Source organism: Pyrus communis, chromosome 10 (assembly GCF_963583255.1).
Source record: "Pyrus communis chromosome 10, drPyrComm1.1, whole genome shotgun sequence".
Classification (NCBI taxonomy): Eukaryota; Viridiplantae; Streptophyta; class Magnoliopsida; order Rosales; family Rosaceae; genus Pyrus; species Pyrus communis.
In genome coordinates this window covers 15,781,236-15,853,324 of record NC_084812.1, presented here as the reverse complement: position 1 = coordinate 15,853,324, position 72,089 = coordinate 15,781,236, and the positions used below count along the sequence as shown (strand labels likewise).

The 72,089-nt window shown below is 39.2% G+C and overlaps 2 protein-coding genes and 1 pseudogene across 2 annotated transcripts; all 3 read right to left on the bottom strand.

The window, feature by feature from the left end:
• Positions 1–7,083: 7,083 nt before the first annotated feature.
• LOC137748780 (stemmadenine O-acetyltransferase-like) lies at positions 7,084–8,661 on the bottom strand. The gene has a single exon (XM_068488960.1). The coding sequence runs from the start codon at positions 8,561–8,563 to the stop codon at positions 7,262–7,264; it is 1,302 nt and encodes a 433-aa protein (XP_068345061.1). The 5' UTR covers positions 8,564–8,661; the 3' UTR covers positions 7,084–7,261.
• An 18,249-nt stretch (positions 8,662–26,910) lies between these two features.
• On the bottom strand, positions 26,911–28,260 carry LOC137747922 (stemmadenine O-acetyltransferase-like). Its single transcript, XM_068488046.1, has one exon. It carries the CDS (start codon positions 28,258–28,260, stop codon positions 26,911–26,913), a length of 1,350 nt encoding a protein of 449 aa, XP_068344147.1.
• Positions 28,261–36,807: 8,547 nt separating this feature from the next.
• On the bottom strand, positions 36,808–48,796 carry LOC137747920 (putative disease resistance protein RGA3; annotated as a pseudogene).
• Between the last annotated feature and the right edge of the window lie 23,293 nt (positions 48,797–72,089).

The following is a 72,089-nucleotide window of genomic DNA, read 5'->3' as shown; positions in this document are numbered from 1 at the left end:
GGTAGTTTTTTGTACTTTACCCTTTTTTTTTCAATTTTACTTTTATTTGTTATTTTAATATTTAAAAAATATTAAATATTTTTTTTAGTTTTTAATAATATTTTATTAATTTTTTTAATAGAAAGTGGTCCCCATCTCTTGCCACGTCAGCATTTAACAGAAAAACTAACAGAAAAATTGATGGAGGTATGACATTGTCACAATTTCGTAAGATGCGGTATGTCATTGTCAATTTTAAAAGATGAGGTATGAAACTGTCGTGACCCCAATAGTTGAGGTAGTTTTTTGTACTTTACCCCTTTTTTTTTTTTCACTTCCTTCACGCAGTAATGCATTGTTTGTCACTTATAGTGGACTTTATTGATCACTGTCATAAATGGGTCTTAGAATCACCGGCCAATGTGGGGAAAAGCACAAAAATTGGCAACAAAAGTGGCTGGGGAGGTTCGTGATCTCCTCTTTTAGACTCTGCAAAGTTGTGAAAATCAACTTATCTTTTACCATAATTAAGTGGTTATAATACTTCCAGGTGCAGCAAATTCGATGTGTAATTTGAGAAGCCAATATGTATGCTCCTGTGACACTCTTAATGACAGGTGTTAGCTATGCATTGGGTTGTGATTTGTGCCGATCACCATCATGTAAGAATATACACGCTTGTTAAGACTGTTGGAAAGTGAGTATTGAGTGTTGGGAGTAAGAATTTCACGTCGGGAAAAGAACAGACATTGTATGTGTTTAGGGCTGGACTTAAAGAAAGTTGAGGTTTCAACCGTAAAACTAGTTGGCAAAATGGAGAGTAGCTCAACCTCTTATAAGCCCTTGCAAGATTTCTCATTTCACCAATGTGAGACTTTTTTACCTAATATTCTCATACGCGCTCTCACGTGTCACGAATTTTCAAGCCAAACATGTGGACAACACGAAGTGGGTGACGTGGACACGTAGGCTAACCTGCTCTGATACCATGAGGAAAGTTAGGTTCTATCATAAAAGCAATTGGCAATATGAGGAGTAGTCCAACCTCTTACAAGCTCTTGCAAGGTTTCTTCTTTCACCAATGTGGGACTCTTTTATCTGCACATTCTCATGCCCCTAAGGTTTTTGAGGCTCAGGGCAACCCTCCAAAAAATCTCTAACTTCATATAAGGAAGATTATTTGATTTCACAACTAAAACTTCGAGAAAATTATATTTAGAAAAGTATTTCAAACTCAATAAATTATTACGAATGTAATTAAAGTCTTCAAACTCAATTTAGTAACCAAATAGAGCATTCGTAAAAATCTCAAGGCTGTTAAGAAAATCTCAGAGGCTGTCATTTCTTGTTAAACTTTTTGATCATTTAAGCAAATTTTATAAATTTATACTCTTATGAAAACATATATGAACATATCACCCTAATAATTATGGTGCCTCTGAATTTTTTAGGCCATGGACAGTTGCCCAACTTTATAAATAATTGAGCTATTCCCCATATTGCCAACGAGTTTTATGGTGGAGCCTCAACTTCCTTCATGGTATTAAAGCAGGTTATCTCATGTGTAAAGCTTAATGGCCACACATCCTCCACATTACCTAATTTGTAATGTCCACATGCTAGGCTTGAAAAAAATTTCACATATGAGGAGGCGTGTTGAGAGTATGAATCCCATATCAAGAAAAGAAGGGACCTTGCACTATTCTTTGTATTGTAATTGGTTTTATGGTGAAGTATATATAGCTCATTACTATTGTACTTTTTTTGGTACATCAATATTTTTACACTAAGAGGAGGGGGATTTCGGCCAAGCCACACAATGGGTAGCCTAATTTGGTATTGAATTCGTCATCCACAAGATTCGAACCTCAGACCTCTCACTTCTAAGCGAAGATGAATACCACTAGATTGTAGTACTAAATGCCATTACCATTGTAATTAGATTGTATGGTTCAATCATTTAATACAGAGGTTTTCTTTCTTGATAACCCAAATAAGGTTGATTTGGAGGTGGATTAAATGGTCGCGAACCTGCAGCCATGTTTAACCCAAAAGATTTTTTTGCAGGAAATGGCATGGTAAATGCTTGTGGCATTGTATAAGGCATTGAATTAGGAAACACTTAGGGGTGGTAATGCACATTGAGGTGTAGAAGTAGAGGCAGATGATGACCAACGTACCAGGCAGACAACTGCACCAAGAAGCTGTGCCCTATTTTCTTTCAAAGAGATTGGGGTTTCTCTTGCCAGAACTACTGTTTTAATTATTGAAAACTCCTTTGGCAATCCAGACAGAGTAGCAATAACCAAACCATGGTCTGAAACTACTTCCCCTGCTGCTGTCAATTTGTCCTTAATATTTTTTTAACCTTAGTAGATAGTTTTCTACAGAATCTCCCCCCTTTTGTATAGTTTGAAGCTCTGTCCTGCAAATGGAAGAATAACTATAACTTTTAGAGAAATGCTAGCAACATTTGCATTTGGAATTTCTTACTTCTTTGAATGACACCTGTCATTTTTACACAAAAAACGAAGGCCTTTAATGTTTTTTGTTAGCAATTAATGATGAAAAACGAAAAGAAAAAAAATATCTTTTTCTATTTATTATTATTTTTTTTAAATAACACGTGTCATTTGAAGAAGTAAAAATGTTCAAATACAAAAGTTAGTGTAAAGATTGCTAGCACTCCCCTAATTTTTATATTTAGTTTTGTTTTAAATGCCTAGGTGACTTTACGGTGTTATATGATGATACAAATCCTATTGTTCCTTTTTGTAATTTCTTTGAACATAAAATAAAACTGTAAAAAGAAAGGTCATGATATGTTATTAACTATAACATTACATTATCAGCGTTTAAATAGATGATACCGATATCATATTTAATTAAAGGAATTTGAGAATCCTTCTATGGTTTAATAATTTTTTATCACCCATCATGCTTTTGATAAAATATGATCTAAACGATTTTACGATCTAGAGAGAATACTCTTTGTAATATTTTTTTGGGGTATGGTGCTCATAAAGAAAATATCGATGTTATCATCTGGAATTGGATCCTCCTGACTCACTAACACAGTTGCAATTATTATAACTTTTAGATGAGCATCCTGTTTGTAGCGGTTAGATTAAAATCCAACGGCCCGTGTTATTGGGTTAGGAGGATCCCAAGACTTTGCCTCGGAGAGATCCAATTCCTTATCACTCTCCTACTAAACAACTTTGTGTGACTATGGATGTGACCCTTATGGAGCCGGAAAATTACTTTGATGATCCGATGCCCAATTCTCCTCTTCAGAGGGAGACAAGGTATGAAGGTTAGACTTGAACAATATCTGTAGTATACCTTCGCCCGGTCAGACATTAGAGCACAATCGGTTGCCGACGACTGGAGATTTACCAATAGTATAGGTATCTAAAAAATAATGTTGGGAGCATGTTGACCCTAAAAGCTACTTAGCCTACGTGGCGCGTAGGCTGAGTAATTAATAAGCTACTTATTTATCGAAACAACAATGTGTGGTTGATATCATGGGCGGGCGATTGTTGTATCGATAAGTTATTCGTTAGGTTTGTTAAGCAAGTGGGCAGTAGGACCCGTTTACGGCAGTTGTTACGGATTTGCTTTTGTTGGGGCTCGACCCAAGGACACATATGTTCTCAAAGTACGTGGCATTTCGAATGCTTGGGTGAGACCCACTTTCATTTTTGGTTCTAGTTTTCAGTACAAGTATTTTAAATTACCTTATTATAGTTATATATTTGTTTTCAAACGTTACAAATGTTTGGTTGAGTCATTTCCACTTTCACTGTTGAGTTTAGTACGAAGTTTTCGACCTATATGTTATTACTTATCTATTTTGACGTTATCATATTCTATGTACATACTTTCGACCTTACATAGTTTTATGTTTTCGACTTTATATCTTTGTAAAGTATACATTTTCTACTTTTACATTGGTGAGGGAATAAGGTATGAGCCTGGAGGCATGAAAGATGGAATCATTGTAACTTAATTGCGACAGGGCGGCATTTTCCCTTTTGTGTAACCACTCTGACTTGATTCTTCTTTACATAAATATTTTTCTTTTTCCTATTTTTGAGTATTTCAGTATAGCAAGTTATTTCAAAATTCGGGACGAAGTTTTCTTAACTGGGGTAGATTGTAACAACTCGTCCCAGAATTTACGGAACGAAAGGGGTATTTTTGTATTTCCATTTGGGTTGTGGGATATTTGTTTAAAATATTGTTTTTGGTATTAAATGGTGTGCCCAAGGGGCCCACCCCTGAGTTTTGTGTTCCTCGGTCTCCAGCTCCCTGCCTACCACGTGGTAACTCACTTTTCCCCCCTCTCTCACTCTCAGACCTATCTCCCTCAACCCTTACTTTCTCCTTCTCCCCGAAACTCTCTTTGCAACTCTCTCCTTCCCTCCTTCATAACCACACATCAACATCACCCACACCACTTTTACCACCACCGTGGGTCACTCTCTGGTGACCATACCACCATCGGGCTTCCCTCGTTCCTCTTCTCCCTCTGTGAGTACAAGGACCGAGACCACCTAAATAGTTTTTTCAGTGAGTTCCTCGTCCTTCCGACTTAGGTATGCCTCGAGAATACCCTAAAACTTGTACCTTTGTCTTCATGGTTCATTTCTTGAGCTTGTTTATGTATTTTGGACTGCTTTAGGACATAGAATTGGCTTAGGAAGAATTCCCAGTTTCCAGCAGAATTCGAGTCATTTTCCAGCCACTTCACGACATATCTCAGGTACCAATCACTTCCCGCTGTTTCATTCTTCAATTTGGTAGCTAATTAGTATCTTAGGTTTTTTGTTTGCTGTCGACTGAAGGTAGGAAGCTCCAGCCTTCTTCCCCTACGAGAAATAGGCTAAGCTTGAAAACCCAACCAGAACTAGGCATTCAGGCCATTTTTAGCTTAACACTTTTAAACCCAAACCCCTATCAGGCCTTCGGGCCGAGTTGACACGGGCCCTTGGCCCAAATCTTTGGGCCGGGCCTTAAGCCCAAAACCTTAAACCCAATTCCATTTAAGACCCAACCCAAAACCCTTTTGAAATTAAGCCTTTGGGCCGTATAAAACTCAGGCCTTAGGCCTGTTAACCCCAAAACCCAAACCTTTTGGACCTAAGCCCAACCTGGATCCAACCCACTGAACCAGTTAACTCGACCCGGTTAACCCGACCCGTTCACTTTGACCGATCCATTGACTTTGACTTGTCAACGATCAATGTTGACTTTTTGTTGACTTTTTCAGGTTTTGATCGAGGCCCCTCCTAGGCTAATTTCGAGGTCCTGAATCCGTTTTCCCAAATTTGATTATTTGAGTATATTTTTGTTAAGTGGACCTTTTATGTGCTTAGGTGCATATATGGTGGCGAGTCCCGCTTCGCTAGTTTACTTGGCTCTTCAACAGCGAAGTAACTATGAGTGGACCCCTTCTAAAATGCATATTTTAATAGTAGAAATGCATACATGAAAAGCATGCTTTAATGACTACGTTTTATGAGATATTATGCTTACTGAGAATATTTTGGAATACTATATTTTATCGAACTGATGTTCTTTGTAGTATATCTGATGGATGACTACATAGTACTTAAGAACATGTTTTTACAAACTTCTTTATAATATATATGATGGATGACTATATGCTATGAAGATGTTTTTTAGATATATGTACCTATGTTTGGAAAGTGTATATTCAATGTTTTTGTGCGTATCTAGTGGTCACTGTTTTTCCTATAGCCGAAGATAGGAGTTAGCTTCAGGCTGGGAGAAATAATCTATGGCTTCAGGCCAAGAGACAGGAAGTTGGCTTTGGGCCGGGAGAAATAATTTCTGGCTTCGGGCGCAGAGACATGGTAGTTGGCTGCGGGCCGAGAGATATAATTATTGAACACCACGACTAACTAGGATACCACTAGTTAGCACATTATATACAAGATATGTTTTATGAAAGGTTTTATGGCATGCTAGGGTTTTTCGAAAATCTATCACCTATTACGCTATTAGTTTTCATTAAACTTTGCAGGTTAGTATGTTGATAACTGTTTCGGTATTATATATATATATATATATATATCAATTTGGTCCGTTCATGTTTGTTTTGCACCCCCTTAGGATTTAGAATCGAGACGTACGATCCCGGCGTCAAGGCACTTCCGCATCGACATCTTCGAGTCCTCTCGGTGTATGATCCATTTCCTTTTTCATTTAATTTTATATTATTTCCTTTCTAATGTCTCGAATTAGCTGTATGCTCTAAACACATTCCTCTTTTTTCTTAATCATTGTATTTAAATTCATAACTATATTCTTATTTATTATTTCTCATGCATCCTAATATGGCTTTGTCACTTTCGGGTGTTGGCCAGCGCGTGCCTACCCTAGTGTTCGAGGAATATCAGGGTCGGGCATATCACAAAGAATATTCTCGATACTCATTAGACCGAGAGCAACCCCAGGCTTGGCCCAAAGTGTTATTTTTGGCCCAAACAGAGCCACTTAGTACTACGGTCTAGTGGTCTTCCTCTTCAATTGTAAGTAAGAGATCTTAGTACTACAGTCTAGTGGTATTCCTCTTCAATTCTCATCAAAGGCGAATTTGAACCACATTATTGCTAGCTCATTGTGAGACTAAGCTCACTTCCTTCCTGAATAGATATTATCGTTTGTTAAAAAATAAAAAATAAAAAATTATGGTAGGAGTCCGATCTTTTAGTGCCCCAGCAGTTACAATGCCCTTCTTTTCTATCATTCGAATTAGGGGTGAGCCAACGCAGTCATCCCTCCTTGTAGTTGTGTTGGATTTTTGTGGTTTGTGTGTTGTTCAGCAAAGAAAAAAGCTGCACCTCATATTGGGGTATCCCAATATCATGCAATACTTTCTCCACCCACGTGTCTTTAAACGTTGAATGAAAGCATCATTCCAATATCCTAAATTCTTAATTAGCGTGGCGTTTCCTTTTGAATGAAGCATCTTTTCCACACAACAAAAATAAGATGTACCTACATATCACCTTTCGCAGAGCAATAGGCTAATTGCCTTGAAACGCTTAGGGGAATGCCGTAAGATAAGTATTAGACTGTAAATAAGGACAAAGTAAATAATTCAACCCTTAATTATTTTTCTGCAAACAGACTTTGTTCTTGATGAACAACTTATTCAATCCAAATGTTTGGTATTATACAAAACGAATTAGTAAGAAACTAAAATACAAAAAATTTAGCAACATAATCCAATATATCCGGGCAGGTACTAAACCTTAGCCTCTTGGGCTGGATAAGTACATGCCAGCAGTTGCTCATCATCTTGGAACTTAGCCATGTCTTCCTCCTTCAAATTCACCCACACTTCAATCCCACCACTCGACCCAGGGCCAGCATCCATGAAAACAACCAGGTTCTTAAATGTAAGGCTGGCCGACGCGACCCACACAGGCTTGCTCCACCCGAAATCCGTTTCATAAAGTGGGAACCTGCACAAGCTGGTAAAGCTAAACGACGCCACTTCACCCTTCATAAACTCCTCCGCTCGCTGCTTCAAAAACTTCAAGTGCGCGTTGCCGTCTTTGATTTTGGCTATGTAATCACCGTCGATTGTCTTTATTGCTTCCCTCATCTGGCCCACCATCCCGCAACACATATCTTCTCCCTCATCAAACGACGGCGATGACATCGCAAACCGGCTCACGTTCCCGAAATGGTATTCGGGCAGTGGTGGATCCATTCTCGTCCGTAAGTTAACGGCGTGAAGCACTTTGTAAAGAGTGTTAGGGTTCGGCTTTCCTTGAGTGGAGGCAATAACCCGGGCCCATATAAATGCTGACAAGGCCTCAATCCGAGTTGGCTTTCTCTCACGGTTTTTATTATCTGTATATTTTGACCTAAGAGAAGCAACCGTGGAAGCACTGAAAACAAACCTTTTTGTAACAATTTTTTCTCTAGTGATCCCAGTGCTTGGTTTGAACCCTGATATGCTTCTAGGTGGAAAGTGCGTGGCCAAATCAAAAATTGGAGGATTGACTGTACTATTTTTAATGTTGCAATCTCCACGAGATATCGAGGCCCAACTGTTGAGGAACATGATGAGTGACAATGCATCGGCAACTTTGTGAGAAATGCAAACTCCAATAGCCATGCCACCACAATCGAACATGTTGACTTGGACAGCAAGAACCAAGTCACCGACATTGTCTAGTTCGCATGGGAGTAGTTGGTTGAGCTGGTTTGGTTCGGGTTGGGATATGACATCAGAAAGTGGGGACCTAACTCGGGCTTGGACGTAAGGGGCACCTTGGTCATTGCAATCGACGTAGGCATTTTCAATGACACGTCCGGCTAGCGGATAATATTGTGTCAGGGTCTTGGATAAGGATTGTTTTACCCTGTCTGAGTACGTTATGGCGTCATTGCCATGATCATTATTGTAGAAAATGATCATAGGCATGAAAATGGGAGTTGCGATTTGGTCGAGAAAAGAAAACTCGTGTTTACGAAGGTGGGGTGGGGTTGGCATAGAAGGCTTAATGCAAGCTTTCTCAATTACTTCTATCTTCATCTTTTAACAGTAATATTGATGAGCAATGGGAATGTAATTTGCTTTGATATGTGAAAGAGTTGTATGCAGCTACTGCAGCAGATGGTGTTGTGGATTATTTGGTTAGGGAGTGTCAAATTTATAGTGCTCGTCGGCTCGAGTGGTACCAAACCAGCAGGCCCTCTTGCTTTGTTATTAACGCGTTGCATGCGCATGGACCCGTTTACTTTTCCTCAAGCTAAATGCAGTTAACGCTGTAATGCTTTTGGCGCAAGAAATCAGAAGTTTAATCAAGTTGGAGCCAGTGGATAAGGTGATAGTGATAGTGTTAAGCTCTCTACTTCATGCATGACAGCTCAAAATACTTTATTAGTAGGCAGAGAATTTTATTTCTACGGAGATTTCAAAGTCTTCTAGACGCCGATATATAGAGTTGATTAAATGAATATATGCACGAGTAAATACAAACTAAAAAAATGGACTTCTGACTTTTGACCATGTTTGGCATAAGACCACAAAAAGAAATGGGAATTCAGGTTGGCGCGCTTTAAGGCTTAGTAAGCGCCGCCTTGGCAGACAAAAGATGGCGAATTGTACGGAATATTTGGCCATCTTATGCTTCTAAGTTCACATTGACATTCTGTGTTACATTACTTGGATAATTTGACCATAAGTAACTTGTTTAATTGAATTAAGCTTTGCAACGTATTATGTGACAGCCCGTCCCAGAAATATTACAACGTACGTGTGAAAAGACAAAATTGCCCCTAGTTCGATTTCTTTACGTTTATTGGTTGTTTTTGAGTTTGGTTGGCATGTTGTAGGCCACACACACTTTCCCACACACCACAACCTTTCCTCCTGTTTCCTGCACACTGTCCCGAGTCCCCATTTCCTTCCCATTTCCTTTGAAACGTATGGACACACCCACACACCCATCAAACCTTCACCGATCGTGGAATCCAAGCACATATTCGAGCTCGTGAGGCTTGTAGGAGTCCAACCATACCTTTTTCAGGTAAGAACACCTTCGTTTTCACGTCGAATCCACGATGCCCGATTTCGGGTACTGTTCATGCACACGTGATTTCTCACGTTTTAGGAAATTTCAAGCTTGTAGGGAAGCTTGGTAAGGTCCCTAGGAGGCTCGGGGTGGTTCGTTTGAAGGCTTTGGACGTCGGGATCACTAGTTTCGAAGTTGGCCGGAGTTGGGTTGATTTTTCAGGTGAGATTTTGTGGATTTTAGCCCTTGAAAGTGGTATGATTGTGTTCCTCTAGTTCTAAGCTTCATTTTGGTACCAATTTTGTGAAATTTGGTTGAAAAACGAAGAAGATATCAAAGTTTGAAAAATTCCCGATTTTCCGGTGCCAACGACAGCGCCGGAGGCTCGTCGGAGAAGACGACGGAATATTCCGTCAAGTCTAACGGAATATTCCTGACGCCGTTGACGAAAACCGTTAGGGATAACGGAATATTCCCTTACGGCATCAGTTAATGCCGTCAGCGTGCCAGGCACGTGCCTGCGCGTGGCCGGCGCGTGCGGGTGCGTGCGGCGGTGAAAAATTATTTTAAAAATATGGGGATGTTCCTGAGGTTGAGTAGATCACTTTGGTGTATTCATACACCCCATTTGAGCATTGTATGAGAAGTTATTTCAAAAGGTTGGTTATGTGCTTTAAAATTAACGTTTTTGTAGTTGTTTCGCATATAGGTGATACCTATCCCGAGGACGAGCGTGGTCACTCGAGGTAGGGGGCTATGACCCTTCCACATACCAGTGAGTGGGCTTTTGGTTTTCCCTATATACCTATATACTTATATTTTCCCAGAAATTGATTGAATTGTCATTTGCCATATGCCATGCATTAGATTATCGTTATTTATGCGTCGTTAGTTGCATTATTAGTTGTATATATATACATATGCATATTGGGTACTGCGGACGCACAGGTAAGTGCCAGGTAAGTGTTATTCATGTTTACATTCAGTAGCGATTTGAGATGCTTAGAGAGCTCATAACCTGCACCCCGGTGTTAGTGCTCCCACCCAGAGTAGGGAACAGTCCTTCACGTGATGTTCACCTCCCGCACCACACGCTCAACTTTGATCTAAGTTAGGTGCACAGTCCTGTCATACAGACCACTTTAGGTGGTTCCAACTCGTAGGTGACCCGCGATTATTCGCACAGCCTTCACGTGATCGTAGCACTAGAGCGTTTATATGTATTACATCCAGGCCTGTCACACAGACCACTTTAGGTAGTTCCGACTCGTGGGCAGGTTTAGTTATTGAGATTGAGATTTGAGCTATAGATTCAGCCGTACAGGTCACGTTAGGTGACTCCAGCTGCCAGACTATATGATATTGATATGATTTTTTCGTGAGCACTTGCATTTCATTGTGAGATTTGGCATGGCATATCCTGGAGCATGATTGGTATTTATGTATATATGTACATATGTTTATTTTCTGGGAAGTATACAGGTTTTAGGGCGAGGGGTTAGAACTTATTTGTTAAATGGTTTTCGAAAAGCTTTGTTTTTGCCCATTTATGCTTTTGTTTTGCGCCCCTCCAGGTTCTAGTTGTCTAGCAGGTTTGGCGGTTTCCCAGAGGGCTTTCCCGGTATTTCTGACAGACGATCACCAGCGTAGGGCTACCTTCGGGTGTACTGTTGTCGCGTCATTTTCGTTTGGACTGCTTTAGGCGTTATGCTCTGAACTTGTGTCTCGCTTACGTTTGCACCTATTATCATTTCATGTAAACCAGTTTTTATTTATTCGTATTACTATTTTCATTATTGTTTTATTAGCTTCCGCACTGTGCACATGGTTACGTCACCTCTGTGTGACGGCCAGCACGCCCTGACCTCGGTCGAGGTGTGTCAGTTTGGTATCAGAGCCTAGGTTTGGCAGTCCTGTGCTTTTGTGAGTATTCTAATGGTTTTGGTGTCTTCTGTCAGAATTATGCCGCCTCGTCGGGAACCACGTCGCTCTGATGAGCCTAGTTTCCCCGATATTGCCTAGCTGGGGGAAGCTATTGCTACCGTTATTCAGTCGGCAATCCGCCCTCCCCAGAGGACTCCTCTGGAGACTATGTACAATTTGAAATTGGATAAGTTCGAAGGTAGCGAGGGTCACGAGGGTGCAGAGCGATGGTTAGAGTATATTGAGAAGACTTTTCGTGTGTTGCATAATTAGGGGAACCTTCCTGTCGAGAGGTGGGTTGAGACGACATCGTGGTTTCTGGGTAAGGAGTCTACAACCTGGTGGGAGCAGGAATCTCGCCGTTTGACTCCAGCTGAGAGGACTGATTGGGATGTTTTCCAGGAGTTGTTCAGGAAAAGGTTTGTGCCTCTTAAGTACATTGATCGTAAGAAGCAGGAGTTCACTGAGTTGAGACAGGGGAAGTTGACAGCTAATGAGTACTATCGCAGGTTCACTGATTTATCTCGCTACCATCCAGACGTTGCTGGTAATCCGGCGGAGATGCTTCGTCGTTTCCGCTTGGGTACTAAGAAGAAGTGGCGTTCGATGGCGACCACTACCCACTGTGATACCTACCAGGATTTCTACGAGATATTGTTGAGGATTGAGGATTCAGAGAACATGCCGAGCGAGAGTGAGGAAGAAGAAAAAGATGGTAATCAGAAGAAAGAGGATAAGGGTAAAGGTCAAGCATCGATCGGGCCTCGTAGGACACAGAACTTCAAGAGGGGTGGCATTAGTTCGAATTCTTCTAGCGGTGGTTTCAGTGCCACTGGTCAGGGACGAGGAGGTAGGTTTGCTGGTGGTGCTCGAGGCCAGAGACAAGGTGATGGTGGTAGAGGCAGATTCCCAGTTTACCGCAGGTGCAATAATCGGCATTTTGGTAAGTGCAGGCGTGGCAGCAGTGGTTGCTTTACGTGTGGGCAGATGGGACATCAGGCTGCGAATTGTCCCTAGAGTCAGCAGCAGAAGCCACATCAAACTTTCTTGCCGCCACCTGCACCGATTCAGCAGATTCAGGGTCCGGGTAGTTATGGACAGGTAGGTCGCGGTGGTGCCTACCACTATCAGGGTGATGCTGTTCCTTATGCCCCGGGACAGTATCAGTATCCCCAGGAACTGTATTCTCAGGGTGGTTATCCTCCGTATCCTGGCAGCTATATGCCGTATCCTCCAGCTTCAACAGGCGATTCTCAATGGGTTCAGGGATGACAGTTTCAGCCGGGAGAGATTGCTACGAGTAGTGCAGGGTCTTCGAGGCAGTCTGGTCAGCCCAGTCAAGGGCGTGGTACTCAGAGTCGTGGTGGTCAGACGAGCAGAGGTCGCGGTGGACGACAGCAGACCCAGGGGCATATTCATAATATTTCTCTGCAGGATGCTCAGAACAATCCGGATTTGATTATGGGTACGTTAAATATCCTTGGTTATTTTGCTAGAGTATTAATTGATTGCGGTGCTACACATTCTGTGATTTCTCATACATTTGCTCAAGTGACGCAACCTCGCCCCACACCTCTAGGGTATGATTTAGAGTTCGCTATACCTAGAGGGGAGAGATGTATTGTAGATCGTGTGTACCCAGGATGTCCAGTGGTAGTGGAGGATGTTGTTATGCCAGCTGATCTTATCCCGTTAGACATTGTTGATTTTGATGTGATTTTGGGCACATATTGGTTGCATTTCTATCTTGCCAATATTGATTGTTACAGGAAAATAGTTACGTTCCATCGCCCTGGATTACCTGTGGTTACTTTTGTGGGCGAGCAGAGTGGGGTGAGACATGGCGTTATTTCGGCTTTGCGAGCAAAAAGGTTGTTGTCTAAGGGTTGCTAGGGGTACCTAGCTCATGTGGTGTTGGATGAGGCCGTTCCTAGTAGAGTTGAGGATGTGAGAGTAGTCAGACACTTTCCCGATGTTTTCCCCGAGGATTTACCTGGTTTACCACCAGATCGAGACATGGAGTTCACTATCGAGTTGCTTCCAGGTACTAATCCTATTTCCTTGACTCCTTATCGTATGGCTCCCGCTGAGTTAAGGGAATTGAAAGTTCAGTTGCAGGAATTAGTGGATAAGGGTTTCATTCAGCCTAGTACTTCACCGTGGGGAGCTCCAGTATTGTTTGTGAGAAAGAAAAACGGAACCTTGAGGCTATGTATTGATTACAGGCAATTGAATCGGGTGACGATTAAAAACCGTTATCCGTTGCCATGTATCGATGATTTGTTTGATCAGCTTCGAGGTGCTTGTGTATTCTCCAAGATTGACTTGAGGTCTGGATATTATCAACTGAAGATTAGAAGGGATGACGTTCTTAAAACGGCGTTCAGGACTCGTTACGGTCATTACGAGTTTCTGGTTATGCCATTTGGGTTGACGAACGCACCAGCTGCTTTTATGGATTTAATGAACCGGGTGTTCCAGCAATATTTGGATAGGTTTGTTATTGTTTTCATCGACGACATTTTGGTGTATTCAAAGTCGAAATCGGCATTTTCATCGACGACATTTTGGTGTTGAAAAGGTTGAGGGCACACCAATTGTATGCTAAGTTTAGCAAGTGCCAGTTTTGGTTAGACCAAGTTGCGTTTTTGGGACACATCATTTCAGCTCAGGGTATTTTGGTGGACCCTCAAAAGGTCGCAGCTCTGGAGATTTGGGAGCAACCGCGAACCGTCACAGAGGTGAGGAGTTTCCTTGGTTTAGCAGGGTATTATCGACGGTTTGTTAAGGATTTTTCTGTGATTGCTTTACCACTGACGAGATTAACGAGTAAAGACGTTAAATTTGAGTGGGATGATAAGTGTGAGCAGAGTTTCCATCAATTAAAGCATTGTCTCACTCATGCACCTGTTTTGGCACTCCCGGACGATAGTGGTGATTTCGAGGTTTATAGTGATGCTTCCTTGAATGGTCTGGGATGTGTGTTGATGCAGCATGGTAGGGTAATTGCTTATGCTTCCCGACAGTTGAAACTTCATGAGTTGAATTACCCTACACATGATTTGGAGTTGGCCGCTATTATCTTTACGTTGAAGTTGTGGAGACACTACCTTTACGGAGAGAAATGTAGGATCTTTACAGATCACAGAAGTCTTCAATATCTTTTTACTCAGAAGGAACTTAATCTTCATCAACGGAGGTGGATGGAGTTGCTCAGCAATTACGACTGCACGATTGATTATCACCCTGGTCGTGCAAACGTAGTGGCTGATGTACTTAGCAGGAAGTCTCAGGGCCGTATTAATTCATTGTATGCAAGTCGTATTCCTCTTTTGGCGGACTTACGTTCTATGGGAGTGAGGTTAGAAGTTGAAGATCGAGATGTGGCTTTACTTGCTAATTTTCAAGTTAGACCAATTTTAGTTGATCGGGTGCTTGAAGCTCAGGTATCTGATAGGGAGACTCAAGAACTAATTCAAGCTCGAGATCGAGGAAGGAGGAGAGACCTCAGAGTTCGTGATTCGGATGGCATGTTGATGCAAGAGGGTAGAATGTTTGTGCCTAATAATTTGGAGTTAAAGAAAGCAATTCTTGATGAAGCACATATCTCGGCTTACGCCATGCATCTAGGAGCTACTAAAATGTATCATACCATTCCACCATTTTATTATTGGCCAGGTATGAAGAGGGAGATAGCTGAGTATGTGAGTAGGTGTGCTGTTTGTCAGCAAGTTAAGGCGGAAAGGAAGAAGCCGTTTGGGTTGTTGTAGCCGCTTCCCGTTCCAGAGTGGAAATGGAAAAATATCACTATGGATTTCGTGTACAAGCTTCCGCATACACATAATGGTTTTGATGGCATTTGGGTGATCGTTGATCGGCTTACTAAATCAGCACATTTTATTCCTGTGTGGGAAAAGTATTCTCTGGGCCAATTAGCGGAGTTGTTTATCTCGAAGATTGTGAAATACCATGGTGTCCCTGTGAGTATTGTCTCAGATCGTGATCCACGATTTACATCTAAGTTTTGGGTGGCTTTTCAAGAAGCTTTGGGTACGAGACTACTTTATAGTACGGCATATCATCCTCAGACAGACGGACAGTCAGAGAGAACTATTCAGACTTTGGAGGATATGTTGCGAGCTTCGGTGTTACAGTTTGGTGATGCTTGGCACCAGCGGTTGGATTTGATGGAATTTGCCTACAACAACAGCTTTCATTCGAGTATTGGCGTGGCGTCATTTGAGGCATTGTATGGTAGGTCTTGTCGCACATCGTTGTGTTGGTCAGAGGTTAGAGAAAGAGTTTTAATGGGTCCAGAGATTGTTGAGGAGACTACTCAAAATGTTCAGGTGATCAAGTTTAACCTGAAGGCAGCCCAGGACAGGCAGAAGAGTTTAGCAGATCGGCATGCTACGGACAGAGCGTATGAGGTCGGAGATTAGGTATTTCTGAAACTTTCACCATGGAGAGGTGTCGTACGGTTTGGAAAGAAATGTAAGTTGAGTCCCAGGTACATTGGACCATACATGGTCACAGAGCGAGTTGGTGAGGTAGCTTACAGATTGGAGTTACCTCCGGAGTTGGCTAGAGTGCATAACGTTTTTCATGTGTCTATACTTCAACATTATGTTGCTGATCCGTCTCACGTGATACCTCCTTAACCCTTGGAAATTAATCCAGATTTGACTTATGACGAGGAACCGGTGACAATCATAGATTGGAAGGAAAAAGTTCTGAGGAACAAGACAGTGAACTTAGTGAAAGTTTTGTGGAGGAATCATTCAGTCGAGGAAGCTACGTGGGAAACAGAAGATCGGATGAGGGATTTGTATCCTCGGTTGTCCTTTGATCACTAGGGGTTGTTGTTTGGTTGTTTTGAATTTCGGGACGAAATTCTATTAAGGTGGGTAGGTTGCGACAGCCCGTCCCAGAAATATTACAACGTAAGTGTGAAAAGACTAAATTGCCCCTAGTTCGATTTCTTTACGTTTATTGGTTGTTTTTGAGTTTGGTTGGCATGTTGTATGCCACACACACTTTCCCACACACCACAACCTTTCCTCCTGTTTCCTCCACACTGTCCCGAGTCCCCATTCCCTTCCCATTTCCTTTGAAACGTACGGACACACCCACCCACCCATCAAACCTTCACAAATCGTGGAATCCAAGCATACCTTTTTTAGGTAAGAACACCTTCGTTTTCACGTCAAATCCATGATGCCCGATTTCGAGTACTATTCATGCACACGTGATTTCTCACGTTTTAGGAAATTTCAAGCTTGTAGGAAGCTTGGTGAGGTCCCTAGGAGGCTCGGGGTGGTTCGTTTGAAGTTTGGTTCCTCTAGTTCTAAGCTTCATTTTGGTACCAATTTTGTGAAATTTGGTTGAAAAACGAAGAAGATATCAAAGTTTGAAAAATTCCCGATTTTCTGGCGCCGGAGGCTCGCCGGAGAAGACGACGGAATATTCCGTCAAGTCTGACGCAATATTCCTGATGCCGTTGACGGAAACCGTTAGGGATAACGAAATATTCCCTTACGGCGTCAGTTGATGCCGTCAGCGTGCCAGGCACGTGCCTGCGCATGGCCGGCGCGTGGGGGCGCGTGCGGCGGTGAAAAATTATTTTAAAAATATGGGGATGTTCCTGAGGTTGAGTAGATCACGTTGGTGTATTCATACACCCCATTTGAGTATTGTATGAGAAGTTATTTCAAAAGGTTGGTTATGTACTTTAAAATTAACGTTTTTATAGTTGTTTCGCATATAGGTGATACCTATCCCGAGGACGAGCGTGGTCACTCGAGGCAGGGGGGCTACGACCCTTCCACATACCAGTGAGTGGGCTTTTGGTTTTCCGTATATACCTATATACTTATATTTTCCCAGAAATTGATTGAATTGTCATTTGCCATATGCCATGCATTAGATTATCGTTATTTATGCGTCGTTAGTTGCATTATTAGTTGTATATATACATATGCATATTAGGTGCTGCGGACGCACAGGTAAGTGCCAGGTAAGTGTTATTCATGTTTACATTCAATAGCGATTTGAGATGCTTAGAGAGCTCATAACCTGCACCCCCGGTGTTAGTGCTCCCGCCCAGAGTAGGGCACAGTCCTTCACGTGATGTTCACCTCCCGCATCACACGCTCAGCTTGGATCCAAGTTAGGTGCACAGTCTTGTCGTACAGACCACTTTAGGTGGTTCCAACTCGTAGGTGACTCGCGATTATTCGCACAGCCTTCACGTGATCGTAGCACTAGAGCGTTTATATGTATTACACCCAGGCCTGTCGCACAGACCATTTTAGGTGGTTCCGACTCGTGGGCAGGTTTAGTTATTGAGATTGAGATTTGAGCTCTAAATTCAGCCGTACAGGTCACGTTAGGTGACTCCGGCTGCCAGACTATATGATATTGATATGATTTTTTCCTGAGCACTTGCATTTCGTTGTGAGATTTGGCATGGCATATCCTGGAGCATGATTGGTATTTATGTATATATGTACATATGTTTATTTTCTGGGAAGTATACAGGTTTTACGGCGAGGGGTTAGAACTTATTTGTTAAATGGTTTTCGAAAAGCTTTGTTTTTGCCCACTCATGCTTTTGTTTTGCGCCCCTCCAGGTTCTAGTTGTCTAGCAGGTTTGGCGGTTTCCCAGAGGGCTTTCCCGGCATTTCTGACAGACGATCACCAGCGTAGGGCCACCTTCGGGTGTACTGTTGTCGCGTCATTTTCGTTTGGACTGCTTTAGGCGTTATGCTCTGAACTTGTGTCTCACTTACGTTTGCACCTATTATCATTTCATGTAAACCAGTTTTTATTTATTCGTATTACTATTTTCATTATTGTTTTATTAGCTTCCGCATTGTGACCTCCGCGTGACGGCCAGCACGCCCTGACCTCGGTCGGGGTGTGTCATATTATACCTGTACTTTATTTTGTAGACCATCTTTCATATACATGAAACATAGTAAACGACATCTCTTAGTAGAGAAGTGTTGAAAATGAATTCTATATTGATAGAAGAAAGGACTTTGCATAAATTTATAAGTAAGAATTTCAATTGATTTTATGGTGAAATCTCAATTTTTTTTTAATGGTATCAAAGCATGTTGTCCTATGTCTAAGACCCAACAGATATGAGTCTATAAACTTCGAGTCTATGTGTTTGGCTAGAAAATGTCACATGCTCCACGCCACTCGGTAATATATTATCTACGTGTTTGGCTTGAAAATTTGCCACCTAGGTGTGTTGGGAATAAGTTTCACGTTAATGAAATGAGGGACCTTGTATTAGTTTATAAGTAAATTGGACTACTTCCCTTATTCTTATTTAGTTTTATAAGAAACCTCAACTTTTTTCAAGAAGCGCATACATAAATTATCTTATCTTTGGTGTAAAAATATTTTTCTGTGTAATATTAAAGGTACTGGTCAACCCTAAGTTCGAATCTTTCCTCTCACGCAAAATAAATTGTATATATATATATATATATGTTCGAGTGGTTTAGGATTATCTCCACCGCACTAATTATTTGTTGGTAAACTTAGTACATATTATAATTAGGAAGCACAATCCAGATTCAGATCTCTAATTTGTGTACAGTTAATATACGAGTATTATTATAATTGTCTATGCAAATTGGAAAAATACGATCTTATAATTACACCAAAGGAAGATGGGGGTAGCACTATCAAGAAATTGAATAAGAGAGTTTTAACAAAACACTATCAGTACTATTCACTTTTAACGAAAAACTACACTTACACATTTCTCTATTACTATTCACTCTACCTTTAAAAATAATTTTTCATTAAAAAGAAAATATTTTTGGACCTTTCTTTAATTTTCCTATTGAATAATGCAAAACCCGCACACAGTCGTTGACCAATCCACCCAGAAATATTATATTCTACCGCCCAAAATTGATAGAGAGTTTAGTTAGGTCAATTCATCAAGAATAATAATCGCCAGTAGAGTAAATCCGTTAATTGCTAGTCTCTATCATTGATTGCAAAACTCCTCCGTAGAACTCAGCTTCATGATGTTTGTATGACAAACGGTGACGTTCTTCTGTCCAATTTTGGGGGTTTTCTATGGTTTTTCAGAAACTAGGATGTATATAAATATCAGTTGAAATCTGCAATTATATGAGATCGATATCATAAGAGGCCTTTCGCGTAAAGATAAATGTACAAAACAATCTACCCAGGAAACCTGTCATTCCTTTCTGACCAGAAAATATAAGTAAGAAGATCTTTCACAGTAAGAAATTAGCAGTGCATATACTCAGGAATCAAAATATTACCATTTCCTCCAAAAACTCTAATTCCTCCAAAATTAGGAGTTAAATTCCTTTTATTTGTGGTGAAGTTTGGAAAATTTTTGGTTTTCTAGCTTCAGTTTACAAAATTGGCCTGGTTTTTGTTAAGATTACAGTTACTAAGTACATGAATAATCTGCAATCTGACCATCCATCTTCTTATGTCATATGCATATTAGTAAGTAAAGGGATTTAGCTTTGTAGACTTTATGCACGGACACTATAAGAGAAATTCAGAGTCGCATGACATACTCACAAGGTTCAATTAATATTATTCAACTCTCTCTCCTAGGATTAGGATTAACCCACTACTTTGATTTTTAGCCTATCATGATATATAGTGCCGCAAAAAATCAAACTTGAAAAGAAGTTTACGTGCAGAATGCAGACCAGATTTATCTCGTTTTCCATTTCATAAGTTTTATAATTAACGGCTTAAAATCAAGGGTTAGCTACTAAAGTGCGCATCAATCAGCTAAAGTGCTCATCAAGCTTTATTACCTCTCATCAAGCAGACATAATTAACCATGAAGTGTTATTGTCCATCACATAAGTCCATCACATAAGTGTTGCAAAAACTCCCGATTCTTGTAAAAATCATATTAATACGGGCAAAAAAATAAACCACATTGAAAAACCTGCTAGGGCATGCAATAACCAAAGGCAAAGATGAGTTCATCCATGACGCCTGACAAAAGGTCGATTCCTAATTTCCTAATTAAAGCAGAGTATGTCACTACCGATAGCAAATACCCAGCCAGAAAGCATTAATGAAAGAACTGTCTAGCAAACCAACTTCATTATTTTTCAAGTCACAATTGTATAAAATATGTAAATGCTGCAAGCAATTGGATATATAACTTGTATTCATATTAGACTCATCTCGGCTTAGAAATGAATAAATATTTCTAGCTAGCTAGTTGATTAAAGGTTCATTCAAGCAATTGCGGTTCGTTTAGTGCTGAGAATAGGTTTGGTGATGAATAAAAGTAGACTATATTTAAGATTCGAAACCCTTCAATGTAAGCCTTCAAATGCGATGTTTATATGCATTACCCGCGAATTGCATGTCCACAGGTATAAGTCATTAGGTGAAGCAATATATTTTGCATGTCATGAACACACAAAGTCAATAATTAGTTTGTTTGTTTGCTTGTTGGGTTTTTTTTTTTTTTTTTTTTTTGGCATAAGCGATAGAGTTTCGTTACCAAGAACAATCAATTACAAGAGGTGTTAGATGGGTATATATGCTTCAGTGACCAATTTCTTGATTTGGAGATAATTAGCACAAAACACAAATGATTTTAAATCCCAATATGGCTATCACACAAACCATGCCACTAGAACTAGACATATACGTCACAAAGACGATAAACGTGACATACTTAGCATCGAAAGCCTCACATAAAGTCATCAGAAGCAGCAAGGCCACAGTCACCGTAGCGACATGAACAAATCGTCGAAACATGACAAGCAAAACATAAAAAAAAAAAAAAAAACTAAATTAAAAAAAAGGGGTTTTGAACATTAGTCCTTGCAAAAGATTAAAATTTAAAAAAAAAAAAACCTAGTGCTAGATTACATATTCAATTTAATCCCTTAAATTGTACTTATATCAAAATTTAATTCAATTTTCGTTATTTAATGTGTATTTTTATTTAATCTCTCCACATTAAATTTTAATTTTATTAATATGCACATATTTAGTTCTTTAATTATAAATGAACATAAATGAGAAAATATTAAAAGAAATTTGTGATACAAAATATATAAATACATGATTGTATTGTGCCGAAATATATATGATTGACTTTATTGTACCTACATGATTGTACCAAAATATATTATAATGAACCTAAATGTATGTACCGAAATGTATTATATTGAATTAATGTACCTAAATATCAATACCGAAAACCAAAATGTATGTACCGAAATGTATTATATTGAATTAATGTACCTAAATGTCAATACCAAAATGTATGTACCAAAATGTATGTACCGAAATGTATTATATTGAATTAATGTACCTAAATGTCAATACCGAAATGTATGTACCAAAATGTACGTACCGAAATGTATGTACCGAAATATAGTATATTGAATTAATGTACCTAAAAGTCAATACTCAAATGAGATGTATTAGGTTCGAATCTCATGGATGACAAATTCGATATGTTTTTATCGATGAATTAATGTACTTATATGTTTGTATTGATGGATATACCGAAATATTCAAATATATTAATGTACCTAAATGAAGAACATACAAAATTGTTATCAGACTATATATTATAAAAATAAAAAATAAAAAATAAAATTAGTTGCCTAAATGTAGACATTAAAATATTATGATAAATGAAATGAAAATTAAATTTAAATGTAATTAATACATTAAAATAGGAATAAAAAGATAAATAAAACATCAAAATATAACTAATAAATGAGATGATTAAATGTGCTAGGGACTAAAATTGGATTTTAATCTTACACAAGGTTATAGTCCTAAACTCATCTTTTTTAAGGATTAAAATGAAGTTTTCTATTAAAAGAATAAAATATTTGATAGACATTGGTTGTGTTTGAATGGTTATGAATCGAATGACAAGTCCAAATTGCTTCTTCTCAAGGAAAAGAAGTTCACGTAAGAAAATTTCTCAAGAAATCTATGAAGATTGAATTAGATCTCACGGTGGCCGGAAAATAATTAACGAAGACTTCTTTCTACAGGATATTGTTTTTTCATAGAAATGTATTCGCCCATCCTGTGCTCGACTCCAGTTCCTCGGCAGCACCTCGAGTTGCCTTACGCAACGACATTGTGCGCCCCTTATCATTCTTATTTGATTTATAACACGGACATCTATTTAGTAAAATATAGTATAATATGCTGTTTCTTGACATGTCCACGAGAAGAAAGTGCAGAATTGGTAGGAGGCATAGGGGCAAAGGCACGTACAACGCCAACTGTAGCCTAGACAACACACAGAGGGTGGGGTCGTAAGGGAGACCCAACTTGAGCCACCATCTTCGTCTTAACGCCACCACGAACCCATAAACCTGCATAAGATTTATTAGCACCACGAGCTGCCCAAAATTTTCGTCAGCCGGTGTGGGTCACAATTTTAGCAAGGGTGCAGAAACAGTGTGGGTGGTAGAGGGGTTACCAGGCCAAAGCCACCCACGTTGCTGCACCGTCATAGCCCACCACCACGACGAACCCGAAAGGGTTTGAACATAATTTCCAAGGGCAAAGTTCCCGGAAAAACTCAATCGACTGAGAGAAAGCTACAACATCAGATCTACACCACCAACCACTGCAAGCACGTAAGAAAGCCGTTGCCGGGAACACCCCATGTCCAACCCTTTCCATAGTTTAATGCAAAATTGGAGACATTAGAGCATTTCCAATGAGAGACACCAACTTTGAGGACTCATTTAAGGACTTTAAAGGAATATTCGAGCCCCTAAAAGAATATTGTCTGCAATGGAAAATCCTTATAGCATAATCCCAAAATGTAGGGATTAAAATATTAAAAAATTATTGTTCATTTTGTTGGAGTATTGTGACCTTTGATAAAATAAAAAAATAAAAAAAATGAATCTTTACCATTGATTTTTCAAGAGTTAAAAAAAAAAAAAAAAAAAAAAAAAACTACGTACATGAGAAAATTAAGTGAGAAGCTACCCCACGTGGATGGGTTCCAAAAACAAAGAAAAAAACATAGAGAGCAGCATCCCACTCAAAATTAATGGAGTGCACTCTTTGAGTCTCTATACGTAGTTCTCATATTTGAGAATTTCTTTGAGGTATTCGGCGAGTTCCTATATGTTGAGATACTTTGAATACTTCAATTTAGGCTCATTGGTAGCCTTTTGTCCCTATATTTATGGACTACATAGTTATACGGATTTCGTTTAGGGTCTCTGTTGGAGATGCTCTTAGAAAACGTAGGAAAAGAGGAAAGGGGATGGAAGAAGAGGTACGAGGGTTGAGGGTGGGGGGCTGCAAGAAATGTGAGAAAGGAGTGCAGAAACATAGAGGATAAAGGGGTGGGAGGAGAGGCTAGGAGAGGGAGGGGGAAGGGCTGCCACCAGTTCTAAGCCTAAGCAAGGGAGCGGCAGCTGTGAAATTCCTAGATCTAGGGTTTTGCAAAGGAGGCTGAAGGTTGGGTGGACACAAAGGTCAACCACTCTCAATAATTAGTTACGACATGGAAAGAACCATCTCGGTACCATACGTTCTACAATAAAATTCCTTGTCCAGTGGAAGTTTTCCACAACCAAAACAACAAAATATTATTATTATTATTATTGTTAGGATGGTGAAGAAAACTCAAGTCTCTAGACGGTAAAACCTCAAGCATTAGAGTTCAAAACTAATATGTGGTAAGACGTACGGTAACGAAAGCAACAGCCCTGAAATGGTAGAAAACTAATATAATTACAAGTTAACTCAGATATGTGGTAAGACGAATTTGAACTACATTATTACTAGCTTATTGTGAGATTAAGCCCATCATTTTTCCTTTAGTATAGATAATACCGTTCATTCTAAAAAAAAAAAAAAATATTATAATAAAGAGTTCAATAAAAGTCTTTGCATATGTACATCAACAATTAAAAAGATTATCTATAGCTAGATGGCATATTTGTTGAACGTTATATAGATTACATTATCTACATGACACATTTAATCAGATCGACAATTGGGCCAGCTGTAGAATAATTTGTCAAAGGATTTATATGACATTGTTAATTACAATAATAAAATAAATTCAGTTTCAGTTTTATTGTTCTATTTTGGATGAGGGAATTATTATTGACACTCCTAAATTTCATTTTTCACTTCAAACTTTCTATAATTGAAAAAAAAAAATACACTTATGAGGAGTGTAGAGTGAGATTTTTGGAGTGCTAATAATATATATTTCCCTTGGCTAAAACCCTAAAACACTTTCATATAAGAAAATATGTTATTTTTGACCGATGGATGGTGATTTTGAATTGGGTTTGTAAGGATAGTTTAGGTAGTAAATTTGAATGCAAAGGGATACTAATAGTTTAATTAAAAACAATATGAGGAAAAAGAGTAAACAGAGTGTATTATGAAGTTATATGTCAACAATTACTAATAAACCGATCGATCGGTAAAATATCAAAAGGAAATGCCTAGATCAGCAGTGAGCTCTTGGGGGTGTGATGTAATTCGTAAGGAGTATGTAGTCAGTTTCGTTCTTCTAGACTTCATAGTTCAAAGAAATTGTGCTCACTTACTGTTCAATCTTAATCCAACAATAAAAAATTATTGAACCTTTGTTATTGTATTTTCTCATCCATTGTTAAATTAAGAGCAAACGGTGAATAATTACAATTTTTTGGAACCACATAGTCTAAGAAAAAGAGACTCTACATTCAGTAGGGAGAGCATGCTCTTGGTTAGAACATATTACTGAGCTCGTCCCCATTTGAACGCTGCTGATTGTTGATGATTGTTTTTTCCTTTTCTGCACGCCTTTTCTTTGTTGATTAATTTTTTTAATACCCATCCAGTTATTGTCGCTAAGTCGGAGCATGAGTCAACGTGCGTACCTATCAAGAAACAAATATTAGTGCCCCAAGCCTTCGCAATCATCCAACTCTGAGACTGAGACCCATATAGTGCCTTCACACATGTCGTTACCTATTATCTGCGTATTTGTCAATATTTCCAGCTCCTTTTTTCTCTATTAACGAATACAACACATTGATTTTTCTATGACAAATTTTATGTGTATCATTGAGGAATAGAAAGTAATATGCAGGACTCCATTAAATCCTAAAGTTTATCTTATCGACACAAAAAAAAAAAAAAAAAAGGCAATAAAAAAGCTCCTAAATTTTTCTATTTAATTTAGAAAACAACAATAGGTGGCAAATGTTGGTTAGAAGGAAAAATTAATAATAAAATTCAACGAAAGATAATGTTTTCCCCAGTCATAGATAATATCTGCATCTTTTGTTGGGGAATCCACATATCTCACCCTTACAAATAATGTATTTGCATCGTATAACCTTTATAATTGAAACAATTTAATTTCTTAATCTTCATTTGAAGATCATCCATACATAAAATTTAATTCAAAGCACAGATCATTGAGCCATTCAAGTATATCAAATAAATAAACAGTTCATCATAAATATGTTACTTTAATTATTTACACCGTCTATTTGTTCTTTTTAATTAATTAGTGCCTTTTTATGTTATTTGGCATATTATAGGACTTCGAAAGTGAAGCACTTGTATATAAACTAAATGATCTACAAATGCATCTATATGTATGTACGTATGTATATAGAGGATCAAGGCCCCAAGTTGAGGATCTACAGATGTAGTTAATTTTTATTTTTATTAAAAAAAAAAAAAAAAAAAGGGATAACGGGTGGTAAGCTACGGTCATCTCCACCCATTTTAGGTCCGAATAGACTATGGCGAATTTCACCCTATGGCCACAGATGTAGTTAATTAAGTAATTACCTTTTTTATGAGATTAATTTCTAATAAAAAATTTAGTTTAGTTCAATAAATAATTGCGTATTTTGAAATAAGAAAACACAATTTTGTCCAGTTATTAATTTCAACTTGGGAAAGAAACAAAACTATCTTCTTATTATAGCATCGAAAGATCTTATTAATTAGGGTATAAAGCTAGAACAAGACAACTGTAATGACAGAAATATTTTCTTCCAATTTATTCGACGACATTAATCATGAACAAACTTGTCACACAACATGATTTAAAAAAAAAAAAATAGATATACATAAACATCTTTACATGTTGCAACTTAATTTTACACACACACATTAACAAAAGGATAATGGTAGAGAGACTATTTACTTGAACTGTGTTTTGTAGATCATATAATATGGCGGTTAATGGTTAAACTTCTTCTTTAAATCACTAAAGAAATAAAATTTAACCATTAAACGCTACATTCTATGTCGATAAATATGGTTTAAAAACATAATATCTCTATTATTTTTCGTAATGAAATAGAACTCAGAGAAATTACTGTAAAGTAACAAATTAAATGCATACAAACATCAATCCATGCTAGTAAACCGGTTTTCACCCTGAATTCTTCGAACTCAGGTTGGGTGAAACATACTTGAGAACCTCCTCATCAGCTTCAAAATTTTCCATGTCTTCCTTCTTCAAGTTAATCCAAGCCTCCACACCGTCGCCACTTGTTGTGTCAAAGAAGCTCACTAAATTCTTAAATGTAAAACTCGCGGACCCGGCATAAACAGGCTTCCCCCACCCAAAATCAGCATCGTAAATTGGAAACCTACACAAGCTGGTGAAGCTAAACGACACCACATCTCCACGTTTCACCTGTGAGCTCCGCTCTTTCAAGAAACTCAAGAACGCCTCCCCCTCTTGCAGTTTCTTTATGTACTCTCTGTCAACTTGTTTAAGAGCCTCTCTGACGTGGCTCACTACGGAATATAGAGAAGGGTCAGATGATGATCCTTCTTTCGGTTCCACCTGTATGGGTGGGACGGAGATTGTTGTTCGGGTCACATTCCCGAATGTATACTCCGGAAGCGGTGGGTCCATTCTCGTGCGCAGGTTTACCGCATGAGACACGGTATACATTGCTGGGACATCGTCAGCGCTGTTGTTTTGTTGTTGCCTGGTGCAGGCCGCGATGTATCGTCTCCATATGAAAGCCGATAAGGCCTCCACACGTGTAGGCCGCCTCGCTTGTTCGTTTTCGACGTCCGTAGATTGGGCTCGGAGAGCGGAAACCGCGGGAGCGTCGAACACAAAGCGCTTAGTGGAAATGTTGTGCTTGATGATCCCGCTACTATGCTGGTAGGACCCGGACAAGTCCTGTTGGGGGAAGTACTTGTCGGAAACAAACTCGGGGGCGTGTACGTAGTCGGGCTCCCCGCGAGTAGTGGCGGCGAGACTGTTGAGGAACATGAAATATGACAGGGCGTCTCCGACCTTGTGCGACATGCCCATACCGATGCTCATGCCTCCGCATGCAAAGAACGTAACTTGTAGGCATATGGGGAGTTCGCTAGCAGCGTCGAGCGCACACGGTATGAACTTGTTGAAGTCGATAGGGTTAGGGTTTTGGATGATGTCGATGATGTTGGAGTTGGCTTTGGCTTCCACGTAGTAGGCACCCTCGTCGTTGCAATCGACGTACTGGGTGCCTCTGACTCGCCCGGCTAACGGGTAGAAATTGGTCAGGGTTTCCGATAAGGCGGTTTTGATTTTCGTGCAGCGTTCCGTGGGGACTTCGGGGGTGTGAGGATCCTTAGGGAAGAAGAGGACCATGGGCATGAATATTGGGGGTTGGATTTGGTCGAGAAAGGAGAGTTTATGGCGGCGGAGGTGGTCTGGGGTTGGAGATGAGGGTTTGATGGTCTCTGTTGAGACAACCTCCACTTCCAATTTAGTCATGGTGGATTGGTGTTGCAAGCTAGCTAGCTAAGCAATGTGAAACTATTGGAGTGTTCGGTGACAAAATAGACGAGGGAGCTTAGTTTTTATAGAGAGTTTAAGGGGTGGAAAACCATTTGAAAGTCAAACAGAACTCAATGGGATATTGCTAGCTTGTACAAACACCAGTAGAAAAACATGTTTGCGCGACGGAGCAAATTTCGTAGATGCAATTATGTCGCGCAAAGTTGTTTTGCGCGACGCAACACCTACGTCGTGTGAAGTTTTTTTTTTTTTTATCCTTTTGCTTTTCTTTTGGGGTTCTTGCATTGCCTTTTTCTTGTGGTATCCACTTGTGTAAATGTTTTAAGGGTAAAGTATAAAAAACTACCTTAACTATTGGGGTCACGACAGCTTCATATCTCATCTTTTAAAATTGACAATGTCATACCGTATCTTACGAATTTGTGACAATGTCATACCTCCGTCAATTTTTCTGTTAGTTTTTCTGTTAAATGCTGACATGGCAAGAGACGGGGACCACTTTCTATTAAAAAATTAATAAAATATTATTAAAAACTAAAAAAAAATATTTAATATTTTTTAAATATTAAAATAATAAATAAAAGTAAAATTAAAAAAAAAGGGTAAAGTACAAAAAACTACCTCAACTATTGGGGTTACGACAGTTTCATACCTCATCTTTTAAAATTGACAATGTCATACCGCATCTTACGAATTTGTGACAATGTCATACCTCCGTCAAATTTTCTATTAGTTTTTCTGTTAAGTTCTAACGTAGCTTGATTCAGGACCTACTTTCTATTAAAAAATTATTAAAAAATTATTAAAAACTAAAAAATAATTATTTAATATTGTTTAAATATTAAAATAATAATAAAAAGCAGAAAAAAAAACCCTCATTTCGTCCCTCCCCTCCCCCCTCCTCCCTCCTCTCTCCTCTCCCCATCTTCATCTTCTTCGCCCACCTGCAAATCCCAACAAAATAAAAAAATAAAAAAGATCCAATTTGTCTTCCCCCCACACCCACACCCACACCCACCTGCAACCCAGAAAAAAAAAAAGAAAAAAAAACCCAGATCCCATCGGCGGGAAGATGGGTGAGTAGAGAAAGTGGAGGATGGGTGCAGAAGAGGATGTGGAGAATGGATGAAAGTGGTGGATTTGGGGTTTGATGGGTTTTCAAATTTTTTTTTTTCCTTTTTTTTTTCCTCTTCTTCTTCTACCGCAGGGGAGTTGATGATTTAAAAAAAAAAAAAAAAAAAAAAAATTTCCTTCCTCCTTTTTTTCCTCTTCTTCTTCTTCTTCCCCCTCCTTCTCCTTCTCCTTCTTCCGCAGGGGGGTGTTGATGGGTTTTCAAATTTTTTTTTTATTTTTTCTTCCTCTTCTTCTTCTTCCTCCTTCTCCTTCTCCTTCTTCCGCAGGGGGGGTGTTGATGGGTTTTCAAATTTTTTTTTTTTCCTTCCTCTTCTTCTTCTTCCTCCTCCTTTTCTTCCTCTTCTTCTTCTTCCTCCTTCTCCTTCTCCCTTCTTCTTCTTCCACGCCGACAGGGGGGAATTATTATTATTTTTTTTCCTTCTTCCTTTTTTTCCTCTTCTTCTTCTTCTTCCTTCTCCTCCTCCTCCTTCTCCTTCTTGTTCTTCCGCGGGGGGGTTGTTGGGTTTTCAAAATTTTTTTATTTTTTTGGGTTTGCAGGTGAGGGGGGAAGAAAATGAAGACGGGGAGAAGAGAGAGGAGGGGGGAGGGGGAGGGGAGGGACGAACTGATGGTTTTTTTTTTTTTTCTCTGCTTTTTATTATTATTTTAATATTTAAAAAATATTAAATAATTGTTTTTTAGTTTTTAATAATTTTTTAATAGAAAGTATGTCCCGAATCAAGCCACTTGAGCACTTAACAAAAAAACTAACAGAAAAATTGACGGAGGTATGACATTGTCACAAATTCATAAGATGCGGTATGACATTGTCAATTTTAAAAGATGAGGTATGAAGCTGTCATGACCCCAATAGTTAAGATAGTTTTTTGTACTTTACCCTTTTTTTTTTTTTAATTTTACTTTTATTTATTATTTTAATATTTAAAAAATATTAAATATTTTTTTTAGTTTTTAATAATATTTTATTATTTTTTTAATAGAAAGTGGTCCCCGTCTCTTACCACGTCAGCATTTAACAGAAAAACTAACAGAAAATTTGACGGAGGTATGACATGTCACAATTTCGTAAGATGGGGTAGGCCATTGTCAATTTTAAAAGATGAGGTATGAAACTGTCGTGACCCTAATAGTTGAGGTAGTTTTTTGTATTTTACCCTAGAAAATTCTAGCATCATTTAAGTCGGCAAGGCTGATATGCAAAGCCTAGGTTGGTGTAGTGTGTGCATGATCATGCACTAGAAAATTCTAGTGAGGCCATATGTCGGCAAACATGCATATAAATATGTATGCATGTGTATTGGTAATCAACCAACCAAGTAAGCTTGTAAGAGAATGAGTAGTCTAGAGTTTGAGTGGTCTAGAGTTTGTCTATAGAAAGTAAGTGAGTGTCATTGCTTCTAAGAGTGTCCTTTGAGAGTGTTGTAGTATTTTGTTTGTGTAATACAAGTAATTAGTTTACTCGTATTGTCTCTCCAACACTTGTGCTAGAGTTGAGTACTCTAAGTTTTTCCCCAACACAGCCTCTATAAAATATATTAACTAACATTACTGTCTCTTTGTTTTCTCTGTGGCACAACATTTTATTCCTTCATTAATGTTGTGCTGGGCAGAAGAATGTTTAAGATTATTAAGAAGCTTCAGCACTAACAGAATTCTAAAAAACTTGCGTGATTATCGTTTCCCTAGCATATATAAATCTTCTTCTTCAACCAGAAAATGTTAGTAGCTACTTACCTAGCAAACAATGATAAAAAAATCTATCGAACAAGGAAATTTGAACATACTCTAGACTCAAGATGAACCCTTGTGCCCACGACTGATGTCACCAAATGAGTCTCATTATCACTGAAAAAAACCATGGAAAGACCGAAATCTGTTATTTTTACGTCCAAGTTTCCATTATGCTGCGCTGTTCTCCTCTCTAATGCAATTCTCCTACTGGATTGCCTTTTTAAGCGAGCTGAAATACTAATCCAATTTATCTGTGATTAATGTATTGTAAATAACTCGAGATGATTTAGTTCAACAATGAACGATTGAAGAAAGAAGTTGCAGATTGACTAATTACCTTCCACAAAATTCGTCCAATAAAACTGTGAGTTGAGAGAACCCGCACATAGTGAGAAGAAAGGCAAAATCTTGTACAAAAGTGTATCTGCACCATAAAAACCATGCGTTGCATGCATTAGAACATATTCGCATGTGTGGTGAACGTTATAACATCTACAGAATGACGACGCACTCGTAAATTCTTGCAATTGTACTTCTAGTTACTGATATTTAAGGACTAATAAGCTTCTGTTTGTTGATCTGCAAAGTTGGAACGAAATAATGAAAGAGCTGGACTGCCCTGTAGAAAATATGGAAGAGAATGCTTTGTGGAAAATATGGAAGAGAATGCTTTTTTCTCATTGATTTTTCTCTACAAGATTACAAGGATATATATACATGATACAAATGTGTAGGTAGGACAAGGTAGCCGTCCTAGTGTGTAGGTAGGACAAGGTAGGACGGCTGTAGAGGACAAGGTAGCCGTCCTAGTGTGTAGGTAGGACAAGGTAGGATGGCTGTAGGACGGCTTGACGGCTGTAGGACGACTAGTGTGTAGGTAGGACGGCTGTAGGACGGCTTGACGGCTGTAGGACGGCTTATTCTTCCAATAATAATATTATATACAATTACACAAGGACTCCAACCATATTCCTTATTTGTCTAACACTCCCCCTCAAGTTGGAGAGTGGATGTCAAGAACTCCCAACTTGCGTAACATACCCGAAAACTTTTCTTTCCCAAGAGGTTTGGTAAACAAGTCTGCCAACTGTTGTGCCGTACCCACATGCTTGGTCTCTATTGTGCCATCTACAATCTTATCTCGTATAAAGTGACAATCCATCTCAAAGTGACGAGTTCGTTCATGAAAAACAGGATTGGCAGCTATATGTAACGCTGCTTGATTATCACAAAATAAAATGGAAGGACCATCCAAAGGAATGTTCAAATCCTTCAACAAAAAACGAAGCCAAACTATCTCGCAACAAGCACCTGCCATGGCCCTATATTCCGCCTCTGCTGAAGAGAGCGAAACGGTTTTCTGTCGTTTCGTCCGCCAAGAAATCAAAGAACCGTCCAAGAATACACAATACCCAGTAGTCGAACGGCGAGTGATAGGGCAACCTGCCCAATCAGAATCACAAAACGTAGTTAACTTGGTCTGGTTGTCAGAACGAAATAATAAACCTTGACCTGGAGTAGCCTTCAAATAACGAACAATACGAAGCGCAGCATCCATATGAGATATCCTTGGCTCGTGCATAAAACGGCTTAGAACATGCACAGAATAGGTGATATCCGGCCGAGTGATAGTGAGATATATTAACCGACCTACTAATCGTCGATACTTTTCAGGATCCTTGAGAAGTTCTCCTTTATCAGATAATTTTGTGTCATCCATAGGAAAAGCAATGGGTCGTGCTCCCAAAAAACCATAGTCCTTGAGAATCTCTAATGCATACTTGCGTTGAGAAATATAAATCCCTTGTTTGGAACGAGAAACCTCAATACCCAAAAAATATTTTAAATCACCAAGGTCTTTTATCCGAAAATGATCACGGAGAAAAGACTTCAGAGAATTAATGGCACTAGCATCATTGCCTGTAATCACAATATCATCCACATAAATGAGCAAAGCTGTGAAAGAAATACCAGACTTTTTAGTGAACAATGAATAGTCAGCTTTGGATTGTTGAAAACCAGCAGAAATGATGGCACTAGTGAATTTGGCAAACCATTGGCGAGAAGCCTGCTTAAGACCATAAAGTGACTTGTGAAGGCGACACACAAGATTCTCCCCCTGTCGCCGAAGACCAGGAGGAGGAGACATATAGATTTCTTCATGTAAGTCACCATGTAAGAAAGCATTATTAACATCAAGCTGATGAAGAGACCAAGACTGACTAGCAGCAAGAGCAAGAAGACAACGCACCGTAATCATCTTAGCAGTAGGAGAAAAAGTGTCATGATAATCAATACCTTCAGCCTGAGTGAAGCCTTTAGCAACCAAACGAGCTTTGTAGCGGTCAATAGAGCCGTCGGAATTATGCTTGAGTTTGTACACCCACTTACAACCAATGGGAATTTTGCCAGGGGGCAAGGAAGTTAAAGTCCAAGTACCATTAGCATGTAAAGCTTGGAGCTCCTCAGTCATAGCACGTTGCCAATTGGGGTCAATGGCAGCCTCGGCAAAGGAGGAAGGCTCCACAATCCGACTGACAGAGTTAATGTAAGAAAAATGCCTGGGAGAGTAACGGTGATAAGAGAGAAAATTACAAAGTGGATATCGCGTACCTTGTGTAGAACCGGGTTGCGAAGTCGAAGATGGGTGGGATGGCAGAATCACCTGCGAGCAAACGTAGTCTTTTAAATAGGATGGAGGTTTATGGGCACGGGAAGAGGTGCGAGGAAGGGGAGGATTGGTAGGTAGTGGGGGGGGGGTAGGGATGTCCGTGGGTAAAAGGGTGAAAGGTAAGGAAGTAGCGGGGAGGGGAGGGGAAGGAGGGGATGCCGAGAGGGCAGGGGCATAGGGAGGAACGGGTAATGGGGCAGCAAGGGAATCTGTGGGAGGCGTGGAAGGGGAGGAAGGTGGAGGAGGGTGAGGCGTCGGGGCAGGAAGGGGTGGGTTATATGTAAAGTCCAGAGGGGGTGGGATGGGTAGGGTAGGCGAAGAGGATGGGATAGGAGGGTGAGAAACGGCATAAGGGAAAGTAGTTTCGTGAAAGATGACGTCTCAACTAGTGAAAATGTGGTGATTGTCGAGATCGTAAAGGGTATAGGCCTTTTGTCCATGAGGATAACCGAGAAAAATGCAACGATGAGCCCGAGGGGAAAATTTGGTGGTGGGAGTGACAGAGGTGGCATATGCCAGACAACCAAAGACGCGGAAGTGGTCATAAGATGGGGTTTTTGAAAAGAGAACCTCAAATGGGGATTTATGATGGAGAAGACGGGTAGGGAGACGATTGATGAGATAAGTAGCGGTAAGAACACATTCCCCCCAAAACTTGATAGGAAGATGGGATTGAAAACGAAGGGCGCGAGCGGTTTCAAGAAGATGACGATGTTTTCTTTCAACAACGCCATTTTGTTGGGGGGTATAAACACAAGAAGTTTGTAAAAGCACCCCATGATCAGAGAAAAAACTACGAAGAGATAAAAATTCACCACCATTGTCAGTACGAATGCATTGGATGGTAGTGCGGAATTGGGTAGTGACATAAGCAAAAAAATCCTTAATTAATTGTTAAGTGTCGGATTTATGTTTCATGAGGAAGACCCACGTAAAGCGAGAAAAATCATCCACAATGGTTAAGAAATAATGAGCACCAGAAAAAGAAGATTGACGATTCGAGCCCCAACACAATGAATTAAAGCAAAAGGGAAAGTTGATGAAATTGAACTCAAAAGAAAAGGTTGACGAGTTTGTTTTGCCAACGGACAAACATCACAAATATGACTAGAATCAAAAGTACAATTAAGAGAGCTAGATGCTAAAGCTTGCAAACGAGTGGAGGAGGGGTGACCAAGACGCCTATGCCAAAGGGAGGAGGGGATGGTAATGATGTTGCAGAGAGGTTGACGGGTGGGGAGAGAAGAGGTAAGGGCCACAAGGTAATACAGATCGCCACGTCGCTTACCCACACCAATCATCGCCTTCGAAACCAAGTCCTGCAAAACACACCAAGAAGGAAAGAAGGTTATGGAACACGATAATCCATCTGTAAGTTTACCAACCGATAAAAGGTCCACTCGGAAATTAGGGACACATAAAACAGCCTTCAAAGTAATTGATGAATTTAAAGGAAGAGTGCCGGTAAAAGTAATGGGAGCGGAAACACCACTAGGCAAAGAAACAAGCGGCAAATGTGAAGGAGAACGATTAACCAAACATGAAGCGGAAGAAGTAATATGATCCGTAGCACCACTGTCAAGAATCCATTGACCATGACGAGAGGTGACAGGTAACAAACCTTGGGCAAAATCAGTAGTGAGAACGGCATTGGCCTGAGGAGGGGTGGTGGTGTCACGTAGAGCAGCTAGAACACGGGAGTCCTGCTCGGCAGAGAGGTTAGGCATGGCAAGCTGCAAGTCATGCAAAGTGGGCTGGGCCCCGTGCACTTGGTGGGTCGTTGGAGTAGAAGAGGAGGCGGGGGCCTGGGTGCCTTGCACATGATGGGCCTAGGTTAAATTATGGGGCCAGGAAGCAGAAAACCGTGGCTGCTGGGGAGGACTGGAAGGTGCATGGCTGCGGGAAGAACTGGAAGCAGTGGCACGGCGCGGTGGTCGCCACGGTTGGCCATGGAGGGGATGGCCAACGGGATAGCCATGAAGTTTATGGCAGGTGTCTCGGGTATGATAATCAAAATTGCAGTAGGTGCAGTGGAGGGGAGGACGAGCAGAGGAGGGACGGGACAGGCCACGAACAGCCATGGGAACGGCAGAGAAAGCTGCCGAAAAAAAAATTAGGGCTAGGGTTATAAACCTGCTCTGTATACCATGTAGAAAATATGGAAGAGAATGCTTTGTGGAAAACATGGAAGAGAATGCTTTTTTCTCATTGATTTTTCTCTACAAGATTACAAAGATATATATACATGATACAAATGTGTAGGTAGGACAAGGTAGCCGTCCTAGTGTGTAGGTAGGACAAGGTAGGACGGCTGTAGGACAGCTTGACGGCTGTAGGACTGCTAGTGTGTAGGTAGGACAAGGTAGGACGGCTGTAGGACGGCTTATTCTTCCAATAATAATATTATATACAATTACACAAGGACTCCAACCATATTCCTTATTTGTCTAACATGCCCTCCCCTTGTTATGTGATAGTTGAAAAACTAGTTACCTAATTTCCACAAAAGTCTAAAGCGTTGAAAGCAAAAAAATTATTGTTCCTCCATGAGGTTAGTAAGTCTTTGATTTTGCAAACCAAATGGGACAAAGACGAGAACAGAACTAATCATGAATTACTATTTCGGGAAAGAAACCTACACTTGACTATCAGAAATATGAGAAATCTTGGGCCAGTCGGGCAAGTTGCGTCTTCTAATTTAGAACGCAACAATAAAAATTGCCACAGCTTCGCCATTGCCGGTAAATACTTCAGATTCCCACAATGGTGCAAAGATAGATTGTCAACACATGAAGGGTTCCGTCATCACTCTGGTAAAAGCCCCTTGAATCATCAAGTCACAATCATTGTGATTCTTCACTTGATTGAACTAAGCAAGGATTATGTTTGGTTAACACTTAATACTGCAGAAAACGAGAGTGAGTGAAGAATTTTGAACAAAATATACGTGGATAATTGATTGGAGATAAAAATAAGGGCCCTAAAAATTACCTATGATATTTTGGAATGTGAGAAATCTTTGGCCATTCTGGGCCGCTGTCCTTGGCGCATCTTTCTGCCAGACAGGGACACGAATCAATCTCTAGGTCATGTAATTTGGTCAGGCGTTGCATAGCTTCGATCGTATGAGATACTTCAGATTCTTACATTTACGAATTTTCAACTGTGTAAGAGATGTAAGGTTACGCAACCACTCTGGAAGAGCCTCCACACCATCAAAACAATAGATGAACAAACATGTTAGAGAAGTAGAGTGTTGAATTTGCTGAGGTAGAGACTTGAGCTTAGGTCACCTGTAAGTTTCGTTGGGATCTGAAAATCAGGGAAAGATTCGAGCTCCCCCCAGAACTCACCGATTGTCATCACTTTCAAACGAGTCAGACAGTGTAGCCCCTTTGGCAAGTGTTGTAATTTCCCACATTTAGATAAATATAAAGAGGAAATAGATTGCAAGCTGGACAAATTGTGATCCGCCAGAGATATCAAATTGTGGCATGAACCGACCCATAATTTGATAAGAGATGTGTAGTATGCGAGCCCACTTGGTATACTTGTTACTCGATCACATTTCTCAATATACAAGTGAAGGAGGGATGTGAGGTTGTCTAAACTGGCAATAGCCTCTAGATTAGGGCAATTTTTGATATGCAGATATTCAAGAGAGATGGGGATTTGTAGCCCATGATCGGACAAAGTCCTCAGATTCGGACAGCTCTGGATACGCAGTGTGCGAAGACTAGTAGAGGAATGAAGTCCACTCAGTATACTTGTGAATCCATTGCATTCTTGAATTCTTAAGTCATGGAGGGGCATGCAATCGTTTAAAGACAAGTCATCCTCGAGAGTAGTGCTAGCAATAATCAAATTGTGGAGAGAGGGCAGACTGTGAATTGAAGTGCATTTTAGCTTTGGGCAACCAACTACGGTCAACTCCTAAAGAGATTGGGATGGTGAAATTTGGAAGGATTCTAGATTAGGGCAACCACTAACTCTCAATGTCTCAAGTGAGGTGCAATATTCTAACCCACAAGACATGCTCGCCAATTTGTCATAATCCTTAATTCTCAGTTCACGGAGATTATGGTTCTTTTCCCCCATCCCTACCGGCAGATAAGTGAGCTCCTTAATACTATATATATCGAGGGAAGTGAGAGTGGTTAAACGACTACATATATTTTCTATTGGCATGGCGTTACCAACTTCCCATATAGCCATTTCCCTGAGAGATGGAAAATGAGTGGGAGCATTTTTCAAATTCCTACATTTCCAGAGCTTCAACTCTTCAAGGCAGGGAAACACTACTGGGGCTGCTTTCTCATCTGTTGACATCACTTTCTCAACAACCGCTTCCTTCCATTCACTTAGAGCTGGGGAATTCTCAAATCTTAAGCTTTTCAATGCTGGAAACAAAGTCACCTTCATGGCTACCGCGTCATTATTAACATGTTTATAACCATAAAACTCAACTCCAACACATTTAAGTTTCGTCATACGATCAAATACAATAGTTCTAAGATTAGGCACGTGTCTGAGTGGTGGGACTTCTTCACATTCTCGGCAACCGTTTAACTTAATCTCTGTTAAATTGATGGGCAACGAATCACTCATCATCCATGATGCAAATTTAGAACCCATGAAGTTCTGAATCGTCGGTTGGAAGCTTTCTAGTAAATCATGGTCATGAAAATTGTCACTTATTCCCCAGGAAATATTCCATCTAAGCTCCAACCTTTGTATGTTTGCTTTTCCCACTAAATTTGATTTCTTTGCTTCGTCCTTGTCTCTCACGTACATATTCCAGTGATCCAATAATTAGTTTCCCTTCTAAATGATTTAACCTGCCTAGCTCATCAATTCTATGACGCCTTGCTCTATCCAAAATAAAGGAAGTTAGCGTTCACAGATGAGTCAATAGAGTCATCCCAAATGGAACTTCCTTATCCTCATCGAAATAAACATGTCTCAAATTGATCAAATTTTCCATTTCTGTAGGAAAAGTTCTAAGACTGTAAGTGCTTGACATTCTTAACGTCTGAAGATTATAGAGCTTGCCAATAGATTTGGAAAGTTCTTTTATATTTGTCCCAGAAATGTTGAGATACCTCAAGCATTTCAACTTTCCAATTGAACTGGGCAACTCCTCAATTTTAGCCTCTGATAAATTCAACATGAGTAAATCTCTAAGCTTTTGGAACATAATACTAGGGACCTTACCATAAAAAAACAATGAGAGCAATCTCATGAGACTTTTCTGGAATTCTTTCTAGTGTCATCGAAGAAATATGTGCAACATGCTGAATATTAAATGTATCATCCACCTGATCCATGTCCCGCGTCAAGCTTCCAAATTTGAATGCGTTTTCTGCAAGATCATGCACAAGATCGTGCATCTTGCATTTGGTAATAATGTCGTAGTCATCTTCTCTAGTATCTTGAAACAAGGAGTTTTGCAATAGAATGTTAAAATATTCATGGCTATCCTCCGTACTTATGTTGGGAGAAGAATGGAGAAAACCTTACCAGGTTATCTGTGACAACCCGTTCCAAATTTTACGTTTTTATTTTATTTTAAAAGCGTGAATTTACGAAATTGCCCTAGAGGTAAGGACTTTGACTTCCGTTGACCGTCGACTTGAGAGATGTGGGACTTATTCTTTTAGCATATCCTCGTAGTACTCGTTGGTACGAACGTATAGGCGAAAGCCGTTTGCGAGTCCGGATTATAACGGTATAGTTACGGACGTTCGAAATTGGTTATTCAAGGTTTAGTGTTAATTAAATTAAATCCCCACTTTGTGGGGTGATGCCAAATCAGAAATGAGGAAAGAAAGAAAACAAAAAAAAAAAAAAAAAAAAAAAAAAAGGGAAGTGGCTTTCCTGTCCACCCACACCCACCACAAGTTTCCATTTTCCAAGGCCGATTCCGGCCAACTCCGGTGGAGTTTTTCGACGCCACCACCACCATCTTGAAGCTCTCATTCCCCTCTACAAAACCCACCCAAGAACTACCTTGATTAACCATGGTATGTGGCGGTTTGAGGCCATGAAAGTCGACGAAAATCAACGGTACTCCGACCACACTTTTTGATTTTCCGGCAAATCGGCAAAGTGATGGCCGATGCCACCACTTGGGCTTTGTAGCCCATCATCCCAGGAGAAAAACCCAACCAACCTTGACCCCGTTGGACCACTGTAGAAGACGAATCGACATCGGGAAGTTTTAGGCACCCGCCGGCTTTGTGGGCAAAATTGACCATCTTCCGTCCACTTTTGGACTTCATGGCAGGCGACGATAGATCGTGATGTCTTGATGTGCGTGCAAGATAATCATAGCGTGGACTCTAGGTGAGTGGGCCTTTTTCTTTCATAGGCATATAATTGATAGTTCCACAAGCACTTCTATAGTGATCTATGCTTGTTACTTACAATTAATCATTTCGAACTACGAATAGCTTGACCCCTGTTTAGGGTACGTAGGCAGTCTAACAAGACGTTAGATGCAACCATATAATAAATGAGATTAAATAATTGAGACAATAGCCTTATTTAGTGAATTGTGCAATGTGAAGGACATTGGTGGGAAGTGTGAGATTTAGCTTTATGATTTGGCGATTAATGTTGATCATGAATCAATGCGTGAAGAATCAAGAAATTGAAGTAAGGAAAGGTAAGTAATAATACTTAATGTAACTAGGGTCTAATTGGGCTTAACACTGATGATTACTCTCAAAAGTAAATAGTTTGGGAGTAGGGTGTTATTGATTGTACATGTTACGTCGTATTATATATTTTGGGAATATCATGAAATGTTTGCGTATAGATTGCATCATGGCATATTCATATGGATATTACTTGAACCTAACTATTGTTAATGCTTGGAAGTGTTATATGACGCCGCGGACGCCCAGGTAAGCTTCAGGTGAGTACATGTTGATGTTAGTGATGGTAATGAGTACGATTGTGTTGAGATATAGTATAGCTCATAAACCTGCACCCCGGTGTTAGTGCTCCCACCCGTGGCCAGGGCACAGTCCTTCACGTGATGTTCACCTGCCGCACCTTACGCTCACCTTGGATCCAAGGTAGGTGCACAGTCCTGTCGTACAGACCACTTTAAGTGGTTTCGACTCGTAGGTGACCCGTGATTATTCGCACAGTCTTCACGTGATTGTAGCACTTGAGCGTATTTATTTACACCCAGTCTTGTCGTACATACCACTTTAGGTGGTTCCGACTCGTGTGCAGGTATACTTATTGAGCTATTGGCTAGCCATGATTGATGAGATATGGATAAGTCGTACAGGTCACTATAGGTGACTCCGACTTATATGCTAGCCATGATTGATGAGATATGGATAAGTCGTACAGGTCACAAGAGGTGACTCCGACTTATATGCTAGCCATGATTGATGAGATATGGATAAGTTGTACATGTCATTTTAGATAACTCTGACTGATATATCATTTTGTATTGATTAAGTTCATTTGGCCTACTTATTAATGTATGGTGGAGTTGATGGCAAACCGTGGTTTTGGTCATTTCTGAGTATGGTTTGGATATATGTATATATGTTGTACTATCCTATAGAAAACGATAAGGGAATTACAGTGAGGGGTTATTACTGTTAGAAAGGTAATAGTTTTGGGAAGCTTGGTTTTACTGTTTACTCACACTTTCTGTTTTGTACCCCTTCAGGTTTTAACTGCTGAGTTCGTATCAACGAGGATATATAGCTAATCTTAGTATTGGTGGCTACTTTTAAGGGTACGATTCTTACCCACACTACTGTACTTTACTTATGCTCTGACATCACGTGTGAAATGGGTTCGCTCCCACTCGTAGCGCACTCTGGTATTTAGACACTTTTAGATTCAAATTTATTCACTTTTTATACACTATCACACTTTATGGCTTCGTCACCTTCCAGGTGTCGGCCAACACAGCTCGATTTGGGGTCCTAGTGGACATTCCGGGTCGGGGTGTGTCATTATCCCTTTTGATTTCAAAATATTTTTTGAACATTGAACAATATGCAAAACATTGTTTCAATGACGGCGACTTCAAGTTATCAAAACTTTACTTCAAAATTAACATGATTTTCTCCTCAACCTTTTGTAGTTCCCATATTTTGCTTTATAGAATGGACGACCATTCACTTGTACTATGTTTAGAGTGCATCACGCTTCCTAAAACCTGTTGATACATAAGTTAATTAGTTTCTGTATATATTCTAGAATATAAAAAGGTGATTAGCAAAATAATAACAGTAACAGATTATAGTTTCATCGAATTTTGACTAGAGCGACTAGCAAAATAAAGATGATTAGACAAATAACTAGTGACACATCATATAAAAAGGTGATTAGCAAAATAATAACAGTGACAAATTATATAACATCTTAATTCCATTAACTCTTTCCTTTTCTAAGCGCTTGCAGGTCACTTACCTCACCCATTCCACCCAGAAACTCCTGGCTAGGGATAGAGCTAGAAATTTATTTTAAATGGGGTCACCCCGAAAAACAACTAACAAAACTTTAGGTATAATCTATATCAAATATGGTAATGGGGATGATTTCAAATGATAAGATATCACAATTTAAATGTGACAAACATTTTGGTGTTGTAATGTAAAGTGGCAACATGAAGAAAAAAATATTAATAGATAAGAGGCAGGATATGAGTTTTTCTGTTTGAATGATGGAACAATAGCAATTTTGCTCGTATAACATTTGATATAGGGGTATGCTTGATGTTAAACACATATTTTCTTCAAATATAACAAGTGTGTGTATATCACTGCAGTTTGCAACTTAACATCGAATTAATTGAGTTGGGGCGCCATCAACCACCATTGAGCCTTAATTTGCTCTGTCCATGCTCCCAGCCCCTCCCTTTAATTCAATATTTATATTATTAAAATAGAAAACAAAATACAAAATAGAAAGGGGAAATTTAATATATCAATGCATACCTTTGCCACCAATGGTACACCAGTACACATTTCAGCGTTCGCCCTTCTAGTAGTTAAAATGGACCAACAATCCTCTACTGATAAAAATCCCAGACCACATCGCGGTAGCGTCTCCATGATTTATGCAGTTTTGGCACTATGGGTAGTAACAATGACAATGCTTATGGGAGCAAAATTGAGTTTTGACAAACAACTCATCAAGCTGCTCCATAAAGTCTCATCCTTGTGGATACAAATTTCTTCCTCATTGATCTTGGACAAAATTGCACCTACAAAACAAATAACACATTTGGTCAAAGCCAAGAGCCTCACGTGCCCACGATGAATGGGGGGGGGGGGGGGGCGGGGGTTTTGGGAATTTTTGAGTGTTTAGCAAGAGTCAAGACCTAGATTTTTACAGGAAATGAAATTGAATATATAGTGCCTGGCCGACCCCCTTTGGGAGAGAAGGTGACCAGCCTCTTGGGAGTTTTTTGGGTGTAATTGGTAGTTTAATTGACAATTAATAGATTAATTAGGTAATAAATCTATTACTTGACCAATTAACATAATTTTAAATGGAATGTTTTGGGGGTTACCTTGTGGAGAAGATATGATGAGGATGGATGAAATGGGTTTGAAAATAAATACCTATTTGGGCATTTTTTACTTGATTGAAGAATGATTATCCACTGCTCGCGCGTAGGAATTCCAGTGTGCTTTGAGGGTAATTTTGTCATTTTCACCCAAAAATTCACGTGTCGCCTCTTGATTATTTTTGGCTCCACAAATGCCCCCACACCTGTTGGGCTGCTTAAAGAAAAGGGCAACAGATGTAGAGATTTTCTTGCTTTAGGAAACTTAACACTGCTTCCTTTTTTTGATGTTGATTCCCTCTTTACTAGCAAATTAGATCATTCTAGTAAAGGGAAATAAATTTCTCTCAAAGCCTATTTAAGTCCACCTTAAGTGGGCTATTAAATCAACTTTGGAGAGCGATTTATTCTACCTTACAAGAGAGAGAGTGCTTAGAAGATATTTTCCCCTTCATCTAGCAATCTTTTACATCTTGCCTGTGCAAAGGATCGTTTTTCATTGCTTTCTTCGTCTTCTCCGTGCCGCACCGAGGTAAGAAAAATTAATTTTCCTTGTCTTCTTCTTGGATAGTACTGTTGCGGGGCAGTCATCGGAGTGGTGCGGCACGTCGACTGCCAGGGGCCAGGGGTCGACTAGGCATGGGGCGATGAGGTGTTGCGGCAGGGACCACTGCTTGGACTGCTCGGCTTGGCTAGAGCCAAGGGTAGCTTGGCGACTAAGGCTACGAATTGAGGTGTTGGGGCGCAGTGCTAGGCGAGCCGCATGGCTTAAGTCCTTTGGGATCTTGGACCTGATGGGGGCCAGGTCGGTGATTAAGAGATATGAGGAGGTCGAGGGCCTCATGGGCTGCTGGAATGCTGGGCATGCAGGCCTTCTGCCTGTTGGTCTGGGAGAAAATTAGAGGAAAAAACCAGTATGGGTTGAGTTAGTACCGCGAATAACGTTGGCTGCTTAGTTCTCTTCTCCTAGAGAAATGTGGGTTGCTCCCGAGAAAGAAGGAAAAGAGGATTAAGGCAGATACTTTGACTCGTCTGATCGCTGTCATGGAGCCTACTATGAATAAAGGTGGAAAGAAGAGATATTCCCTGTCTGCTCAAGAGATGCTGGTTAAGAAAAAACTGAAGACTTCCTCCACTGCTTTGGAGGGTCCACCTGCTGTCAAGAGGCTTGTGATTGACATGACTTCTTCTAGTGGGAAGAAAAATGAAGCTGCTAGATCTGAGCTTGTGGCGCCTGCTATGTCGAGAATGCTAATTTGATTGCTGATAGTATTGCTCAATGTAGAGGTCTTGTCATGCCCTTAGTGTTGAAGTCTGTGCCAAGACGTCCGTTAGGAGTTAATTCTGGTTCTCCTTCAGAAAAGCTTACTATTATGAAGAGCGATAATGTGGACTTTACTGTTAAAGTAGTGCTAAGGCCAACTCCCTCTACTGCTGCGACTAATTCGCCTGTTGGGAAAGAGGAGACTGCTCGCGTGGGTAGCTATGAGAAATCCATTAAACTTGCTTCTGGGGAGGCTGCTGAGATTTATGTGCTCTTGAAACCAGATCTGCTTGAAGACATGGACGCTTGTGCCAAGTTTGTTGATGGCATTAGAAAGGTTTGTTTGCCTAAGTTCCTTTGTGAAGCATATGACCCAGTATAGAAGGACTGCTCTGCTTGTTATGATGCATATATAGCAAGGCTACCAAGGAGGTGGTGAAGACTGTAGCAGCTGAAGCTTATTTCTCGGTTGAGGAGATCAAGAGGTTGGATTCTGAGCTCGTTGCTTTGACGAGGTCGAATATTTCTGCCCTCACTTCTCTGCAGCTTGAGACCGCTTGCCAAGAGATCGTTGACTTTAAAACTAGGCTTGACGCGATCCAAGTTAAGTATGAAAGTGCAGAGAAAGAGATTGGATGTTACATACCTCAGATTCAAGATCTTGAGTTTGTAGTTTCTAATCTTCGTTTTGCTGCTTATGCAAAAGATGAAGAGTTGATTGTTGCTTATAATCAAGTGATCCACTTCAAAAGAATCGTCGATAGGCTTGAACCCCAAGTGTTGGAACTTCAAGGTGTATTAAAGATCAACGAAAGTCTGAAGAAGGAAGTGGATGAGCTACAACGCGTCCATGTTGGTCTGCTCGAGGAGAATGAGCAGCTGAAGGGTGAGAAGGATGGGCTCGAGGTTTTGAGACCTTCTCTATTTCTACCAAAAACTTGCTTGATTTTACTTTTAAGGCTTCCATTGGTGAAGCAGTCGAAGAAATTGGTGCCCAAGCCAGGGCAGCCGGGGGTGAAGCGCTGGATGATGCCACTGCTAAGAGCGTCACGGCTGCTGAAGGTGTGGCGACCGAGTAGTCGTGGGATGTCCAAGCTATTAAAGTGTAGTCTTTTAGGTAGCCTTTAGGATTTTCTTTGTTTTTCCTTGTAGCTCTTGTTTTTCTTGAACTATTTCGACCTTTGCTAGTTATTTATAAACATGTTTCCTTTGCTTTTCTTCATCTTCACTTCTTTTGTTCATGCCTTAACCTTTAGACTTTATAGACCAGTGGCAGATGTGCTACTTTTCTATAAGCAAACAGGCCCGTATAACCTATGCAGTCGTAGGTGTTGGTGTAGAACTTTGCAAAGTTGTTAGCCATAGGGTTGGCAGCCGGATGCCTTACTTACAGAAGCAGACAAGTCTGCGTAACCACTAGGCTGTTAACCTTGGCTTTCTCCAATTTCGTAGGTTGCGTAGCAAGTATCACAACACTTTAGGACTTGGTGTAAGTTGTTCCGCGCTTGGCAGAGGTGAAGCTTATCGACTACGTAGCATGTCGGTAGTGGATAAAGCTTCATATATGCACGCTAGCTTGTTTAACCATTCACAAGAATGTGCAGTTGTATAAGTCTTGCGTGACTTTACTGCTCGAAGGGCAAGCCGTAGGCAATCTTCTAGAAATCGTAGGCTACCTTAGGGTACGCGGTAGCAACTTTAGGGTTCCAGGGCAACCGTCCATCGGATGTACTATGTAATATGCCCTCTCCATCTCTAAGGCCCGGTTCCCCATAGATTAGGCCAAGAGACCTAAAATCCTTCAGTTAGCTAAGCCTTGAAAAAGACCATTGTGGCTACTTCTAGGAATCTTGGGGCAAGCTATCATGCATCTAGTTATACTAGGGCAGCCAGACTCATCCACGTCTGGATATTCGCTTGAAAAATTGCTCATGTTAACTATCGGAGTGTGACCCCAACCGTGAATGTATGCTCGTCTGTGGGCCTAGTTGAGAGTGCACGCTCATCCGCACGCTAAGACATGAGTATACACTATCTCAGGGGCCCAATCGAGAGTGTACACTACCTGAACGCTCGTTTCATGGCTGGTCGAGTGGCTGCTTGCCGGGACGCTGCTGGAGAGGTTCTTTGTCTGCCCTTGTCCTACTTCGAGACACCTCGTCTGGGGCACATTGTATCTCGATACGCTGTAAAAGCTGGTTCACCAAGGTCGTTTGCTGTGTAAGGTCGCTCGTCAACTCTATGACTTGTCGAGACAAGTGTTGTTCTCCATTTGGGTTGGAATAGCTTGGAAGGAATGCGTCTCCTTAAGCAGTGGAAGTGTGGTAGACTCCAGGTGTGAGATTTGAGTTAGGAAATGTCAAATCCGTAGAAAAATGTGGTGAACATGCTCCCAGTTCGATCATTGGTCCGAAAATTTGGAGCTGGGACGGTTGAACTAATCTTAAATCAATTTGGGCTACTTGGAAGGCCACGGGAGCAGACTAGGCTGCAGGAGCAGGCTGGGCCATGATAGCAAGCTGAACGGCGGAAGCAGGCTGGGCCACGAGAATGGGCTGCTTGGCGTGGGGCGCACGTGGGTGCAAGGCTAGGGCTCGACTTGGCAACGCGTTGGGCTTGGAGTGACTTGGCTTGGGTCGTGGTTTTGGTGTCGTGGGCCTTGGATGGCATGGCTTAGGCTTGCTTAGATGGCACGGCTCAGGCCGTGGTGATGGTGCCATAGACCTCACCACGAGTGGTGGCCGTGGTGGCCACCGCGGTGGTTGCCATGGTGGAGCCCCGTAGCGGCGGTGCCGCTCCACCTATGATCACATTTAGCCTCGTGGATCGCCGCGGTTCCATTTCTTGAATATTGGAATTTTCACTTGTAGAATTTTCTAAATTTCTAGCCATTGTATTTCTCTTTTATGTTTTATCAAAGAATCTTTGCAAATAAAAAATTCTAATAATAAGAACATATGAAAAATATACAAATGGACAAGAAAAAAATAGAGAAAAACCTTTTATGTGAGAGTCTTCTACGAGTGTGTGTACTTCAACTCTCAATGAAAGCATCAATTTCTCCTTGATTTTGGACAAAATTGCACCTACAAAATTTTGAATGGAATGTTGTGGGGGCTACCTTGTGGAGAAGATATGATGAGGATGGATGAAATAAGTTTGAAAATAAATACCTATTTGGGCATTTTTGACTTGATTGAAGAATGATTGTCCATTGCTCGCGCGTAGGAATTCTGGTGTGCCTTGAGGGTAATTTTGTCATTTTCATCCAAAAATCCCCGTGTTGCCTCTTGATTATTTTTAGCTCCACAATCCTCAATCCAAACATCATCGAGTATCAGAATATATCTCTTCCCCATCAATTTTTTTTTTCTGAGATTATGAAGCAATGCTTCCTGACTTTTAAATCCAGTCTTGTCCGAGTTAAGCGATTCGAGCATCCTATCTAGAATCGAATTAACGTCAAAAGAGTTAGATACAAACACCCACATTTTTCCATCAACATGTCTACCAATAGCATCTTCATTGAATATTAATTTTGCCAAAGTTGTCTTTCCTAGTCCTCCCATTCCCACAATCGCCATAACTGAAAGGTTCTTTTCCTCATTCTTGGACTCGATCAAGGTTGCAATGACGTCAGACACAATCTTCTCCCTTCTGATGATCTTTTCATCTTGACCAAAGATTGAGACGGTTTCTCTGTTCCCCAAACCTAGAGGGATTCTATTCTCCTTGCAACTAAGCCCATGAGCTCCGCCAGTGATGCATTGATGTTCTTAATTTTGTGTGCCATCTTTTGACGAAATAAAATGGGATTGTAGAGTGAATAGAAGTTGAGTACATTTCTCGTCATATGGTTTTGCAGTTCTGCTTTACGCCAGAGAACTTCATAGTTGATGTCCTCCAAGACATGATTAGCATCATGAGCTACGTTTTTGAGGTTCTTCACCCAGTCCTCCACTGCCTTGCCCTTATATTGTGGTTGGTAGGCAACATAGCTTAAGTACTCTTGAATCGCCAGTAATGATTGACGAAGCTTGGTTAGTTCTTTTTTGAATCCTCGGAAAAGTTTGATTTCTTGAGCAGCAAGTGAAACGACCGAATTTAGTGTTCTCTCCAACGGAAAAGTATAGAAAACTTCTAACACCTTTGCAGCATCCATAATCACACGATAGACAGGGATGAGAGGAGAGCAGGAAATAGGGAAATAGCTAAGGACACAAGAAGGATGAAGGCGTAGGGTGTACGAAGCTGAATGAAAAGGCTTGATAATATATGTATAGTTCGTGAAACAGTGAGTAATAAGATAGGGAGAAAGATGCATTACCATTAATTATGCTTTCTGCAAAGGGCGATGCTTTGCTTCCCCCTACAAATGTATAGTTAATGCAACTTTACGTAAGCATAAATCATAAAGCAGCTTCCCAGTCACAATGCTCACCACTTCGTCAAAGAACAATACTTCACCCAAGAATAAAGCAAAGCAGTTTCATTGAAACAATCATAGTGTTATAATTGAAACTGTTTGATTTTTTAATTGGCGTTTGAAGATCAATTATTGAATTTATGATGTATTTATCATAAAAATCCTTTACAAGGTTTTAGGTAAGTATATATGAAAGGGACGGAAAGGAAAGGGAGCAGCTGGAAAGCAACCTCCAATCAGTCCTTAAATTACTCCTACAAGAACTACCAACTGTTTACAATAACAAATCAACACAATCCCTTAATTCTAGGCTAAAGCAAGCTAGAAACAATATCTTGAATAAAACCCTAGCCTTTAGCCGAGAGTTCTACATTGAACAAAAGATATGACTTGATTGATTTGTTGCAGTTGGATCTCTAAGCCTTAGCTGCTCCCTGCTCCTTATCAGTCAATCTTCCAACATCAATTCTAACGAAAAAAAAAATCAATTAAATTAGAGATAAGTTATGAACCGTTCATTTATTTTATACGGGCAGCAAGCATTCCCCTTTGCAGAAATGAAGCAGCAGTGGAGTTTTGCACCACACCCATATAGGAGTAATCTATGCAATTTGATTGATTTTTTTTTTATTCATGTAGAATCTTCAAATAATGATTAAAAAAATGAATGGTTCTAATTATAATATCATCAAAGTGAAAATTTATATTTTTTTGGTTTGCCGAACTATAAGATAATTTATATAAATTTACTGAGACGCGATATCAAATACGTGACCTCCGGTGCAAGAGCGAATACTCTTAACCTACTAAGCTATAAGTCACATACCAGTGTGAAAATATGATAAATGACAAGTATTAACGTGAATAAATATACTTGAGGCATGGATGCCAGTGTGTCCTAAATATCAAACAAATTAAAACCAATTACATGAATATATTAAACAAATTGAATTATTAATGAATCACACAATTCTAACCTGAATACCAAAGGGAGACTCACAATAATAGAACCATCACAAAGGTGCAGGGAGACCTTCAGCTCGTTGTACTTTAGCTCAACGGCTTTTAGATCATTCGAGGCCTCATCACCCTTCTGCTAAAAACTTGAGATTCAGATGAATAATAACCGCATATACGATTCTTACAAAGTGGAAAATACTTGTTTATGGCACATTCTAATAGCATCATCATCGAGTCATAATCACCTCGTTTGGCACATCATATATATCACCAGATGTGATTAATAATATATAACCGGTTGAAATAGTCTATTCGAATGAAATAATTAGTACAATCCAAGATATCAAATGAAGTGTCTAGAGGTTATTGATATGGGTGCTAATCATCAAGACATTCAACTTATCTTTGTTTCAGATGTAGCGGTATGTAGCTTTATATTTCGAATTCATTTTCAGTTTCTGCAAATTTACTATCTCAATATTTATTTTTGTGCAATTTAAATTATCGCATTTTTTTTTTTTGCCATATATTTCTACCGCACTTTAATTCTCTGCAACACTATTTAACTTTTTACAATAAGAGTATCGTAATTGATTTATTTATCCATTTAATCCGTTCAACCAATTTCGTTTGGACTGTTGCGATTCGTCTTTCCTATGCATCCCATCTCACCACATCAATCACAAAACCCGCTTTTACAAAAACGCCTATTATAAAGTTCTTGCACCCAAGACATGGAGAACCTAGAATGAGACAGTTTCCTTCCTCATTCCACAATCGCATTGTAAGAAACCAGAATCCAAGCAACCAAAATCACTAACTCCTCTACTCGCTTAGCCTTAGGTAGCGGGTTGGCACGTCTATAAAAATTAGAAAAACTAATGAAAATGACTTCAAATCTTTGCATTTTAATAAATAAAAAAAAATAATCAATTAAATTTATTTAATGATAATGACAAAAGAATAAAAAATAAAAAACAATAAAAAACCAGCAAATGTAATAGGAGTGCGTACCCTCCACCCCCTTCCTTTCCACTCTTTTTTCTCCCCGTTGTCTTAAGAGTCTGTTTGTTTGTTTTTTTCTTTTTTTTTTGACTTTTTTTTTTCCCTTCTTAGAATAAGAGAAAGACTTCAAATTGAATACATTTTCCAGTTTTACTTTTGTGGTGTTGTTTCTCAATAGTAGTCAAGATGATGAGAGGATTTTCAATGTGCCCACGTGTCTCTATATAAGTGGTGAGATTCTTGTGTTAAAAAATTAATAATATAAAAAAAATAACATTTCCCACCACTTATAAAATAACATATTTATGAAACTAGACCAAGAAAGGGTAACTTCTGGGTTCATCATTTTCAGTGCAATGAGTGCTTTTACAGGATCAAAAAAGGGTCTAAGTTTCAAACCTTATGAAACTAAATCAAGAATTAGACACTATTTATGAAACTAGACCAATAAATAAACACTATTTATAAAACTAGACAAAAAAGTAGACACTATTTATGAAACCAAACCAAAGAATTAGGCATTATTTTTAAAACTAAACTGGTAGGTGGAAACTATTTATGAAACTAGACTATACACTATTTATGAAACTGGACTAAGAACAAGACACTATTTATGAAATTGGACCAAGAACTAGGGACTATTTATGAAAGTGGATTAATAACTAGACACTATTTATGAAACCGGACCAAGAAATAGCCTATTTATGAAACTGTACCAATTACTATACACTATTTGTGAAACTGGACCCAATAATTAGGCATTATTTATGAAACATGACCAAGAACTAGACACTATTTATGAAACTAGACCAATAAATAGTGTAGTGCCATTCAATTTCATCAAGAATGTTTAGTTTCATAAATAGTATATGTGATGGATGCATAGGTCACGTCAAGTCCTTTTTTTTTAAATTTTTTAATATTAAATTGTGTCATTTTCATTAAAATTTAAGTTCCTTTGTCCTTTTTAATAAAATTTAAGGGTTTTCATTAATATTTAATTCTTTTTTATTAAATAAAGTTATAGCATGGTTTTGTGTTAGGCTTTTTAGTCAAACTGGTCCCTGAAATTTGTATAACTCCTCGTTTTAGTCCCTAAGATTTGAAACGATAGAATTGGTCATTGAGTTTTTCCACCATCAATCATTTTGATCTTTCCGAGAAAAATCTCTATCAAATAAGAATATAATGACAAAAATACCCTCAATTTTTGTCAAATCATTTTGGCCAATTGTTTATTAGATTTAGGGTATTTTTGTTACTTTGATCGTTATTTAACATAATTTTTCACGGATAGACCAAAATGGTTGATGGTGGACAATCTCAAGCATCACTTCTATTGATTCCAAATCTTAGAAACCAAAGTGAGGAGTTATGCAAATCTTAGGGGCCATTTTGGCTAAAAAGCTTTTTTCTTAAAATAAACTTAGCCTAAGCCCTTTTCATGAAAGCTCCCATAAAAATTAGATGGATAAAAGATCCCAAAATCGTCGTCCAAATCGCCACGTGGCCGGAACGAATTTTGAGGCCAACAATAGTTCAAGTCTTATAAGAGGCTAATCAAAGTTTTTTCTCTTTTAAGTTTAGCAAAACACCTAAAATTCAATTTTGGCAAAAGCTAATAGCCCAAAATATGATTTTACGGAGTTGGTGGAGCCCAAATTTGGGAGACATCTGAATGACCCGCTAATGAAGTTTATGAACAAACGAAAATACCTTCAACATTATGCCGCTATTATTATTTCATTGTTGTAAATGGAGGTGTGAATGCCCATAGTAATAGGCAATCAAACGTGGCTTACAATGTTGTTAGAGAAAAAAGTCTTGGTAAAACATGGCCAACCAAATATGAAATGGAATAATGGTATTTACTATTTGGGTGTATAAAATTTCAATGTTCAGCATTTGGAATTGTGTACTTTTGCATGGTAAGTGTTCTATATAAAGAACATATGCAATGTATGACAAGGGAGATAAGAAAAACATGCAAAGGAAAGGAAAGAAAAGAGGAAAGAAAAGAGTTCTAAGAGAGCAAAGAAAAAAATAGTGAGAATTATTTTGTACTCCTATTATTTCAAATAATGAAATAAAGTACTACTGCTGCATCGAGGACATAGGCACACTTCGTAAATATTGTGTCTTATTTATTTTAAGTTCCACTGCACACATATCCTCAATTTCACAACACGTTATCAACAAGAGAAGCTCTTATGTCGGTGGAAAACACAAGCACATAAATCTGGTGAAGCATTACCTACTTTTCACATCTGTCAGCTGGAATCTCACAAATAACAAAATCCTTTTACTTTATCTTCATACTATTGTATGACTAATTTTCTTATGGTAAATATACATCTGATTATTTAATTATTATTATTGCCAATGAATGACATGTGAAAAGTGTTAGGGGCTTTTGTGTTGAAGGGTTTTGATGAGCTTCTGTTGTAAAGAGATGAGTCAAAACCTTTATGTCCCCCGTTTCTAAGTTAATGAGGACTAGGCCAAGATTTCGAAGGAAAAGCAAATCCTAGGGAATGCTTTATTCTTCTTCCAGCAGCTCTTAGATGCTTAGTCTAGTGTTATGTTGAGTGTTAGTGCTGAAGTGCTTCCAGTGCTAATAAGATACTTCCTTCGGTGCTAATACCGTGTTTCTCTCAGTGCTGATAGAGTGTTTCATTGGGCATTGATGAGGTGTTTCCTTGGGCGCTGAAGAAGTGTTTCCTTAAGCGTTGATGAAGTGTTTCCTTGGGCATTGAGGAATGCTTCATGCGCATATCTTGGTGGCTTTGAGGAGTATTTGTTTAACTAATAAATACTGAGAATGACTAAGTAATCATAATAAATTATGACTTGCACAAATAATGCATGGTGTAGAAGCTAAAAGCCCACTAGTTTGGCATGAGAGAAAGGTTGTTCTTGGCTGTATGGTATTGAAATAGCTAATGTAGGGTTTCTAGTAGTTTTGGTGGTTTTGCAAGACTTAAGGAAGATTGTTGGAAGGCTCTTAATGAAAGGAAGGTTTATCCCGAAAGAACTAGGGTTTCCTGCACTTAGAGGAAGCTTGCTCTGCGTGATGCATTCTTAACTTATCGTTATGCTTCCCCTGCATGGTTATCTCTCCCCTTTATAGCGTATTGATGTTGTGTTTATAAAAGCAGGGATCCTTCTAAACTCTAACTGTAGAATTTCTTGGATTTTTCTTTAGGCTTCAAAGAGATATCCTTTTGTGGCTTGGTCTTCCCTTTGCTTTCTCCCTAGCTCTCATTCCCTTTTTGGTGTAAGGTAGTTACATTGTTGAAACATGCATTCTACTTGTTTCCGAGGTACGACTTTCCCGGGCTAGCCTTCTGTAGACGTTACTTCAAGTAGCGCACCTCATGGCTTGCCTACATTGGTTGTTTGTGCAAGCTAGGAAAACAAAGTTATCATCAAATGCCTGACTTGCTAGGCTTCGAGTGCATGTATTGCTAGAATCCAGTTTATTCTTAACTAAAAGGGTTGGTTTGCTAGCAAAACAAGCAAGCTAGGTTAGTTTTCTCTCAATGCTTACTTACATGAAATGCAAAGGGTATGGGCTTGGATCCTTGGGCCCCCAAGTAGCCCAAAGTCTTCCTCCACGTAGGCCCAGTGTACTTCCGTAACCATACACACCACGAACCACTTGATAAGCCCCGTTAAGTGCCTTGAGCTCATTTAAGCATGCCATGTCCACGACATGACTTGTATCATAATATTAATGTATTAATATTATAATACAGCTTAACATGATTGTAATTTTGCATGCTCTTCGTGTCGTACTTTATGCATGGGTTTAAGCTTGGCTTGTGGCGCTTCCATAACGATTGGACTAGTAGATGATATTTTTGGGCTCCAACAAAAAGAAAATAATTGATTCAAATCTATGGTAAATAGATGGTTCAGATCATTAATCCCATTTTTATAAATAAAAAAAAAGAACTGGAGATCCCTTCCCCTAAGGGCTTCCATAATATATATATATATATATATATATATATATGCATGTATATATAATACCTTTTGACATTATATATCAGAGGTTTGCAAATGCACGACCGCGCTGGGGGGGGGTGTGGGTTGGTGGGGGCGCCTTGACCCAATAGGTTTGCAAATTTATCCTTTTGAAAATTGCTCTAACCCCTATAGCTACATAGCAACAGCAGAGATGAAATATTTGGCATTGAAATATTATATATCAATAGCAACAAATGAATATTTTTTTTTAACTTGTAGTTTTGGTTGAGTCAATGGTTGTTAATTTGATCAAGCTATATTATGTGGTTAAGTTAGTTCATCTTGCTCAATTTTATCCGAATATGGAGCTCACACTTCTTGAAGATGAACTTAAAAATTATATCTCTAGCATGTGTTGGCATAATGAATTTTCTATGTTGAAAGGAATTAGTAGTTTTGCACAAAAGTTGGTGAAGACAAAGAGGGATAAATAGTATCCATTGGTGTACTTGCTAGTGAAATTAGCAATAATTTTACCTATTGCGACTGCTTCCGTTAAAAGAGCTTTTTCGGTGATGAATATTGTGAAAAATCCACATCGTAATTGCCTGGGTTTAATGATTGACTGACAGTTTTCTTTTTTTGTATACATTGAGAATGATGTATTTGGTTCTATTGATAATTATGTTGTGATACAACGTTTTCAAAATATGAGGCCAAGTCATGGACAATAAATGGAAGTATGATCAATTTTTGAAAGCAATTTTTTGACCCCACCGTTGTAAATTCCGAGCACTGCATGTATCATATGATATTCACGCCATTCATCCCATATATATATATGTATATGTATATGTATATATATAAAATACCATCTGACACTAACGCTATGCATCCCTGTATGCTTCCACCACCATATTTTACTGTGTAGTCAGTAGTTGTCATTGATGTCAAGTATCCCTCCACATGTCTCCTTAGTAGGTGTTACCTGCTACGTGTCTACCTTACTGTATAACAAATGAAAGAAAACTACTCTCTCTCTCTCTCTCTCTCTCTCTCTCTCTCTCTCACCTTCTACGTGTGTACTTTACAAACATTAGTTAAAATCCACATAAGTATTTATGTTATTTAATGAATAAATAAGAACCATTGAATGTTATAAAATTTAAAGGCTACAAAGAAGTGTAAAAATGTTTGCAATGTTGTGGCCTATTTTATCTGACAAAGGGAAGGGGCTGGCGGCAGAGAGAGATAAGAGAGAGATGTGTCTTTAGAATGTGTAGAGGAATGTGTATGTTATTTCCCCTACACAATGCCTTTATTTATAGTATTAAAAGGGAGAAGAAATCCTTTATCCCCAAGGAATACAAGTCTATATAAGAAAGAATAACTTCAATCAAATCTAATATAGGATTTACACAATTACACTTAAACTAGGAAAGTTTACAACACTCCTCCTTGAGTTTACTCAAGGTAGATTCGTCATCATGTAGAAGTTGAGGAAGTCGACTTGTTGGCATTGATTCTTGGAACACGCTATTCTCAATAAGGTAGGAACTTGCATAAGAAAGTAAGTCTCACTAAAAAATCCTAAGGCTATGGTAAAAACCCGAGTAGGGACAAAACCCATAGTCTAAGGAAAAATACGTGAGGAATGCAAAGTAAAATGAAACGTCTACGGGACGTCATCTGAGATATGATCAGCCCATTGTGGGTGCCTCGTTAAAACCTAGTTAGGTAGCAAAAACTTAATGGGAAAAATGCTCTTAATCGTAGGGAAAAAGAGTACATTAAGTCTTGAATACAGACTAGCTAACCAGTTATATTTCCTTCTTTGTAGTTGATTCCTTTTCTTCCAAGTCTTGAATTAATTTCTTCCATCTTTTTAGCAGATTCCTAGACTCCTTTGGACTTCAATTTCGTCCATCCACATTGCTCCAAGCATGTGCAATCCATTTAATGCCCAAAACTGCTCCAAAATGCACCAAAATGCACTTTCTTACCACTTTAACCATTTGGACCTACAACCATACGAAAATAACTTAAAATTCTAAAATAACTAAGAACTAACAACATAAATGTACGAAAACAAGCTAACTAAGTTGCCTAAATATGCTCCTATCAAATTCCCCCACACTTAGCTTTTGCTAGTCCTCGAGCAAAACAAAACAAACAAAACTAACAAAACTAAACAAAACACACTCTAGACCTTCCAACATATACCTTAGGGATTTCCAACGAACATGACACATTAAAGAACATAATTCCCATGGTTTTTAGCTTTCTTTACACTTCAACAAACACTTAATCATAGTTACCACTTATTAGTTCACATTTAATCAATTAAAACAATGTTTTGAATGTAGTAACGTGCCTTAGAGAATTCCCTCAATTCCTCACTAGAATGCACTCTATTTTCACACAAAATTTCTAACTACACACCCTACACTAGGTATATGTGAGAAGATTGATTTAAACATGAATACTAACACTCACATATGTTATATCAAAGAAAGCATTTTCTGGATTTACGACAATAACATGTATATGATCTCATGAATGGAATGCTACTACTTAGAACGAGAACCAGTGATTCCATATGCTCATACCAAATTCAAACTCCACATATTGAACACATAACATCAAGATAGAAGTTGAGGGTTGTAACGAGGCTAAGGGTATTGGCTAACAAAGAAGGGAAAAGGATAAACAAAGGTTCTTAAAGCCATAGGAAACAAATTAATGAAATTGACACTTAAACTCACTTTTGATGGCAGAAATTAACTTTTAAACACAAGGGAAGATTCATGCAACATTTAGGGTCAAATTTCGAACTTTTGGACCCTTACTTCAATAACCAACACTTGTGAGTTCATTCTCACTTATTTTTCAACTCTTTTTCCTTCTTTTTACAACTTTTCTCTTTTCTTTTTATTTTTCCACGAATTTTTTCTTTTATTTTCTTCTTTGCCATGCCCTATTACCTTCCCCCACACTTATTTTCTGCAATATATTGATCAAAAAGGGTTCATTCTAAGTCATGCTTTACTATCCTTTAAGAACAAGGGTATGGAAAGTCCTAATCTAGGCTAGGTGAGGATAATGTGGCTAACAAAGAAAATAGGCTTGAAAAGGCTCAAAAGGGGTAATCCTACAATACATATGCAAAAGGGTTAGGCTTTTTGGCTTTGGTTTAACTAAACAACTTCATCTTATTGTATGTTATGCAATCAATATCATGCTTTGAATGAAATGGGCATGAGTTCTAGTATTTGGAACTATAATGATGAAATGCATTCTAAGTAGCAACCAAGCAAAGAACGATGAGACCATGCAACGAGTTTAGAAAACAAGAAATCACAGATTATACTCTCCAAAGAACGTTTTAGGCTCAAGTCTCTCAGGGATGTAGCATTAGTTTGAGTTCCTTCCTTCAAGCATGTTACAAAAACTGATTTTCTCTTTGTGATTACATGTGAATTTGTAAACTATAACCATAACCAAGCATAAACCAAAGCGTAAATCAAACTTCCATCCATGTTTACAACATTCTTTAATAGTCATGCAATTTAAAACAAAATCCTCATCATTGTATTGGAAGGTACCCTAAGACACAAACAAACACACAAAAACAACTTTAAAACAACTCTTTTTTTGGGTTTTTTAAAACTATTTTTCAATTTTTTTGTAAATTTTCGTATTTTCTGATCCAAACACATAAAAACACTTCAAAGCACACTAAAAACACTTAAAAACAGTGAGAAACAACATTATAAGTGATAGGTAATAAAATCCCACGAAAATCATGCAAAAATAGCTTGTTTACCCCCCCCCCCCAACACTTAAATCAAACATTGTCCTCAATGTTTCAAACAAATACTCACATTCAAACAAACAATATAACTAACTAATATGACGAAATAAAAACAATAAAGAAAGAGAGAGTTAGGAACGCAAATCTGATTTTGTGGCATTAATTGTTGAATTGCCCAAATCCTCTCTAGTTGAATGCATGGGTTGCCTCCCAAGAAGCGCTTGCTTTAACGTCGTGCAGCTGGACGAACATTCTTCTTAGCCTCAAGTAGAGCCCACGACATGGAGGGTGATCTTTGAATGGAAGGTGATACTTGAAATGATCCGGTAATGGTTTAAATTCAAGATTGGGTGCCTGAATCATCAACAACATGTTAGTGTAAAAGGAAATTGAAATTGGAGTAGGTGGCTTACCTATGTGCTCCAACAAGAACTCAAGGATAAACATATCTTCTTTGAACGTTTCAGGAACTTTGCACTTGGACAGATTTGGTGTGAGGATTGTTCCTTGTCCTATGTCATAAAATTCAACTTCTTTGGGGTTGTTTGTCTCAAGAACGTCCTCTTTGATGAATTCTTGGTATTCCCTACTTTGCACCTGTGGAAGGGCTTCCAAAATGCCTTTCTCACTTTCTTCTCCCTTGGAATTCATGAACCTGCAAGGAATAGGGGCATTGGGTGGAATGGGGTTAGAATTAATCGAATTTGAACCCAATTTACCTCTAGTGGCTGAATTGGATGAATTGGATGCATTAGGGTCCCTAGGTGGCTGCGGCAAGGGTGTTTCTACCATTGCCGTAGCCTTGCTTGACTCCTCATTTTCCAATTGCGGCCTCTCATCTTCATTTGGACTTGTTGTGGATGGTTTTGGATTAATGCCAACTTATTTTCCACTCCTCAAGGTGATTGCTTTGGCAGATTTGAACCCTCCCTTTGGATTGATAATGGTTGAACTAGGGAGCTTGCCTTGGTCTTGGAATTGCCTTACGAATTCCGCTATCTGCCCAATTTGCTTTTCCAAGTGGTCCAACCTTTTGTCTTGATTTTGCATTGCTTCGTTTTGATTTTCTTGCCCATGAGACAAATTGGTGAGTAACTTAATAAGCATATCATTATAGAAAGATGTACTTGAATTTGTTTGGGCAGGTTGTGGTGGTTGCATAGGTGTTGTATAGAAGTCCTCATATGGCTGCCAATATTCTCCTTGTTGAGCCTCATTGGCTTGATTTTGTGAGCGCTGCACCAAAGAAATTAATTCATTAAGAATTTGATTATAATCTATTGACGAACCTGAGTTTGGTTGGGCAAATTGTATATGAGGTTGTGGTGGCTGCATAGGTCTTGAATAGAACTCCTCATATGGCTGCCAATATCTTTCTTGTTGAACATTTTGAGGTTCCCACCACATAGAGTTTGAATGATCACTCCAATCCGAATTGTAAGTATTGGAAAACACGTCGTTCCTTGATTGATTATGATCAAATGTACCAACTCTTTGCATTTGGGACCTTTCCACGAGTTGTGACAAAAGAGAATCATTATCAAGTGCCATGTTGTGCTTCTCTAGTACCTAAAATCAACAAAACAAAACAAAACAAAACACAAATCAGAAACTAAAACTAAAATATATAAACAGAAACAAAGGGAAACAACGGGGGATTAGCAAAGTTGCTAATCCCCGGCAACGGCGCCAAAAATTTGATGTGATATATAATAGCACACAAATTAAACCCTCTTTTTGACAATTGTAGTATAGATATAAGTAGGGATCGTTCTAGGCCGGGGATTAGGAGGGATTGCTAATCTAATGAAAACTGACTCAAAGATACAAAAATATGCTTAAAAACACTTAAACAAACTCAAAGACTCTTAACTAAACCTATATGACTCAAAATAAACTCAAAAGACTCAAAACAACACAAAACAATAAAAAAGGCTCAAACTAGACTCTAGGCCTTACTTTGGACGAAAATTGAATTAGTTTTGACTCAAAACACTTAAAAACACACAATAGCTCAGATTCTAACCTAATTGACACTTAAAACAAAGGGGGGTTTTGGTTTTGACGAATTTGAATTAAAACAAAATAGAAACTAAACTAGACAAAGTTTTGAACGAATTTGGGGAATATGGATGAGTGATTAGCTAGCTAGAGGGTCCTTCTCCACACATGACACACTTGCATACAAATTGATTTCCAGTTGCTTTTCGATAAACCATGAACCTCAACACCCCAGATTAACCGTGACATCACTAATTAACCTTCAGATTTTCCTTAAGTTATTGGATTGGATGACATCATACGACAACCCAAAGCATTCTTCAAAAGTCCCCTACATGACATCATAATAGAGATACAATCAAAGATCATTACGTTCAATGAAAATCATAAGCATTGACAAAGCACTTGTAACTATGACATCATGATACTCATGCTAGGAATTTACTTAACATGATTGTGAAAACAACCTTAACTACTTGTAAATATAAGTTTGTAACGATTATGTGAAACTCCCTTATATTCTAGCCCCAAATTCATGCATGCAAACTAAGTGTGCACCCTTAATCAACAAACAAGAATAAGTTATCCATCAAATAGTTAAGTAAATTGCATTCACAATTTATGAAATCACAACTGGAATTAATCAATTCATATTGCAAATATAATCATGGTTTCAAAGACTCCCCTAGCTAAAACAAGTTTAGCTCCTCATGTTTACAACAAAACAAAGAGAATATAAATTAAACATTGAAAACAATGATTGAATACACCTAGAAACGCTCCAACAATCCAAGCTTAAATGGCCAAAACGTCCAAGGCTTCTCCTCTCTTCTCTCTCCTTCTTTGTTGCGGCACAAGGGCATTTGGGTATGAATTATGGTGATGGATGGATAGGTTAGATGGTGGTAGGGGGTGGATGATGGCTGAATGAATAGAGAGAATGAGAGAAAATTCGTATGGATGTGTATGGATGTCTAGAATCTCCCATAAGTGCAGCAGATTATGTATATATAGAGGGAGAAAGGTTAAGGCAATAAGTAATTACTTTGGGAAGGTTTTTTGCTCCAAATCCTCAAGGAAAAAGGGTAACAAATCAGAATTCTAAGAGGGAAAAGGGAAACAAAATATGCAGCAAGGAATTGGGAAAAGGGAAAGGGAAAGCTGCGGCAATGATGTTTTAGAGAATGGGAATGTGATTTGCTGCAATAAAAAGGGAAATCTAGAAAAGATAGGTGCGGCATGGATTAGGAAGTATGACTAAGTTTTCTAGACATATATTTAAGTGTCCTAAATTAATTAGGAACCCTTCAAAGTTGCTGGAACTTAGGTAGGAAAAGATTAGGAAAGTTAAGTCAAAATAAGGAAGTTTGACTCATGTTTCCTTCTTTGTAGTTGATTCCTTTTCTTCCAAGTCTTGAATTAATTTCTTCCATCTTCTTAGCAGATTCCTAGACTCCTTTGGACTTCAATTTCGTCCATCCACATTGCTCCAAGCATGTGCAATCCATTTAATGCCCAAAACTGCTCCAAAATGCACCAAAATGCACTTTCTTGCCACTTTAACCATTTGGACCTACAACCATACGAAAATAGCTTAAAATACTAAAATAACTAAGAACTAACAACATAAATGTACGAAAACAAGCTAACTAAGTCGCCTAAATATGCTCCTATCAGTAAGTCTCACTAAAAAATCCTAAGGCTATGGTAAAAACCCGAGTAGGGACAAAACCCATAGTCTAAGGAAAAATACGTGAGGAATGCAAAGTCAAATGAAACGTCTACGGGACGTCATCTAAGATATGATCAGCCCATTGTGGGTGCCTCGTTAAAACCTAGTTAGGTAGCAAAAACTTAATGGGAAAAATGCTCTTAATCGTAGGGAAAAAGAGTACATTAAGATTAAGCAAGTATACTTCAGGATACTCCTCCTGAGTTTGACATAATTCCAAAGAGAAATAGCAATGTTACAACTTAGAAAGTTTACGCATACCAATTCCTTGAACAAGCTTATGCGCCTTCGGTAATGATTTGGTGAAGAGGTCGGCCAAATTGTCTTGTGAACGGATTTGCGTGACTTCAACCTTCTGATGCTCTTGTTATTGATGTGAGAAGAAGAACTTCAACGCAATGTGCTTGGTGTTGTCTCCTTTGATGTAACCTTTCTTGAGCTGTTTGATGCATGTTGTGTTGTCTTCATAGATTGTCGTCGGGACATCCACAACAGGGTAAAGATAGTAGGAGCTTCAAATATGGCCCACATTTGCTCTCAACCAAAAGCATTCTCGAGTTGCTTCATGTAAAGCGATAATTTCAGCATGGTTAAACGAAGTTGCAACTAAGGTCTGTTTAGTTGACCTCCAAAAGATTGCAGTGCCTCTAACGGTAAAGACATAACCCATTTGACAGCGCATCTTGTGCAAATCAGATAAGTATCTTGCTTCGGCATAACTAACAAGGCAAGAATCGACTCGAGATAAGGGGGTGTGACATCACTCGAGGATCCATAGGAATAGAACAAGCCCAAATCCGTAGTACCCTTAAGGTAGCGAAAGATATCTTTAACACCAGTCCAATGTCTGTGTGTTGGTGTATTACTATATCTTGCCAAAAGATTAACAGCGAATGAGATGTCGGGTCTAGTCATTGAGCTAAGTATAATAATGTACCTATCGCACTTAGATAAGGAACTTCAGGCTCTAAAATCTCTTCATTATCCTCCTTCGGATAGAAGGGATCTTATTTTGCATCTAGTGATCGAAAGACCATAGGAGTACTCGAAGGCTTCGCTTTGTCCTTATTAAAGCGGCGCAACACCTTTTAGGTGTAGTTCGTTTAATGTACTAAGATTCCATCCGAATGATGCTCTATCTCGAGACTAAAACAATATCAAGTCTTTCCTAGATCTTTCATCCCAAATTCCGACTTCAGGTACGCAACAGTTCTCACGAACTCTTTAGGAGTTCCGATAAGGTTCATGTCATCGTCATAAACTACAACTATTACAAAACCGGAATATGACTTCTTAATGAACGCACAAGGGCATCATTTGTTGGTCTCATATCTCTGACTAGTCAAATACTCACTTAGACGATTGTACCACATTCTTCCGGATTGCTTTAAACCATAGAGTGAACGCCTCAGCCAAATTGAGAGTGTGTTTCGGGGTTTGGAAATATTTGATCCAATCAATGTAAGTCCTTCGGGAACTTTCATATAAATTTCCATATCAAGATCCCCATAGAGATACACAGTTACTACGTCCATCAACTGCATACTCAGTTTTTCGAAAACTACCAAACTGATAAGGTAGTGAAAAGAAATCACATCCATAATAGGTGAATAAGTTTCGCCATAGTCAATCTGGGGCGTTGTGAGAAGCTATGTGCAACAAGATGAGCTTTGTAACACATAATTTCGTTCTTCTCATTACACTTTTGAACGAAAACCCACTTGCAGCCAACGGGCTTTACATGTGGAAGAGTAGGAGCTACACATCCAAACACTTTCCGTTTCGCAAGCGAATCAAGTTCGACTTAGATTGCTTGTTTCTAGTTTGACCAATTAGTTCTATGTCAACATTCATCAAAGGATCGGGGCTCAATGTCATCACTTAACATGATCTTAGTAGCTACTACATATGCTAATGCATCATTGATGATAATCTCATTTCTACACCATACATCATCTAAGCTAGCATAATAGACCGAAATCTCACGATTCTCAGGAGGTGGATTCATCTTTTCAAGGACGCTTTCGTACTCTAGAATTTCCTCATGAGTTGGATAGAATAAGTAAGCGACAGTCGGATTCACGGAAGGCTCTTCAGGTGCTTGTGCCATGGGTTTCCTCTTCTGGGGGTGTGAATCTTTTGAACTAAGAGATCTACCACGCTTAGCTGTAAGAGTAGATGATTGGCTAGCGACTAATATATGTGGATCACTAAAGTTGGCATCCCAAGCTTCCAGGAGGGAAGTCCGTCATACATTTGGTACATCCATCTTTGCAGGCACATTCACAGCTGGAATATATGATCTTGTCACTCGTGCTAGATCGATGAAAGCATCTAGCATGCTCTGAGCGATGCTTTAGAGATCTAATATTTGTTGCACTTTAGTTTCAGACTAAGCGATGCAGGGATCTAAATGAGACAAAGTGGGAGTTGTCCACGATAATTTGCGTAATTTTTTAGGAATGTTGACGTTCTTATCTCCCCCTAACGATGGGAAGACTGTCTCATAAAAGTGACAATCTGCGAAACGAACGGTAAATAGATCGGCTGTCAAAGGTTGTTAGTATCGAACAATCAAGGGAGAATCATATCCGACATAGATTCTCATCCTTCACTGAGGTCCCATTTTTGTACATAAGGGTGGCGAAATCAGCACGTAGACTGCACAACAAAAAACGCGCAAATGCGATATGTTGGGTTCATATCAGGTAACCAACTGAAGGGCGATATATGGTTGGGTCGCAACAAGCCTCAGGCGGACCAACATGGCTGTGTGCAATATTGCATAGCCTCATGCAGCGACCAGAAGCTTGGTACGTATGACCAACGATCGAGCGATCATTTGTAAGCCCTTAATGAATGTTGTTGCCAGGCCATTCTGGGTGTAAACATGAGGTACTGAATGTTCAACTTCAACCCCAATCATGCAATAGTTATCAAAAGTTTTAGATGTGAATTCTTCAGCATTATCCAATCAAATAGATTTGATCGAATAATCAGGATGGTGAACCCTAAGCGTGATAAGCCAACAGTTTGCAGAATGTAGCATTCTTTGTGGACAACAAGCACATGTGTGACCAGCGTGTGGAACCGTTAACCAAAACCATAAAATATATAAATGGTCCGCATGGAAGGTGAATCGGTCCACAAATGTCCCCCTGAATTCTTTGTAGAAAAATAGGAGTATTCGAACGAATCTTATCATAAAAAGGATTAGTAATAAGCTTTCCCATTGAACATGTTTGACATGCAATTCCTTGAATCGAACCTAAGCTTCGGGTTAGTGAATGCCCGTGTCATGATTTGAGGATACGACGCATCGCTATTCATCCAGGGTGTCCCAAACGATCATGCCAAAGTGTAATTTTGTGCGTGGTCCTAGAGGTAAAGCCGGCTACATAGTGGCTCTTTATAGGGCGTATGGTCATAGTACACAGACCACTCGAGATACTCTCCATCTTCTCTAGAATACGCTTTTGGCCATATTCATAGGAAGTTATGCACAAAAATTCAACTCTGTTTTCTACTAAGGTTTCAGCATGGTAATTATTATCTCTAATGTCCTTAAAACTCAACAACATTCTTCCGGAACGTGGCAAATAAAGTGCCTCATCAATGGTTAAAATTGTGCCATTGGACAACATTATATGTTCCTTACCGTTTCCTTTGATTAGGTTAGATGAGCCTAAGAGGGTTGTCAGAGGTGCATTCTTAGGTATGAAGTTAGTGAAATAGATGTGTTCACACAAAACGGTGTGAGTGGCTACACTATCTGCCAGACAACTAACTTCCCCACTTGTTATACCTAGAATGAGTGCTTAAAAGTTTTTACAACAAATATCCATTCAAAATAATTTTATGTATTCAAGGACAGAAATGAATTAAAAACTTACTATCCAAAAAACAAATCACCAACAAATAATCCAAACATAAAGGAAAATTGTTCAAAATTAACCAAAAACACAAGAATGGGGTTTGGCTACTAAGTGGAATTCGGCTCCAATCTCTAAATTTCAACTAGAAAATAGTATATGTCTAAGATTCTAATCTTCCATAAGGGTACCAGCCTTTTGAAAGTCAAAAACCTCCATCTTGGTACTCTCCGGTTCGTCCACTTGCACAAATTTTGATTCAAACTTCTTACAATGAGAATGATATTCAGCTACAACCTTCTGGGGAGCTTGGCAAACACATGACCAATGGTCCTTTAAACCATAGTAATAGCACATATCTGTATGCATGGTTTCAGGTGCTTTGCCCTTATTCTTGATGTTTGGGGCCTTGGAAGTGAGGTTAGGGCGTTTCGGGGCTTTGTTTCCTCCCTTAGATTGGCCTTGGCTCTATTGACCTTGACGGGGTGGCTTCTAGCCACCCTACCATGCCTCTTTTGGCATTTTGTGCGTTGGTTTGTGCTATAATGTGCTTCAAGCACAACAGTCACCCAGTAGGTTGAGCTTGATGATTCTTCATCAATAGCTGATTCTGTTTTTCAGCGAGAAGTAAAACATAGATCAAATCCAAGAACTTATTGAACTTCTGAGCTCTATATTGTTGTTGCAGGACAATATTAGTAGTAGAGAAGGTTGAATAAGTCTTCTTCAGGAGATCTCTTCAGTTAAAGTTTCGTTACAAAACTTGAGAAGTGATCAGATTCGACAAACTTCAAAATTATATTCATTCACAGACTTAAAGTCTTAGAATACTACCAGTTATGTCTTGCTTCAGGCAATAATATGTTCTTTTGGTGATCAAAACGATCAACCAAAGTGACCTATAATGCTCGTGGATCCTCCTCAACAAGGTACTCAGTTTGCAGTGCATTATGAATATGTTTTCGGATAAAGATCATGGAAGTAGCTTTCTCAGCTTCGCCAACTGGGTTGTTCGTCTCATTTTCAATGGCAAGACGCAAATTCTTTATAGTGAAGTGGAGTTTCACATCTTAGACCCACATGAGGTAGTTCATTCCAGAGACCTCTAAATTGGTGAAGTTGAGTTTGTTCAAATTCGACATGTTCCTATCACAAAATAAAGGACAAGATGTGATTAGTTTAATGGAGAAAGAAAATCAATCTATTCACATACGAGTAGAACATTTAGGTTCTAATAGACATGTTTTGGTCAAAATTCGCATGAAAAAACTTCGAGTTTTCATGGGTGAGTTTTTAAGGAAAACTTTAGGTTTTCAAATGAGTCATGTTTCTAGAAACATCAGGTTTCGAAATAATTATGAACTTGAAGTTCATATGTTCCTGCAAACAAACGCAAATATATTGATCTTTCGTGAATCCACATATTGATCTTAAACAAGGTCAAGTTCATATGTTCCAGAAATGACTTCTCACTCTTTAGAAATCCGTAACACCTTTCGTGAATCCACATATTGATCTTAAACAAGGTCAAGTGATGCAAATTAGGGTTTTGACTCTGTTGCTGATGGAAGACTTTCTTCGAGAAGGAGTTATGCAACTCGGGCTCCTAGACTTTTATTGCCCCTTGTGATAAAAATAGCTACTCAGGAAGGGACTCTTTGTGCCCATATGCAAAAACGAGAGATGAAACGGATTCATCTAGCGTACCTGCCCCTAGCAACCAGGGTTGTCCTAGGTGCTTTAACTACTCCATGTTATTGGATGAACGCGAGATTCTGAAGGGATACTTGCAGCATACTAAACACCAAGTGGATCGCCTCAGAAGGGAATTGATAGATGCCAATCCTATCGTGTTCGCTACTCACTCGGATAGCATACATCATGGTTTCAAACAGGGCATTCGCTATTTCGTTCTAAGGCCAAGGCAACCTTTTCTTCCATATATTGGCATAGCCTCACCATCTCATTAGATTAGATTTAATCTGATTGTAATTAGTTGCGCTCCTAGGTCCAACCACTACTAAGATATCTAGTAGTGACGTTGCTTTGGTTTTCACGTTCTACAAGGATGACTAGACGACTAATAGGCTCATTGCTTCTTTCATTCTTGACTTCTATTGAGTTATGTATCAAACGTTTAGAGGTTCTTCTCTTATTAATCAAGGACGCTGACATATTCTTCTTCCTAGCTATATTGGGGAACATCCTTTATTAATAAAAGGAAAACCTCTAAATGTTTGATACGTAACGCAATAGAAGTCTAGAATGAAAGATGCATTGAGCCTACTAGTCATCTAGCCATCCTACTAGAACATGAAAACAAAAGTAACACCATTGTCTAGTAACGGTTAGACTTAAGAGCCCAACTTATTACAAGAAAATTAATTTAACAGTATGCGGAGGCTATCCCAATCTATGGAAGGAAAGGTTGCCTTGGCCTTGGAGCATAAATAGTGAATGCCTTGTTTGAAACCATCATGTATGTCATCTAAGTGAGCAATGGACACGATAATCGGCAGCCATCAATTCCTCTTTGAAGTGATCGACATAATGTTCGAAGGGCTGCAAGTATCTTTCAAATATTCGTGTTCATCTAAAAACAAAGAGTAGTTAAACCACCGGGGGCAACGCGAGTGGCAAGGGAAAGGTGTACGAGAATGACCCGCTTCATCTCTCGTTATTGCATAAGGGCACATAGAGTCTCTCGCTGAGTAGCTCTTTCTCTCATGAGGGGCAATAAAGTCAAGAGCTTGAAGTTTCATAACTCCTCCTCGGAGAAACCCTTCCATCAATAATAGAGTCTGAAGCCCAATTTGCATCGCCCGACCTTGTTCGAGATGGATATGTGGATTCGCGAAAAGTGTTGGGGACTTTAGAAAAGTACGAAGTCCTCTCTGGTGAACGAGAAGAAGAACTGGAACATAATTCAATGACATTCTTGGAGCTCTTAAAATCCCTCGTGTAGGAGAGCTTCCTTTGTTGGGAACATCAGCATACAGCCCGAAATGGAGTTTCACTCTTTGTTTGTTAGCCATAAGACTCAGGATATCGCTCTCATTTATTCAAAGTTGAAATCCATTATCGAAAGGTATGGAAAACAGTTTAGGTTAAGGCATAGGGCAATGGAATGGTGAAGCCCTAACCCACGAGCGAGAATTACACTAAAATACAACAAAATATAAATGAACAAAAAGTACATAAAACATAAGTACAACGACTACAGAAGTGCAGACATCCATGGTTTTTAGCCCCTGGAAAAGGGATTGAATAACCACGTCAATTATTGAGCGCTAAAATGAGGACCAAACTGAAAGCCACTAAAGCCCGAAACCAAAATATGCCTAATATTAGTGACAAACCCGCTGCCTGAGATAGGATCGGAAGAAGTAAGGTCATCAGAGGGCCTTCAGTCGTTAGGGTCCATGCCCTCATACAACTTATGTTCACCAGGCTGAATCCCTATATAGCTAGCATACGAGTTAGGATCGGCTAAACTGGAAGCTATCTTCTTGCATATTTGTTTTTTGTGCTTCTCGCGCTCAGCGGTGCTCACGAGTTTGACTTGGTCTAATTCTCATTTTGCACAGTTCACTTCAGATGTCGCAACATCACGAGCTCCCTTAAAATTTGAGATCTTCTTCTCGTACCCGTGAAGTTTAACGCCTGTTGCTGACTAAAGCTAAGGGACTCTATCCTGGCAGTTAGTCTATCTGATTTTTCCTTCTGGAGTGTAGGAATCTGTAAAACAACGATAGGGTTAAGGTTTACATGAATGGTAAGAAAAGTCGAGAGTGGAAGAATAACTTCAGGAGATAATGAGATTTGTAGGAATTAACATTGTTATCAAGCATGACCTCAAAATTATCGAATGAGTCAAACCGCTCGCCACAATAGCAACAACGCTTGTATTGTCCCATTGACGGTCGCCAAAGGTGACGAAACATTCGCCTTTTTTCTTGAACTCAAGTATCCAAGCATGAAAGGAATTGTTGGAACGACTGCCACTAACCGAGCCAAAGGTAAGAGGGGGCAACTGCCATTGCATGGGCACAGAACTATACCAAAGGTATTCGGCGAATCATGCCTAGATTTTTTGGGTTTATCCGTCGAAGGTCATTTTTTTTACCTGCCCATAAACATGGGCACTAGTAGGCCAAAAAGAGGTGAAGCAACAAGGCTAGACATTGGCAAGTCACAAGGCGGCGAAGCCATAGCGAGAGAATAATCCAAGTTAAAGTCCGCTTTTGTTTGCTCTGTCTCGTTGTCTTCATCTTTTTCATCTTCTTCTTCTTAGTCTTCAGTTTAGGAGTCAATCCCAAGAAGGGAAGAGTATGAGGTGTATCAAACCTCAATATCAAAAGTGAAGAGAGATTTAAGTATGGCATCAGGGGACAATGATTGTTCGACCAAAAACTACAGGAAGTAGATGATAGAGTCATAGAGCGAGGCAATCTGAATAAATGTGTCAGCAACTTCTCTCGACCTTCATTCCTTCCTCGTCACAAACCTCTTTAGCTAGCCTTACCGACCTCCCAGGATGATCTATCCTAGGGCATCTGATAAAGCTGCAAAAGAAGCTCATGATCAGTTATTTCTACACAATTATGAAAGGATTAACAGCGAAAGAAGATTTATATACTAGGTTTGGGACCAAAAGCAGAAGTGATAGATAGTGGATACAACTCAGGAGTCGCTCAATTTCCTAAAACATAAGGGGGCGTTTCTTCCAGTCTCTGGCTCTCGTGGGCTCCAAAGATAAGAATTTCTTGCAGTATCTAGGTTTAAAATTAAAGAAACTAGTTTCTTTTTTAAAAGCGATCAAATCGAAGAGATAAAGAAAATCCCTAAAACCTAGAGACGCACCTAGCTTCAAACCTAAGGCTAGGAAAAGTCGACATAACCGAGTACGAGTTCAAATTTAGCTGCATAAGGTGAGTGTTTGTGAAAAAATAGGATGAGATGTATCATTGGGTGGAGCAGGAAACTAGTGGCTCCTAAGTGGTCCAGAGATAAAAATGTGGGCCCAAGAGGAATGTCGAAACCCGAATACATATCAGCTTTGGCAGGAACTGGACTAAGTAGCATGTCGTTCAGTACATGAAATTTGTCACGATTCTTGACGACCTCGAAGTGCAGTGGAATCCAGCCATAATTAGGCTAGTGCATGTGGCTCGACATGTGAAAAATAGGCGAGGTTTGCGACCGAATCAAGTTGAGGAAATTGGAAGAGGAACTTGGATCACCTAAAATATAAGTAAAAGCTTGAAATAGTTGATAGTCCCACAAGAAGAAATTTGAAACAAAAAAATTCCTATAAGCCAAGAGGTCACACCAGTGAAACAAGAAATGACAAGCTCGCTGGAAGATTGAGCGGAGGAAGTGATGAAGAAGTGTATGTAAACTGTGTAGAAAGGAGAGGTGTAATTTAAGAAGAGAATGTTTATGCATAGGGAGGCAATAACAAAAGCATGTGAAGTTTGGGCTTTAGCATTCATCTTTATGCATGGATGGTGCTTCAATTGGGAGGACAAAGGCTATGGACAACCAGATGGATGGGCATGTAAGAAGGTTCGTACCTACTAAGAGTCTAAGTCAACTACATAAAAGATCATTTCCAACTACACACTTCTAGAATTTCACTATCAACAATGCAGTTCCAAACACATCTCACCA

What these genes read in the sequence shown, in the direction of transcription:
- LOC137747922 (XM_068488046.1), bottom strand. Translation starts at nt 28,260, where the DNA reads ATGACTAAATTGGAAGTGGAGGTTGTCTCAACAGAGACCATCAAACCC.
- LOC137748780 (XM_068488960.1), bottom strand. Translation starts at nt 8,563, where the DNA reads ATGAAGATAGAAGTAATTGAGAAAGCTTGCATTAAGCCTTCTATGCCA.